The 72,089-nt window shown below is 37.6% G+C and overlaps 4 protein-coding genes and 1 non-coding gene across 7 annotated transcripts; 4 read left to right on the forward strand and 1 right to left on the reverse strand.

The window, feature by feature from the left end:
* Positions 1-271: 271 nt before the first annotated feature.
* Positions 272-5,778, forward strand: LOC131021269 (altered inheritance rate of mitochondria protein 25-like). Of its 2 annotated transcripts, none has more exons than XM_057950385.1 (12): positions 272-653; positions 1,355-1,879; positions 2,418-2,504; positions 3,097-3,138; positions 3,254-3,298; positions 3,898-3,963; positions 4,071-4,127; positions 4,250-4,311; positions 4,397-4,517; positions 4,837-4,908; positions 4,984-5,090; positions 5,339-5,778. In XM_057950385.1, the coding sequence occupies exons 2-12, from the start codon at positions 1,364-1,366 to the stop codon at positions 5,367-5,369; spliced, it is 1,206 nt and encodes a 401-aa protein (XP_057806368.1). In that variant the 5' UTR covers positions 272-653; positions 1,355-1,363; the 3' UTR covers positions 5,370-5,778. The 2 variants fall into 2 exon arrangements, with proteins under 2 accessions (XP_057806368.1, XP_057806369.1); XM_057950386.1 differs by having other exon boundaries at positions 277-595.
* A 16,385-nt stretch (positions 5,779-22,163) lies between these two features.
* Positions 22,164-27,022, forward strand: LOC131021270 (calcium-dependent protein kinase 10-like). The gene is made up of 7 exons (XM_057950387.1): positions 22,164-22,972; positions 23,568-23,711; positions 23,793-23,945; positions 25,522-25,637; positions 25,855-26,022; positions 26,089-26,319; positions 26,496-27,022. The coding sequence occupies exons 1-7, from the start codon at positions 22,330-22,332 to the stop codon at positions 26,667-26,669; spliced, it is 1,629 nt and encodes a 542-aa protein (XP_057806370.1). The 5' UTR covers positions 22,164-22,329; the 3' UTR covers positions 26,670-27,022.
* A 2,792-nt stretch (positions 27,023-29,814) lies between these two features.
* LOC131021271 (uncharacterized) lies at positions 29,815-34,870 on the forward strand. 2 transcript variants are annotated; one of them, XR_009100909.1, is made up of 3 exons: positions 29,833-30,678; positions 33,654-34,324; positions 34,581-34,870. XR_009100909.1 is itself a non-coding variant. In XM_057950388.1 (2 exons), the coding sequence occupies exons 1-2, from the start codon at positions 30,086-30,088 to the stop codon at positions 34,096-34,098; spliced, it is 1,038 nt and encodes a 345-aa protein (XP_057806371.1). In that variant the 5' UTR covers positions 29,815-30,085; the 3' UTR covers positions 34,099-34,503. The 2 variants fall into 2 exon arrangements, 1 of the variants encoding a protein (XP_057806371.1); XM_057950388.1 differs by lacking the exon at positions 34,581-34,870 and having other exon boundaries at positions 29,815-30,678; positions 33,654-34,503.
* A 2,490-nt stretch (positions 34,871-37,360) lies between these two features.
* LOC131023334 (uncharacterized mitochondrial protein AtMg00310-like) lies at positions 37,361-38,095 on the reverse strand. The gene has a single exon (XM_057952878.1). It carries the CDS (start codon positions 38,093-38,095, stop codon positions 37,361-37,363), a length of 735 nt encoding a protein of 244 aa, XP_057808861.1.
* Positions 38,096-71,144: 33,049 nt separating this feature from the next.
* LOC131023987 (small nucleolar RNA R71) lies at positions 71,145-71,251 on the forward strand. Its single transcript, XR_009101585.1, has one exon. It is a non-coding gene; the product is annotated as a small nucleolar RNA R71 (small nucleolar RNA).
* The last annotated feature ends 838 nt before the right edge of the window (positions 71,252-72,089 follow it).

Below are 72,089 nucleotides of genomic sequence, written 5' to 3' on the forward strand. Positions count from 1 at the left end.
TAGCTTTTAGATCGATTTTCTTCACTTTTTTCATAAATTTGTCGTTGAATCTAATACCCAACTCAACATTACGCGAATCTAAAATTATATTCGCCGTGCATAGCGCGGGAGGTACACTAGTTTGTAATATAATGACTAATTTTATTTTATAAAGCCAAAAACAATACTACTAAGCCTAAAAATAGTAATTCTACATGGCCCGAATCTAAAGTATGATGTATGGCCCAATGGCTTTATAAGAAATTAACCACCATACGAAGCCCAACTTTTTAACATACATGTACAACACTACAATTTTAGGGTTAGAATGCGGTGTAATTCCTACGGCTGCTCTCCTTAATTTTATTTGTTCATCAGCAACACGCCGCTTCTCCATTCATCCTTCTTGTTTCTTTTGTTATTTCCTCAACCACACTAATCCTTAATACCAATCTCTTTTCGCCGCCTTTGCTGCCGTCGTTGAATGGAGTTGCAATCTCCCAACGGACATGAGGATTCCCTTGTCTGCAATTAGAGGATCGCGCTCTCTGCCGGCCACCGTCGAATGGAGCAGCATTTTCCAACAAACCTGAGTCCTTTGCTGCAAATAGAAAAGGTGCCCTTCAGCTCCTCCGTGCTCTCTGCAACAATAGTAGTTGTGTTTGTGAAACAAGGTAATTGTAAATATGAAATGTGAGAGTGAAGCATTCAGCTTTATAGGGTGAAAACTTGGAGGCTAATGTCAAGCTTGGGCTCCAAGTTTTAATAGTAGATTACTATAAATCAGATGTTGAAATTGATGAACTGAATTACACATTAGTTAAAAGGCTGGAGTGTTTTGGCGGGAAAATAGCCAAATTGTGATGTACCTCAGCTTTATATATATATAGATATAGATCATTTCCACTCAGTCACTTATGTATCTTCTGCCATCCAATATCCTTAACATGCATTCTTTTATTGTCATCCTTGGGCTCGTCTACAATTGAGGATGAGTGTTGTTCTAAACTAGTACATATATATCATACTTTTCTTACTGAGAATCACTTAACCAAATTAAAGCCTGAATCAAGCTAAATTACCCAAGAGTCTGCTTCCATTTTCTGACTTCTGGTATGCAGAAATGCATGTTGATTATGTCCAACATATGTTTTTCGCTGAATGCGTCCATGAGAACTGCATTATACTTTAGCACTGTCAATCCTGAGAGTAAAATTTATACTTACATGTGTAACCATTAGAACTGGATGCTGTAGAAAAATGATTTTCCTTACAATTAAGATTTGGAAACAGGCATATATGCTTGGATCTAATGTAATATCATAATATGTATGGTGTAAATGAATTCATATTTGTTGTCCATTCATGTTTCCAGTTTGTTTAGATGGACTGGACGAAGGTGTGGGGCTGTGTTAAGGACCACTCTAGGTGCATCAGACCACTATTTCGTATAGTGAGGGATCAGAAAGTAATTCTATCTGTTGGAAAGAGGTTCTATTCTTCACAGGAACAAGGACGATATCCTTTGGAAAGAAAGACATCATGGATGTGCAAGCTGCCATGTGTTCTAGTGGACACTGTGTTTGTGAGTAAAAATACATCACTGCGGTGCGTGCATAGCATGAAAAATGATCCGGACTTGAGTAGGGACTTTTTTGTACAACTCTGGCTTGCTGATAAAAAGGAGACAGGGCCTACTGCCAAACGAAGGCATAAAGTTCTTAAATTCGATAACAGTGGTGAAACAGTAATTGATGGCCGAACTATTCCGGGACTTATTCAAAGAATGCTTTCTGGTGCTTTAGATGAGAAGTCTTATGGCAAGAAAAAGTCAGGTCTTAAGCAACCACCTACCAGCCAATCCATCACTGGTACATTAGAACCAATGTCTTTGGAAGAGGTAATGTTATCATGTGCTCTTTGGAGCCATGACACTCAGTCACTTGAAAAAATTGGAGCTATTAATTTCTTTGGAGTTTACAGGATATATATATATATATATATATATATATGTGTGTGTGTGTGTGTGTGTGTGTGTGTGTGTGTTCAAGAAAGAACCACTAAATAAAAAAAAGAACGGAGAATCATTTTCAGTCATTTGATCATCAAGATCTACGGTGGATGCATCATCTTGTTGGATGAATGCAGAACCTGGGTTCGAATCCTGAAGGGAGCAATTTTTATTTTTATTTTTTAGCACATCAATTTTAACAGCGAATGCATTAATTTTTAAAGTGGATGCATTAGATTTGATGGTTCACACGTTCTCACAAATAATGTATTCTCTCTAGAACCACACCCTATATATATGTGTGTGTGTCAGAAATTAGAAGCATTCTTTAGTTATTATATCACTTCAATTCTGGTATCAGTAATTATTATGGCCAAACATTATGATGCTTCTATGTAAATTGACTTGACCAAAAACTTAATTTCAGTCCAAGGTTGCACCTCTTCTTGCAAGATCCAATCTACTGATTACCAGGGATATCGAATGGGCCAACTTGGTTCTTGGTTTTGAGCAGGTAAGCTTTAAGGTTTAAGAACTCCTCCAATAGCATTCAGTAGACATCTTGTCCCATTTGCCGACATAATATATGATATTGGGGGAAAACTATGTATGTGTTTCAACCATTCTCATGGTGATACTGATCATATGTTGATGCTGGTGGACGAAGTTTTTTATCCATCAGCATATGCTGTTAGATTTGGTGGCTCAACTGGACATCTTAGTCTGAAGAAAAAAAGCAACCTCTATTTACCTCACTAGGGTAAATACTGAGAGAATTGATGTGTTGTGAGATTTTTTAGTTTTGATAGCTGTAGGACATGGTATTCTATTATACTTTCTATTTTGATTGGTTAGTTGACAACCATTTCTGATGATTAACTAACAATTTGCTTTGAATTTTTTTTTCACATGTTTGACTAGGTCTCAACTAGAGTAAGCTGATTTTTACCAGATAATTACATAAATAGATTGGGCAATAAAACACTATTTGACGTATCTATAGCTTCTTCAGTTTCATAGATCTTTGATGCCTTCTGATGTATATTTTTTCATGTACAGATACATTAATCCGATTATCTTTTCTAATGAGGTGTGGCTTTTTGCAGGAAAACCGATATGCAATGGTTGATGTCTGCTACCCTCAAGCAGTATGTCTGTTCTTGGTTTTACTCCCTTGTGGTTTTACCATTCATTTGGTGCTGGTTTAAAGAAACTGACTGATATTGGACTCAGTAGTAGTAATTCTTAACATTTTACTTGTAGCCTGTAGGTTTCATACGCGAGCAGAGCAACGTGATTGCGAGACAGGTATCAATAACGCTTTGTGTCTGATATTCATAGTTTCTTTATTTTATAGTACAATATTTTTTATTGTCGTTTTTTCCATACTTCTGTTAATTACTTGCCTCTGAAAAGCATATTCATCTGTAGTGGCTCAAAATTGTTGAACATCATAATTAACTCAATGTAGTTACTTTGCAATAACAGTTGGATCCAAATATTTTCTTGCTCCAGTAAATATTTGATCACATACGGAAATAGAAAATTAAGTCATTGTTAGAGACTTAGAGGTTAAGTGTAAAATTGAATTCGTTACGTCTTTTGATTTGTTTGTGTTATGATGAAGATTGCAAACCTTTGGTAAAAATACTTAGTAAAATTTGGATTATTTGTTATTATATACTTGAATAAAAGTGACACAGTATAATATAAAGATTACACTGAAGTTGGTTTCCCCCTTTTTGACCCTTTCTGCAGTTTTACTTGATAAATGATGCCCAAAACAGTCATTATCGAGTTTGGTGTTTTTGGTTCTTGTTTTTATTTTTCCTTGTTACTTTTTCCTTGCGGGGCATCAATTTTTTGTTTTTGTTATTGTTTGATGATGGCAACACATTTTCCTGCAGTTGCTTCGCTTAAGACGCCCTTTCATCGCACAGATTACTGATGGATCTGGCAATGAGCTCTTTAGGGTTAGAACTTGTAATTGTTCTCATTATCTTCCATCTGCACTTGGACGGCTCTTTTGGGTGTATGATTGGTGCTAATTGTTTTCTTTTGTATAAATGCGTCCAAGTAGGTTCGAAGGCCCTTTTGGTGGATCACCAGTTCCATTTATGCAGAGATAAATGGAAAAGTATGGTTTTCATCATGTCTTTTTTATGGATCTTTAATCTAACAATTGAGCCTAAATCTAAGCAATTTCGAAATAGCAGAGGTTTTTTTGGACTTAATGTCATTTGCCTTCTTTTCTGTCAGGAAATTGGTGTTGTTCACAGAAGATGGCATCTCTGGAGGAGAATTTATGACTTGTACTTGGGGTATGTTCTTTTAGTTCCCAGCCTAATATATTCACGGAATCTCTCAAACATGTGATTTTGATCAGCTGTCTGTCTCTTCTCTCAGGAATAAGCAATTTGCAGTTGTTGAGAACCCAGGCTTGTGGAACTGGACTTTCACTTTGAAGGACATTGATGGAAATGTATTGGCTGAGATAGACCGTGACTGGAGGGGTTTCGGATTTGAGGTTCTTGAATTATTATTTGATTCACGTAGAGTCGAGGAGATAGACCAGATTTGTTTTTACTTTAACACAAAATGAAAAGCTAGATTTATCCTTTTTGTTGCCATGGTGCGAGTGCGACTGACTAGTAAGGGATATAATTTCATTTTCTTTGTCAGCTAGTCTTGCTTGTCAAGTTATAGAATAGAATATTTATTGTCTATGTTGGTGATAGATTGGCTTAGTAAACATTAAGAATTGGTGAATTAGTGATGCTATAATTTACCAAAGAGACCTATCTGCTGATTAGAAGAGCAACCGACTTTTCATAATTGTTGTGCAGATTTTTACAGATGCTGGTCAGTATGTGATTCGATTTGGGAGCTCCAATTCTGGTGTTGCGCCTGCAGCAGAGGTAATTCACCGCATAAGTCGCACATTCGTTTTATTTAAATAGTGAATTTTCTTAATCGCATTTCTGCTTTTGTAGGTGCAAGAGTTAAATGTAGCTCGTTCCTTGACTCTGTCTGAGAGAGCAGTAGCTGTTGCCCTAGCTGTTTCACTTGATAATGACTACTTCTCCAGACATGGAGGCTGGTAAGATACTGGTTTTCCATATACCTTTAGACATTCATCATCATCCTCTAGTGAAAACGGTGCAGCCTTAGTCTAGCAGGGGTGCTTATCCGCTTTCTTGAAGTACTAACAGCACTCTCTCTCTAGCCATATATGCATGATAAGCAAAACTCTTCTCCAATCTGCATGATTGTTTGAGTGTGCTACTGTAGTACTTGCTTTCAGGTAATACATGCTGAAAAGTAGTATAACTTTCTTGTTCTTATCAGGGGCTTTCCCTTTATGGTGGTCGATGATTGAGAGTTGGCTGGCAAGAGGAGGGCTGAACGCGGTCAGATTTGAAACTCAGCCTTTCCTCACATTCGTTAAAGATATTCTTTTTTTGTTTTTTCACTGCCAATGAGCGGCTATGGGAAAGTGAATTAGAGGCTTGTCGCAAAATCTTAAGTTAATCGAGCTTGAACCTCAACTGAATGCTTTATGTGCTTTCCATTCACTCTTTTGGTAGCAGCGAAAAGTTATCATGGCCATCATCATATGTGTCCTGTCGTGTCAAATTCTTGTATAATCACAGGATTAATTACCTATGTTTGCATCTTGCTATTTTGGTGGTTGTGTAGCCGATTCGAAGCTACTTAACATTTTATTTGTACATGTGTGCTAAACCTAGCACAAGTTTTTCACATGTAGGTAAAAATTTCTACCCAAATTACTCCAATGGTTACCAAAACTCTTTCTCCGATTTGGATCAAGTGAATGGTGTTTTACCCAAAATTTGGGTATACATTATTATTCACTTACCCGAATTTGGGTATGGGCGAGCCCATGTATTGTTATTTTATTTTATATTGTTAAAATTATTACTCCCTCCGTCTCATTATAAATTCTCATTATTTTTAGGCAAACAAATTAAGAAATGTATAATTAGTAAATAAAGTGAGTTGATGAAAATTATTTAAATATTAGGTAGAGAGAGAATATGTTGTCAAAAAAGGAATGCGATATTTGTAATGAGATATCTCATTTTGAAAAGTGGGACATTTGTAATGAGATGGATGAAGTATTAGATACCTTTTAATTATTAGTTTAGTACCTTAATTTCTTTAATTATTTGCCTTAATCATAGCTTCTACATTTTTTTTTTGTCTTTTTAGTGGGTGTTTTGGTTAAAGTACTGGTACTGATAAGATAAAAGTGGTCTATGATTTAATTTTTACTATATTATAAAATAATAAATTATTAATAATTATTTATTTCAATTTTGTTAATCAATAATCAATATTGTAAAAGTAAAACATTTTAGATAATATCCTGTTTGGTAAAATATTTGGTGCAAATTACTTAAGTTGGAAGACTTTCAGTTACCAAATTGCTAAATTTGGTGAAGATCAAGATGATTTTAAACTATCTTTACTAGTGATCGGCTCAATCGCTCAATTATCCAATCTCTTTAATATATTTAATTTTTCTCTCTTTCATATCACTAATATTCTACCTAATTCAACTATATTTATTTTTTATGGTTTATTCATGATTACTCCAATTACTCAATCACAATATTTTATATAATTATTTTATTATTATTTTTAATTGTGTTAAAAATAAATGAAAATAATAGAAAATTTGTAAAACCTTAAAAAAATGATAAAATAATAAAAATTCAAAATATTATAAATTAAGAATAAAATTACAATAATTGGAATATGAAAAAACTACACATTTAGTTACCATTGTTGAATTTGACAAATATACTTGATCAAATCATTTTTAAGAGAGACGCGAGCTTCTCTATTGCGAAATTGTGCGTTATTTGTCATATAGTTGGATAAACTTGCAATCCGTTTCGTAGAGGATTCAAAAGTTTGATCATCATTTTTCTCATCTTCATTTTGTCTACTATTTTGTGTAGGTCGACCTTTCATAAATTCTGTGTAATCGCGATAGTTTAGCTCAGTGTGTCGTTCATCTTCTACTATCATATTGAGCATAATTATGCAAGTAATCATTATTTTTCGGGTTAATTATGCCAAAAATCATGAACTTTGGGCTAATTTTCAAACTTGCCATGAACTTTTTTTTTTTAATAAAAAATTCCCTGAATTTAAGGGGTTGAACAATTTTTCCATGACTTTCAAGAATCCCCAAATTGAATGCTGACTTGGCACCGTTTTAGTAATCTGAGACGTGACATGGCATAGCCGACGGTGAACAAAAACGACATTGTTTTGAGCCCAACCATGCCATGGCTGGTGGCGGCGGATCTGCGAACCCCCCTGCTCAATCTGGGAGGCGGTGGATCAGGTGATGATAATGATGGAAGGCGGTGGAGAGAGCTGGGCCTGGGCTCACAACTCACAAGAAACCATAAATTACAGAGAAGAGAAAAACGACGGCTTCTTTTTCCACAAGCAATGAGGGTTTGAACCAATTTCCACTCCACTTTTCTTTATATCCAATGCTAAAATAGGGTTTCGATTTAATCACCTGAAATCGCCTATTCTTTTATGCCGACGGCTGATGGCGCTTCCTCTCGGCAAGCTCTCGCTCATCGTTGGTGCAGGTGAATTGCGTCTTTATGCAATTATTGATTTGTTACAATTTTCTGAAGCTTATGTTTCTTCTGAATTTTTCCTTGTTAATGATGGTGGTGGATCTGGTGATGATGATGGTGGAGGGCGGTAGAGAGAGGGAGAAGGCGGTAGAGCGGTGGATCTGCATCGGTGGTTGGCGGCGGATTTGGTGATGATGATGGTGGAGGGCGGTAGAGCGGTGGATCTGCGTGGGTGGTTGGCGGCAGCGGATTTGGTGACGGCGGTGGGAGAGCGCTATGGAGAGAGAGCGGTGGCAGAGCGGCTTTGATATGGGGAATCTGCGGGGGTGGTTGGCGGCAGCGGATCTGGTGATGATGGTGGTGGAGGGCGGTGGAGAGAGAGAGGGCGATAGAAGGGGTTCGATGCGGCGGAAGAAGAAGGCGATTGATCTGGTGATTGTGGTGGCTAAAACGACGATGACATAGCTCTTTGGAGGCGGCGCGGGGTCTGGAACGGCGCGAGAACAGCAGCAACAGTTTGAGGGAGGCGGGTCTTCGTGTCTGAGATTGAGGGAGGTGACCGTAGCGAAGAAAGAAGGCGAGGTGGTGGTCCTCGGCGCTGCTTCGCCGAAGGAAGGCAGTGGCGGTCCTTTGGCAGCGGTCCACCGGCCGACCTGGAGAAGGGGGAGGGAAAATAATGAATTTTTTTATTTTTTTGTTTATTTTTTTTCCAAGTAGGCGCTACATCAGCTCAGTATTACCACGTAGGCGCCATGTCAGCTCAGTATTACCACGTAGGTGACAGGTCAGCTCGGTATTACCACTAGGCGACACGTCAGCTCAGAGCTTCACCGGAGCAAAAAAACATGAAAAAATTGTTCAACCCCTTAAATTCAGGAAATTTTTGATAAAAAAAAAAGTTCATGGCAAATTTGGAAATTGGCCTAAAGTTCATGGTTTTTGGTGTAATTAACCCTTATTTTTCCTATCATATCACGATCTCAAATAAGACATGGCCCCTTAATAAAAGCGAACAAGTTTGGAGAATGTCAAATGCTCGTTCAATATTTTGAGGGATATTTCAAAAATTTGGTTATATTTGGGGTATGGGATTGAATGATATTTGGGTAAAAATTTACGAGTTTATAGTTTTGAACTGTATGAATTTTTGGAGTTTGAGATATTTTCAAGACTTGGATAATAATTTTGCACGCATAAGAAATTTTGGGAATTTGAAAAAAGAAATATTGAGTTCCATAGGAAAAAAAAGAAAGATATAGTTTGATATCATATGAAAAGAAGATAAAAGAATTGGATTGTGTGTATAATTGTGATAATATTGGTGATGCATTCAAGATGAGTCGAGCCCAAAAACAAAAAGAAATTGAAAAGCTTGAAGAGGAAGAAAGAGTTTCTCCTTTTGTGTCTCTTTTTGAATGAAAGATAATTAATCCCCTTACATTTGAATGTTTTCTCTCTATTTATAGGCTACCTCTTAAACCTAGCTAAACCCTAATACCAAGGGTTCGTTAGTCTAGGTCTCTTGGCCCAAGCCTCGTTAAAACCTTTTAGGCGAAAATTCAGTGAAAAAAAAATTCAGAAAAGGAAAAAGAGTACTTGGTCTAAATAAAAGAGTTAAAAATACATATATCTTCTAACTTTCAGATCTGACAACTGGAGTTAGCTCTAACTAGTCTTCGGATTTGCTCCGTATCTTTGTTGCTTCTTTAACTTTGATTTGCATCCTCAAATTAAGCTTCTCTCTTTCTTTAAACTCGTCGCAACTCTGCCTATTATAATGCTCAGCTCTGCTAGACTTGTCAAAATAATACGAATATACTCCTAATAATTTATTCTTAGTTGTGTATATGACTTATATTTGGGCTTTAGGTGGGCTTAGCGTATCTTATTTGGGCCTTTCTTTTTAAGAAATGGAATCTCTAATTACATCCTCATCAATCGATGTCTATTTATAGAAGATAAAAAAAATATATGTTTTGATATTTTAAATAATTGTATAACATACAAAAAGATATGTTTAATATTCAAAAAAAATATTTTATCCATCCTCAAAAAGTTTGCCTCAATTTACTTACTTTTTATTTTCGTATATGATCATACTATCAACTTTAGAATCATAACCTTTAAACACTAAACACTATTTTTATACATAATTTTATTATTAAATAATTTTTTATTAAAATCCCTGATATTTTTATTTGAGCAAACTTTTGAGGGACGGAGGAAATATCCAACGAAGAAATAAAAAAGTGGTAAGTTTCACAATTTTTATCTTACTCGATGTTTGTCCGAATGTAATTCTTTTTGTTTTTTTTAAATAGTTTCCTACATGGCTATCGGTCGCTAGGCACTTTGGGAGTTTTAAACTTTTAGGGCATTTCCAATGGTTACCTAAATACACACAAATTTGGTCAATTTTAATGCTTACCTAAAACAAATTCGGTCAGTTTTAATGCTTACCCAAAACACGGGATGAAATCTAATAATTTAATGTGTCATTATGTCTTATTTTTATATCTATTGTTTTAATAATTTTTTATAAAAGTAAAATTTATTAATACTATAAATTATACTTAATTTTTATTTCAAAAAATTAAAAATTTTAAAAAGTATATGCAATGAGTTTGAAATGATCAATTTATAATTTGTTAATAAAAATAAAATTAAATGATAAAAAATTATTATATACCACAATTAGATGGAATAAATCCTAACTAATAATCACAAAATTAAACTAAAATATACAAAGTTAAAATTGAAGAAAAAATATATATAAGGAAATAAATAGAATTGAAAATGGATTACAAAATGGGGACATCAAGTATGGTGAACTGAATCTCAATCCCCAAAACACACCATTTTCTAAATATAAATCATGCTTTATGATACCAATACTATCATAAATATATATACGCACATATAATGATTTAGTAGCAAGCAAAATACTTGCCAAACTGCTAATTTGGTGCCTTTGTCAATTGGCCTAACTTACATTATTAACATGTCGAAACATAAATATGTAAAGTCCCAAAAGGTTTGCTTCCTTTATCCTTGTCCAATACACACAATAAAATAGAGTTGCGATTTATTGGCTTTTGAAGGGCAAACACCCACAAGCAAACATGATTGCTAATGGACTTTTTACATATCAACTTTTATGGCATTGCCGTTTTGCCAGGGTATAAAGAAGAGTCATCGTGAAGAAATTTTAGAGAAAAAGTCATTTATTTCATCATTGTCTCCTATTTCTCAATCAATCTACTTCTTCATCACCATTTCTTCCTTTTACTATTCTTTCTTCCTATTTGATGAGGTCCTATTTCTGTTGCAGTCAACACTCTTTATTTGCATGGGATTCTGTATCTCTGCAATGTTTTAGTCTTATATTAGTATGTTCACCCGTGCGATGCACGACGAGTATTAAAATTAAATTATATATTTAAATAAATATAAATATTAAATAGTTACATAATATAAGCAAATCTATATCTATACATAATATAATTGAGAAAAACAAAATAAAAAGAATATGTTTATGTAAGTAAATATTAAAATTCGTATACAGACAACTAATTATTTATCTACAAATTTATATTAGAATTAATACAAATTGAACTTTTAAACATATATTTTAACATTAAAAAGATCTAAATTAAATCAAAATGATTTCCTTCTCTTTAGTTTCATTAAAAACTACTATGTCCGTCCCTAAAAAGTTGTCATAATTTTCTTTTTGAGGTGGTTTGCCCCAATCTCTTTACTTTCTATTTTTGTACATGGTCTCACCATCAATTTTACAATTACAATCATTTAAAACTCATGACGCTTCCCTTGGGGCAAATTTTTGAGGGACGGGGGGAGTATTATATATATAGATATCTATATAGAAAATACAATAAAATTAATATAAAAACTAAATAAATAAATAACACAATGTTCAGCATTTATGAAAGAGGAAGAGAGAAAACTATACTTTTAAACTTATGAATGGTGAAATAATATTTTGTTGGTAGATGATCTTATTTGGTTCTATATAAAAAAAATTATAGTATTATATATTTTTCTTTTCATAAAAAAATATTCAATATACATCTTAAATTAAATACAATGACAAAATCTCTAATTTGGTGTAAAAATAATTTAAAATAAATTATGAACGAATAAGTTATAATTATTTAAAATTTCAAAATAAATTATTATAAAAAGAAATAAAAGAAAAAATAATATAGTAGAATGTTTAACATTAATGAGAGAGGAAAATTGAGATTAAAAAAAATATTTACTCTGAAACTTTAAATAATCATAGATTGATCCAAATCTATTTTCGATTATCTTTTTTCTCAAATTAAATATTTTGTCATAAGCTTTAATTTAAGATTTATATTGAAAAAAATTATGAAACAAATTTGACTATTGTTAATAAATAAATAAAGAGTGAAACAACATTCTTTTGGAAGTGCTCTAGTCTAAGATCTTTATATTATATATATATTTTTATTCATAAAAAAATATTCAATATACGTTTTAAATTAAAAATTATGATAAAAATAATTAAAAATAAATTATAACAAATAAGTTATGTTAATTAAAATTTTTAAATATTAAACATTTCCTTTTTATTCTCCCCTCCTCTCTCCCCCTTCCTCTTTCCTCCCTCTTTTTTCGGTTATTCCCTTTATTTGGGCTATAGTTAGTTATATTATCTCTCCTCTCCCATTTTTATTAACTTCTATCATTACCTTCAATTGATTTTATTACAAAATTAATTATTTCATAAATGATGAATTATTTGATTCATAAATGATGAATTATTTTTTAGGTGTGGTACTTGGAGTTCATAAATGATGAATTATTTGATTTGTCTAATATATAGTCAAGCCATTAGAGAAGACACCCTCTTTGATTCTTTAGAAAATATATATAGAATATTAGGTATGCATAATTCCATCCTTTTGAATAATCGATCATCCAAAGTTGAAGTTAAAAGACAAAAAAGTTGTAAAAAGAAAAAAAGACAGAATGAAAAAAAATTAACAACCGATCATACTAAAAAGCGGCAAATCAACTTGTCAGAATTCAAGTCATCAGACAGTCATGATATAATTGATGTTCTAAATTACTTTTGATCAAATTTTTAGTAGAAAATAAAATATATTTTAAGTTGAAGTCGGTCAATAATAAAAATATACAGGTTGTATAATTAAGTTGAATTATAAACTGTGTATGTACAAGAGAAAAAAAATAATTTTTTTTAATTAAAAGATTGGATTGGTATAAATTGTTGATAAATATATATGTGAACTGAAATGGGAATTTGGCTTTGATTTGAGTGTTTCTGTAATTACAGGAACGGAGATTATATTTATTTTAAGAAATAGTTTTCCCGTGGTTTATTCACAATTGCCACTTTATCTATTTGTGTGTTTCTACGCGACACAATTATGTCAATACATTTGATTAATATCCATGCAACATATGTAGAATCATGACATAAACTAATAAAGTAAAATATAAACTGTTACATATTATGCACTGACGTAAATCCTTTAAAGAATTGTTATTATAAAAAAAATAACACGCCCACACTCTAATTTTATAGATGATTCGAACATTCAATTTATTGATTTGTGGAGAAGTGTTACTAACAAATTACACTTCGTCATCGCATTGACTTAAATCCTTGACCACTCATAAAAAATAGCCAGTTTTAGTAAATAGGCAAACAAAGTAAATTTATTAAAACGAACAAACATAAAATTTTATGTATATAAAAATTTGTGAACTTTTATGACTTCATGCATAAATATGATCAAACCTAGTTATAAACTTATAGACACCAAAACGTCAACATTTTGTTTTATTCCTTTTTTATTCTTTATTTATTACATTTCTGTGGTCAACCGTCGTTGATAATTGAAGATAAGGACAATGTTTCATTTTCTTTTATTTTGATGCTATTATGCTGACTCAACCAACTTCATGTGGACTTTCATCAAGGCCAATTCTTTTTAAAGTGAAATTATTAAAAAAAAAATGTAATAATTAGCCATTTAGACTACTTTAGATAATTTTTTTATTATTATTTTTTGTTGTTATTTGTCATTTTTCAATAGAAAAAACTTAAGTAGATTGTTATTCAATAATAAGACAATTGTATAAAACGATGTCACATTTTCACTATTCAATCTAAATAGAAGATTACAAGAAACTAGATGGGCATTGACGGAAAATTCCATTCGTGACATTCATTATTCTGTCGGTAACTGCAACCACCGACGAAACACCAACGTCGACAAGCGATCGCCATTATAATGGTCGGCATTCTGTTTACCGGCAGAAATCTATTTCCGTCAATGATTCAACAACGAGGAGGAGACGAATAGTCCGTCGGTGACGCTGTGACAACGCAGACGTTGTTTTCCGATCTGCGACAGAATTACCCACGAAATATCCTGTCGGTAATACAGACGAAAAATTGTTCTTTCGTTGATTGCCTTGACGAGGTACCGATGAACTCGTGTTTCGCCGTTGATTGCCATGTCTCTCTTTTACCGACGGAATATACTCAAATTATTGACGACCTGTTACAGAATTATATACAACTATATTAGGAATACATCTGCTAGAGTAAAATTTATACTCTATTATATTGTCATTATGTAGACATGTAATAGTTGCCTCAGATGTTTTTCTCTGAGTATCTGTGTCAGTCTCTTCGGATGTTCTAAGTTGCAGTTGAGGCATTTAGTGCTTTCATATTTGCGAATTTAGCAGATAACTTTGGAGTTATCTTATGCGATCTTTTTGGATATACATGGCCACGATTTTACAGTTTTAATGAAGTCTTATTAGAGCATAATTACATATAGATTAAGATCATCCAAGTAGAGTCTTCATCAAGCTATAACTCATGTTTCCTTCTACGACTATGAAATGATTAACTTGAGCAACAAGAGAAGATTGGAGGCTTGAAACCTATAAAAGAAGGCCAATTTCGTTCATAATGGCTGGGGATTTTCATTCATAATAGCTCTCGCCATGTAGATGAGAATTCTTGTTGCCGCTAGGTGTCTCCCGGACTTGTTACCGTCTATAATACATCCATTGATATAGTACTTTTATTTATCCTAGCAGAAGAGTGTTTGTGAGTTATACACTTGAGCGTGCATTGTAAAAGAGTTATAAACTCTTCTTTATTTATGGTTCTTGTTTCTCAAGGAATTAGGTGCGCCTAGAAAGTTAGTCGTTGTCTAGCTTTCAGTTATTCACCGTTGATGAGGTTTTGGGAAGATGTAGAGGCTAAGTAAGAGGGTATCTTATTGTGTAAGTCATTTGTACATCTTAACTTCATATAATGGATAATTTTCCTTGGGCAGGCCCCCAAACGTAGGTTGTTTAACTGAACTGGGGTATTATTCTCCATGTATTATCTTTCGTACTCACATTCGCTGTTATAACACATCTCACCACATATTTTATGAATTGATTATTTTTTCACATCAATATTACAAAGCATCGAATTGATAACATTTAATACGAATTCGTAATCAATATTAATCTGTGCATATATGCACGTTAAGAAAACTTTATAATAATAATAATAATAATAATAATAATAATGATAATAATAATAATAATAATAAAAGATAAGATTCCGGAGAATGGATTTTTCCATTGTTAGGTAGGTAATATAGACCAAAATGTCGCCAGAAAAAAAAGTGTAATTGGTTAACAACCTCATTCAACAACTATTATTCCATTTCATCAATTCCTAATCTTTCACTATAATATTGAATGATAAGCCATTTCCCACATTTTTTAATCAAAAGCCAATAAAAATAACATAGATATAACTAATCTCGCTTCTATTAAGTGAAACTACTTTTCATTTTCCTTACTGGATCGTATAACATACGACGTCAAAATTATAGAAAAGCGATATGTTTCTAGAAGCTGTTAAATATTTTATTTGGTATCCGTAGATAAGTAATGTTTAGCAATTAGTTTGTATCCTTATATAGTTATTTTAGTTCCCATTTTAACCATCTTACTTATAAAGTAAGAAAAAAATAATAAGAGAGAGGATAAAACTGAATCAGGTAAGTTTTAATGGTGAAGTTTGATTCGGAAAGTTTTGATGGATCTTGAATTGATGTGTATAATGGTTGAGTTTCGATTAAAAATTAATATTATTAAAAATAAAAAAAAATAGAAAAATTTAAAATTGTATTAGAAAAATAAATCAAAGATGGTGCTTTTTCGATTTCCTTTATCCGCAAAAAAAAACTAGTAATACTCCTCTAACTAGTTTTAAAAGTGTTCATATATTTAAAATGATAATATGAAAAGTGAAATTAATTAAAAAATTAAATTCAAAGTATATATATGAAATTATATATTCTATAAAATATGTTTAGAAAGTATATATGTACTTCTCTGAAACTCGATTAAAACATACTGTATTCGTTTTTGTACTAGTCATATAAATAAAAAGTAAAATTAATTTAAATAAAAGATTTCTCTAAAATATATAAAAAATTAAATTCAAAGTACATACTCTCTTCGCCCCAACTAACTTGATCAATATTAACTTTTGGGCCGTCTCAATTAAGTTGATTAACTTTCATATATGGAATAAATATAAGCAAAGAAATATCTAATCATTTGTAAGGTGGTCTCCACCATAGCGTCTCTCATCTCTAGTGCATTGACTCCATAAAGAGGCGCTATAATCATCATTTCAATTTTATTCTATTTTTACTATTCTATTTTAAAATTCAACATTTCATTAAAATTAAAACTAAACATTACATTAATTAAGGCTGAAAATCGGACGAGACTAGGAATTGTGCTATGAGATGAGGATGGAGTGCTGGTGCAAGCTAGAGCTCATTGTTTTCATGATTGTCTGTGTGTTAATAAAGGGGAGGCAATGGGTTTTCATGAGGCTTTGTCGTTGATAAAAAAGTTTAAGCCTTGGTCAAGTGGTATTTTGGATGGACAGCAAGATGATTGTGGATGTTGTCAATCCTCGGATATGAACAGGTCAAAGTTTGGAGGAATTATAAAAACATGTAAGATCATGTTTCATGGTAGAGAGGTTAATGTATTAGCTCATACTATTGCTCGTAATGCTTTAAATCACAGTATCTCTTATGTGTGGTATGAGCCACCTCCTTTTATGGTTGGTCTTCTATTTTTCGGGTGTTCTTGTGAGATACATCTAGAGGTGGCCACGGTTTCGATTTCGGTTTGAACCGGAACCGAACCGGTGGTTCCATAATTCCAAAATCCAAAACCATAACCAAACCATGAAAGCTCCCTCACGGTTTCACTTCGAACTGTGAACCAACGGTTCTAGTTTCGGTTCCAAACTGACGGTTCACGATTTCGAAACATGGAACCATTCTTTTATATTTTTATATTTTTATTTTATGTTTTAAAGTGTTGGTTTGAAGTTTATAAAATGTACACAATGTTGAACTATTTATTTAGGTTGTAAATGACTGAGATTTAGTATGAATTAGATGTGAGAATAAGAGTTGATCATTTTATTTAGATTGTAAATGGTTGAAGTTTACTATAAATCCAATGTTGGGAAATGAAAGAATATCCAATCCTATGTTCTGATGATACTAAAACCACTTAAAGGCACATTATAGGTGATGGTGGTTTGAGTTCCTTGAATAGCTAGACTAAACAGTGAATACAAGATGATTGAAGATGTCGGCTCAACTGAAGACTTGCTCAACTGAAGGACGCACACAAGTCCAGAACACACCCAGAGATGCAGACTCAACTGAAAGCTCCTAACTGAAGGAAAATGCATCAAGAATGACTAAAGAAAGAAAGAGCACATGAATAACTTCCAAGACACGCTGCAGCTTATGAAGAAGTCAGAAGCATTGACTTTAAAAGAAGATGTCCTTATACCTGAGCCTAGAAAAGAGACGTTATCTCCTAAAGGTAGGATTTGAAGAAGAAGATCTCCGCCAATGGATATTCCTCAGAGACACCTATAAATAGCTCAGAAGATCTCAAGAGAAAAAGAGAGAAGAGAAAATTCCGATTCAATCCTTAATGTCAAAGCTACATCAGAAAATCAAATAGAGCTTAATATATTCCTTAAGCATTGAATCGATGAAGAGAGGATTTAAATGTTGTAAATTTAGTTTCACTGATTACTTAAACTTTCTTATTGTAACTAGGATTTTCTTATAGATAAATCACTAGCCTAGTTACCGATTACTTGAGATTCTATACTCAGTAATCCTAGTTGGTATATTACAATACCCCTTTTCAAAAAGAGCGAGAAGAGTGTTTGTAATCGAGCTTAAGACTTAGACCAAGCTCAATGGTTGTTTAGTACCAGTAAACTAAACAGTTAGGTTGCTTAGCACCCGCAAGCTAAGTGTGAAAATCCAGCTCAGTGAGTTGGTTACTGTAAGGTGTTTTCCTTTTCAGTACAGGTCGCTTTGCACCCGTAAGCATTGCAGTTAGGTTTGCGTTGTACCCGTAAGCATCGTATTTAGGTTTGCGTTGCACACGTAAGCATCGTGTTTAGGTTTGCTGTGCATCCGTAAGCACATGCCCAGAGTATTCGTCAGATTGATCATCTGGCCGTAGATGTAGGAGCGTTGTTTTCCGTACCACGTAAAAATCCCTTGTGTTCTTACTTGCTTTTATATTCAGTATTTGCGAATATCTCTGTTTCTATAATACTGATTAGTTGAAAAGAGTAACTAAGGGATTCTCTGTGAAAAAAATCTTTCAAGGCTACTTCACTAAGTTTAATATTCCATTGCTAGAGTTATAGGTTTAGCTGATCAATCTTTCGATAGTCAGTTAAATAAGTAATTCTACTCTGTTTTACTTACGTCTGAAGCCTTACTTGGACTGAAGTTAATTGACCAGCTCAATTAACTGAAGTCACCCACTAAACCTATGTTTCAGTATTAGTCGCCACCTCTTGTCAACTGAACCAAGCATTTTCAAAGCAGTAAAACTGTCTTTCAGTACAAAAGTGTTTGTTTTAAGTTAACATTTAAAAAATAGCCTACATGTGTATTCCCCCCTCCCCCATACACCCGTCATTTCAACCCTCAGGGGACCCAACATCCAATATAGGAATAAGAATTTGAGATAGATAACTAAACTTCAACCATTCATAACCTAAATTAAATGGTCAATCCTCATTTCTTATTCTCACATTGAATTTTTACTAAACTTCAAAATGGTTCAACATTATTTTACATTTCATACAACACTTCAAAATATAGTGAAAAAATTTTAAAAAATAAAAATAAAAATGGCCGGTTCGGAAAAATTGGAGGAGGAGGAACCGTTGACCACGGTTCCAATTCTGAAACCATTGATCACGGTTCGATTTTCGGTTCCTATTTTTTTGGGCATGTCTAAATACATCAATAAAAATTCTCTTTTAACTTAAAAAAACATAAAATTAAAAGATAGTATAAAATAGAGAATTAAAAAAAAAAAATCTTCTTGAAACTCCACATAAAATTAATGATGATTGTGATATAAGAATATGTTTCACTGTATAATTAATAGATTGATTCTAGTTATTTTAGTCAAACGAGCTCACTTATTCTACTTATTAGGATATCTCAATAGTTTTATAATTGTTACTCCATTAAAAACTTGAATTACTTTTAAAAAACTTGAATAACATAGACTGAATCACAACTAATTATAAACCGTGAAAAATGAGAAATGAGAAAACAAAAAAAGAAAGTATTTGTTGATGATGGTGTTTGAACCAATCATGCAAGTGGTTGGTAGGTGTCATTATTGGGCGACTTGGTAATCAAAGGCACCAAGCAAACAATGTTTAATTCACAAAGGATTTCTTTAGTCTTTGTTTAATTATTTGCCTTTTCCATTCATCAAAGTGAAAAACAAATGTTGACTTTTAACACCACCCCATGTATCGTCCAACACAAGACAATTTCATTATCATAATCTATCATCATATAATTCTCACTTATTTTTACAAAGTAATTCTTTATGCACTTATTTTTCCCATGTTTTCTTTAATTAATAGATTTATCATATAAAAATAAGAAATAATAAAAATTTATCTCTATAAATTTCTTCTTCTTCTTCTTCTTTCTTATTTTCTACAATTTTTTTTTACCCTTTCTCATCTTTCCACTCAAAGAAGGAATTATGTTATCCCTCCATTTTTTCAGTGATAATATTATCCTTCTTTGAATTGAAAAGGAAGAATGAGAAATGGTGAAATTATCTTTTGTAAGAAAAAGAGGGGAAAAAAAATTAAAGGGATAATTTTTTATTATCTCTCATTTTCTCACGATAAATTTATCAATAAAAAAACCCCCTAATAGTATATGTATGGAGTTCTATGCGATAATAATATCATAGTAGGGTTGAATATTTGTAGTTCCAATTTTCATAAAATTAGGAGTGTAATCGAATCGAGTCGAGTTGAATAACGTTATGCTCAAGTTTGGTGTTTAGTATTTAATCAAATTTGAAACTTTGTTTACCGAATATTTTGAGGCTCACCAGTTTAATCAAATACTACAAAATTTCTAAATTTATTTATATTCCATATTAATTATTTTATTTTAAAAATAACTTATATAATTCAAAATAATAAATATATTAACTATGTTCTTATAATAAATAGAGTTAATTATTGATTTAATACAATAGTAGATAAATATAAGTTGTACATACTAATAATTTATATTTTCAATTTGAATCATTTAATATGTATATTTGTGTTTAATTATATACATATTGTGTTCAAATAAGTTTACATAAGACATATTTTGATTTTTTGAGATGGTCACCGACACAGGGCGCATCAGTCGGGTGAACCACCAACTGCTCCTCGTCTCTATATTCTCTACCAAATAACTCCCGCCAATAGCTGATTTAGCTGCTGTCGTTCGATATTGTGGCCCCACCTCTGACTCACAACGAACAACAGCCTACCGTCATTGTTGTCGTCATCACCACCCCAAATCCTCACTTTGACTGACATTAGCAGCAGCACGCCGCCATTGTCGCTGTCTTATACCCTCTGCATTTAGCTACAACAAAAACAACAATAACACCTACAACATATGTACATATCACACGAGAAAGAGAAACATATGAACAATAAATTAGGATAATAGACTAAAAATATTCATTCATATTTTTGTGCAACATTATGTATATTAAAAACGCGTTAAACATGCTTAAAAATATGGAAAACCCTAAATCATCATATTTTTGTGAGACAATAATACCCTTCCACGGTTTTTATCTTTAAAGGCTTCTATCACGTGTCGCATTTTTATGTATCCATATAACACAATGTGTAGTCCATATTTGGTTCTATCTACTATAGTTAAGGAAAGATGATCTACATGATCCATTTTCTATTATAACATACTCCCACCGTCCAAGAAAAGTGTGGTGTGAATGAAAGGACACAAGTTTTAAGATAATATTTCCTTCGTCTCACTTACATTGACACTTTTACATTAAGCATGTAGATTAAGAATAAGGGGTTGAGAGTGTAAAGTGGATGAGGATCATTTGTTTAATGTATGTAGAGAAGGTAGGGACCACATACTATTTTTGGAAAGTGCCTATATAAGTGTGACAAACAAAAAAGGCAAGTGTGCCTAGTGGGACGGAAGGAGAGTATTAAGATATGTGTTTAAAGTGGAGAAATGGTTTCATTGAGTTTATTTGTTAGGTAATTAATAAATGGTTTATGTGAGGTTTTTTATAAATATTGTGTGAGAATGAGATAAAATATAAGAGTATATATATATATATATATATATATATATATATATATATATACTAAAATAAAAAGACCATATTTAATTATTGACGGACGAAAATAACAAAAAGATCACACTTAACGTGGATAGAGAAGTACTCCCTATTTAAGTTTCTGATGATAATTTTTTCGTATACAAATTACTAATTTAAAAATAAAACACATATATCTAAAGACTCAATAAAATGTTATAATTTGAGGTTCATTGCCTATAAAGATGCGAAAAGTATGTAAATTTTTATTTTTATTTATTTATTGGTTAAATAACACATAAATTTATAATTTGTTTGAATTCGATCTGAATTAAAAAATTAAGTGGTATTATAAGTCTAAATTTCCTTTGAATTTGCATGCGAGAACTGAATTCCAAAATTATACTTCATGCTGAATTTCAAAAATGTTGTCAAAATTATACTTCAGGCTGAATTTCAAAATAAATAAAAATAAAAGTGCGTGTATCATTTAATAAAAATAGTTTTAATTAAAAATCAAAATTTAAATCTAATTTTTGTAGTTATAAATAATTAATCCTATAATTATAAATACATTTGTTAAAAACTTAAAATTTTTACTATCAACAACTGTAAGTAATATTCTATTTTACTATTTTGGTACAAAAATGATAATAATAATAATAATAATAATACCACTTGAAACAAAAATGTTTTAACACCTAGTATATGACATCATAAAATCTATAAACAATAGAAATAATTAATATTCTTTTTTCAAATGGCAATTTTTTCTCCAATTTGACCCGCGTTTTCTCATTCAAGACTTCTCTTCTCTCTCTCCCTCTCTCTCTCTTCACCATGCTCTGTTCCTCCTCCACCACCACCTCCCACCACCGCTGACGGCGGCGCCTCCACCTCCCCCACACCATGGGAAACTGCAACGTCTGTATCCGAGCCCCCGAAGCCGACCCCCCAACCCCCAGACCCTCCACCCCCAAAGGCAACAAAAAAGCGCGCGAGCGGCATCCGAATCCCTACGCCCAATCCCCGTCGCCGATCCGCGTGCTGAAGGACTTCATCCCGCGCACCAGGATCTCCGACAAGTACATCCTTGGCCGCGAGCTTGGCCGTGGCGAGTTCGGCGTGACCTACCTCTGCACGGACCGCGAGACGCGCGAGGCCCTCGCCTGCAAGTCCATCTCGAAGAAGAAGCTGCGCACCGCCGTGGACGTGGAGGACGTCCGCCGCGAGGTCGCCATCATGTCCAGCCTGCCGGACCACCTCAACGTGGTGAAGCTGCGCGCCACATACGAGGACAGCGAGGCAGTGCACCTGGTCATGGAGCTGTGCGAGGGCGGCGAGCTGTTCGACCGGATAGTGGCGCGCGGCCACTACAGCGAGCGCGCGGCGGCCGGCGTCGCCAGGACGGTAGCCGAGGTAGTCAGGATGTGCCACCAGCATGGGGTTATGCATCGCGATTTGAAGCCGGAGAACTTCCTCTTCGCCAATAAAAAGGAGAATTCCGCTCTCAAGGCCATTGATTTTGGCTTGTCGGTGTTTTTCAAGCCTGGTGAGACAATCTCTTTTTATTTTCCTACTCTTCGTCTTCTTTAGGATTCTGTATTTTCGCTAAATTCAAGAACCAGTTTTCTATTTCCTCCTTTCAATTTGGGGGTTTTGGTGTTCTTTTATCCACTGAGTTTCGTGTGTGTTCTAATTTTTGATATCTGATTTTTGTCTTAAAGAGCGCATATTCAGAAAGTTTTGTTGCCTACAATTCTATTATTTCAGTAATTTGAAAATTCTCTTTTTTTTTTTTCGGTTTGTGGCAGTAATGGTATTCTTTATTTATTATGCTGTTTGATAGTTGAATGATTTATCTTCAATCTGCAGTTCATACCAGCTTACAAAAATCTCTCTCTTCAATCTGATAATGTTGTTCGGCGAAAGCTTCTCTCTCTACTATATACTCGTTTAGGATGTTTACTTCATGATTGAGTATTTTTATCCTCGTTACTAGGATTTCTCCAATTTTACCCTTATCGGATATGAATAAAGTAAAATTAACTCAAATGATAGGAATTATCAAGAATCTCGGATATCCCAAAGTTCAAATCCATCTTAATCTTATCTCTTTCTCTAATCAAGAAATGAATTTTAACCAGGTGAGAAGTTCTCTGAGATCGTGGGGAGTCCATACTACATGGCACCGGAGGTGCTGAAGAGAAATTATGGGCCAGAAGTTGATATCTGGAGTGCTGGTGTGATTCTCTACATTTTGTTATGTGGGGTTCCTCCTTTCTGGGCAGGTACTTCTTCTTCCTCTGCTCCTTCTTTGGTCTTAGCTTGTGGTTTTTGCTGAGTTCGTCTATACCAAAACTGTGCTTCAGAAACTGAGCAAGGTGTTGCACTGGCAATCTTGAGAGGAGTGATTGATTTCAAGAGGGAACCATGGCCTCAGGTTTCGGAAAGTGCAAAGAATCTTGTTAGGCAGATGTTGGAGCCCGACCCAAAGAAGCGTCTGACAGCCCAGCAAGTTCTTGGTGAGTATGGATTACTGTTTGAAAAAGTATTAATAGTGTGTAAGAGAGTGGTGGTGTGATTGATTTATGCTGCATGTGATTCTCTTCTCTTGCAAATGATGATGGGTTCATGCTGAGAGAGGGAAAGATGCATTAAGCGTGCAAAAATGTGAACTTTCTTTAAAGATTTAAAAGCAAGTGTTAAAAGGAGCAATAACAATAAAGAAAAGAAAAGAAAAGGTGTTTTCAGATGATAGTTTGCATAGCGATGCACAACCTGTATGCTGATACTGGTGTTTTAGGATGGACCTTGCTGATTTTATAAATTGCAGCAATGGAATCCTCGGTGTTCTCGACTATCCGATAGCTGATAGGAATATTTTGGGATCATATCAGAGACTGCCTCTTGCATAACCAAAAGTGATAAAGCACTTTTTTCCAGCTTTAAAATGTTGAAATTTTATATTGTTTTGATAGTGTGACCATCCTAATTCAAGATTAGACCATTAGATTAATTTCTTGTGCTACGTTTTCTTATAAAAAGCAACTTTACTAATAATCTATTGTGTTGATTTCAAGAGCATGATTCTGTTTTTTTCTATCATCTTATGACCTATCAATTTAGATCCTTTGTTCATTACTTTTTTACCATTTAACAGATTGTATCTATAACTGGAGATTCATTTTTTTATTATTCTAAAACTTTTAGGTTAAATTATTGTGAACATTAATACTTCTTTACTGACACCGGTAGGAAGTATATAGAACTGGCCTTTGGATAATCTGAAATTCCAATGTGGTGCTAAACAACTAAATACTATATCACGTAGAGTTGGGTTCTGTTTGTCGTAACTAATGTCATGCTTACTGGCCACTGCTAGGTTGTACAGAGTCCACTGCATTGCCCTATAAACTATAGTTAACCTATTAGGCTCCGTTTACTTTGATGGTTAAATTTATCTAGTATATTAATAGGAGAAGAGCTTAAGACACACTAAGTCACAACTTGTGGATTATCTATTTTACCCCTACTATATATTTTATTTTAAGGTTATTTTACATATTATATTATATGTATTTATAAAAATATATTAATCCATTAGATATTCATATTACACTAAATCTATGTGATATATATCTATAGCTATTATTAGACTTATAAATAAATATATCCATCCAATAAAAGTAATGAACTAATAGATTTTTTAAGATAATAGATTATCAAATAAAATAACATGAATTACACGTACAATGTACGTTTTTTCTGCTAGTCTATAGAAAAGGAAGGATAACAAAAATTTATGCCTTGAAATGTCTCTTTTCTTTTTCCAACATTTGACACAAAAGAGATGTTCACCATTTTTTCTTCCTTATTTTCACTTCAAGGATGGATACTTTGTGTCAAATGTTGGAAAAAAATGAGACATTTCAAGGCATAAATTTTTATTATCCATCATTTTTCATGGATAAATTTATCCATCAAAGTAAACACATCCTTATAAAATGGAGATGAGAGAGTAGAGAAGACATAACCTTTTTGCTGCATGTGGTTTATGCGGCTCTGACCTATACTTGTCTCCTTTATTGTCTTTGTCAGATCACCCGTGGATACAGAACGCAAAGAAAGCTTCGAATGTTCCACTTGGAGATGTAGTAAGGGCAAGACTCAAGCAATTCTCTGTCATGAATAGATTCAAGAAGAGAGCATTGCGGGTAAGCATAGCACAGCGTACTCATAATTTTGTGCTCAATGGGATATATAAGGTTTAAAAAAGCAGTTTCTGCTGCTGAAAGTAAAGCTAGTATATAAAAGGATTAGTTGGTAAATAAGTAGAACTGGTATCCATAGAAACAGTCTCAGTATATAGACGATAGGTCATGACTCTGTACCGTATCTTAAAAGTTCAATTCTTTTCATGTAACTGAATAGGTGATAGCAGAACATTTATCCGTTGAAGAGATAGAAGTAATCAGAGACATGTTCGCTTTGATGGATACCGACAACGATGGGAAGGTTACGTTTGATGAACTAAAAACTGGTTTAAGGAAAGTTGGTTCTCAGCTGGCTGAGCCTGAGATGAAGTTGCTGATGGATGTGGTAAGAATCATGCAGTCCTGCATTGTTATAACTTGTTATCAAGGCCTAATAAAATGATATTTATAGGCTGATGTGGACGGAAACGGAGTATTGGACTATGGAGAGTTCGTTGCAGTTACCATCCACTTACAGAGGATGGAGAACGACGAGCACTTCCGCAGAGCGTTTATGTTCTTTGACAAAGACGGGAGTGGTTACATAGAACTAGACGAACTACGAGAAGCTTTAGCCGATGAATCAGGAGAGACCGATGTCGATGTGCTCAACGACATCATGCGGGAAGTCGACACTGACAAGGTTTGACAATTCTTACTTGCCTTAAGCTTTTTTTCTTTGTGTGATAGATTAGATTGAGAATACATAGGATTGAGCATTTGAAGGATTACATGTTCAAACAAGCTCGAAATTATTCAATCCATCAAAGCATGTGGCGGATTAACTATCTAAGCTAAGATATCGCGCTCTTCTTTCAGGACGGCCAGATTAGCTACGACGAGTTTGTTGCAATGATGAAGACCGGAACGGACTGGAGAAAGGCGTCGCGACAATATTCAAGAGAAAGGTTCAAGAGCTTAAGCCTTAACCTAATGAAAGATGGCTCTATGCTGCTCCAGGATGGGTTCACTGGTCAGACTGTTGTAGTTTAAAAGACTTTGATGAATATTGTCGCGACGCCCTCTTGCTTGACTCGTGCTCGACTCAACATCTGGCATCGCTTGAAAACACGAAGCTTCTCAAGTCAAGGAGTTTCAGGTATTGCACGATTCACGGTTCATAATTCATCGGAGGAGGTGATGCATCGTAGTTTCTTTGTGTTGGTAGGGTAAATCGATATAGATGTGTTCGTGTTTTCGTGTTGCATATTGTATATTTTTGTGATGTCTGTATTTTTATTTTTGTTTGTTCCATATGTAGTGTGCCTTTTGTTAACACCATAGTTGATTTTTTGTTGATTGGAAATGTTATCTCTGGTGAGATTCATGATTTTTTTTCCCCCTAAGTCTTGATGATGCTCTTCCTGAACATATGTTTCGCACTTATGGATTTATAGATAGTGTCACGTGTGATGTTGAATTAGATTTTAGTTCTAACGCATTTTAACACGTGAGACGTCTTACAGAAGTTCTTGTGTTAGTTTTATATTTTTTTCACGGATCGACACAAATAGAGAATTTGGATCGATTATTATGATGCATTATATTTTGCTATTCAAATTAAGGAACTTTTGATGGAGAACTTAAATTCTTTGAGGCTGTGTTTGGCACCCTAGATAATTTAGAATAGTTAAATAATTTTACTATTTTTTTTGAATTAAAATTACAATGTGTATCTAAATATAATTAAATAATTAATTTGCATGCAGACAAAGCCTCTACACCACATAAAAATGGGAAAATAATCGTACGCATGCGGGACCACTATTCACATAAAGATGAGAACATTACGTATACAAAAATGAGAAAGAGTTTTTGGATGCCTCAACTTTGTCATTAGAGTTAAATAATTTTACTTTATCTGAATGTTTGCTAGCCTATATTATTTAACAAGGCAGTCTGTGATAATTGAGAGGTTCGATCTTATTTTACCGCTCCACTTTCAAAAGTAATATAGCCCCCCCTCCTCTGATTATTTATCCGACGCCAAATTACTAACTTCTTTTTTCAACATACCCTTGTGGTTCTGCAAGATTTTTTTTTTTTGGAGGGGGTTATTCTTCTTTGGATTTTTTTGGAGTGGAACTTGTGCCAAGAATTGGAAGGAGATGAATGTTTTTTTTTTTTTAATTATTATTATTATTATTATTATTATTATTATTATTATTATTATTATTATTATTATTATTATTTGAATTTTATCACGTTAGCATTAATGCATTATTGCTTGGATACACTACTGGAACATGAATAATATATTGTTATTTACATATGTCACGTGTGGTGGCGACTCGGGTCACCAGCATCCCGCTTGGATATACTGTAGCTTTTCTGGTGTCCCGTGTGGCATCGACTCGCGCGTGACGTCACTCAGGTCACCAGCGTCACGTTCATTGGCACGTTGCTGCCAGAGATTGGACTGTTGGACGGTCTCATCAGCCTCACCCTCGCTGCTGTCAACCTTACTGGTCCACTCCACTGCCTTCCAGTGAAGACGGTGATGAGCTTCGCAGAGCTCAAATTGTTCAACATCTACAACAATAATTTCACAGGGAATCTGTTGTAGGAGTTCATGAGTTTAAAGAAATTGAGAGTTCTGGAGATCATTGGAAACTACTTCTGCTACCATAACAATTGAGAGTTCTTCTGGGGTCGCTAGAGAAAAAAAAGGAATTTATAAATAGCCATTTAACAAATGTTAGATTGAGGAATTTATTTGCTCCAATTTATAAACGTTAAATTGCACAACATAACGCTTTAGACTTATTTGATTTTCACCATAAACGTTTTGATACTTAACCTTTTAATCTATAGTTATATCTTTTCTACTATTAAACAAGAACATTAAATATCTTAAATTTTTATCTTACTTATCAAACACCTAAGTAGATAACTAATTTCACTTTCATATATTATTTATTTTAATTTTATTGATCACACTATTTCCAAATATGAATACTTAACATGCATTGAGTTGCATAGAGGTCTATTTTAATATTCCAATACAGTATTAAATCCATTCCATCACTTTCAAAGTATTAATAATATTGAATTTTGTCATGATCTGACACCTTAAGCACCACATCCTTTTTTCGATAGCCTAATTTTTAAAAAAGCCTTTTACGCAGAATGATATAACACAATCATGCTTGAATATTTTGTGACATCATTAAAAATTAATATTTTTTGGCCCAATATTATTTGGATTTGTTTTGCTTCGCAATCAAATTTTTGAAGAGCCTTAATGAGTCGTCAAATTTTATTTTATTTTATTTTATACTCAGTAAAAGAACTAAAGAACTAGAAGAAGCATGCCTTCTCGCTAACCGAAATGAGATTTAATGTACCAAACTTTATATCCCACTTTATGTCCCACTTTCAATTTTGTTTAATTTCTTATGTATATTTTCTTCAATTTCAACTTTATATGCTTTAGTTTAATTTTGTGATTATTAACTAAGGTTTATTCCATTAATTTAGGGTATATAATTATTTTTTATCATTTAATTTTATTTTTATTAGCTAATAATAGGTTGGTAAATTCAAAGTCATGGTATATACTTTTTAAAAAAATTATTTTTTTGATATAAAACTTCAATATAATTCAAAGTATTATAATAAATTTTATTTTTATAAAAATATTTTTAAAATAATAAATATAAGTATGGAACACATTGGCACACATAAGATTGTGGGACACTGGATCTCATCTCCGACCAACCTTTGGTGGATTTTGCTTTGAGGTCTTACTTATTGGCTTATTGCTCGTGAAACGAGTCCAGCCAGTTTTGGGCTGGGTTGGGTGTAGATATTAGGCCCAATGGTATCCGAAAAGTAATAAAAGCTAATGGACTCGGGCTGGATCGGCCCGACCCGAAATATTTGCACTGTAAATGGTATTTCAGGCTTGGTTGGGCTCCACTTATTTTAGCCCGTGGTGATTTTGGACCGACCCGACCCGATTTGGAGGGGAAGGGAAGCCCGACAGGCTCAGGCTGACAGGCCCGACCATCAAATTAGATGCAAAATTGAGGGTTGGCGAGAACAATAGTGAAGAGTCGATGGGCGAAAATGTAAATTCGGAAAACTGAATCGATTAATGAATGACAAAAACACCCTTGCCGGACATCAAGAAATGGCCCCCACTAAATCCCACGCATACCCCACCTCCCCCAAATCTCACGTTGTCACCTTCCTTTCCAGTTTCCATCGAAGAAATCAAAACTCACAACGAAATTCCACCAAAATTCAACCCCCACCGTCGATTTACCCTCAGCCGCCAATCGCCGCTGCGCCGTCGCCGGAGCTCGCACAGCTCCCTTCTTTCATCCCATTGCCTCGGCCGCACATCCTCAATCACACAGTGCGAGGAATAGAACAGGGCGGAGCAGGAAAATTGGAGCCCTACGATGGGGGTGGATTACTACAACATCCTCAAAGTCAACCGCAACGCCAGTGTCGAAGATTTGAAGAGAGCCTACCGCCGCTTGGCGATGATTTGGCATCCCGACAAGAATGCGAACAAGCAGGAAGCCGAGGCCAAATTCAAGCAGATTTCTGAGGCGTACGATGTCCTGAGCGACCCGCAGAAGCGCCAGATCTACGATCTCTACGGCGAGGAGGGCCTCAAATCGGGCCAATGTCCGCCTCCACCGCGCAGTACGAGGGCCAACAACCAGGGGTTTCAGTACAACCATCAGCAGCACCCAAACCCTAATTTCAGATTTAATCCGAGGAATGCTGATGATATTTATGCGGAGTTTTTTGGGGAGAGTAGTAATGGGAATGCCGGCGGTGGTGGAAGTAGTAGTAGTGGTGCCGGTAGAAGAGATGCGTTTTTTAGGAGCACGACGATGAATGGTGGGGCTAGAGAGAGTTCGGGCGGCGGAGGATCGAGGAAGGCGCCACCGGTGGAGAATGCGCTGATGTGTAGCTTGGAGGAGTTGTATACTGGTTCGACGAGGAAGATGAAGATTTCAAGGAACGTTCTTGATTCTCATGGGTACGTGCATTTCCGTCCATTGCTACTTCTCTTTTATTTCTTTCTCCATTCTGCAATTGTTTTTGGGATGAGTCATTGTCTTGTTAATTGTTCAGATGGTATTGATTTGGGAAATACCTAACTTTTAAGTGTGTGTTTGGGAAGGGGTAGGATTGTTCAATGGAATATGACATTGTGGCAATTGGCATGGATTAAGACGCAGGTTTTTGTTTTTTGCATGCTGGAGCTTCTGGTCCTGGATTTAGAGTGCCAAAATATCTTCCTGGAGAATTTTCTTACTTATTTGGAAGACTGCGTGCAATTCTTCTTACTCTCTAATAGTTGAAATTATTAGTTTTTTTTCCGAAAAGATTTAAAATTTGGCATCAGTTATTTAGTTAGTAGAATGGTTTAGTTAGAAAAGTTGTGTCAATTGTTTTGCTTAGATTAAGAGGGTGTTTGGCTGAGCTTATAAGCTCTTCAAAACAACGTATAAGCTGTTTTGTTTAGGAGCTTATAAGCTCCTTCAAAGTGTTTGGCAAAATAAGCTTCTAAACAGCTTATAAGCTCTAAAATAAGCTCCAAGAGCTTATAAGCTCCCAAAAAATAAGTTCCTCTACCCCAACTTAGATTTTTATAATCTTATATGCAACAATCATTTTTCAAATGTTTTTCAACTATAATTTATTATTTTCATCATAAATCATTCAAGTTCCTTTCTCTTCGATTTTCTCTCTCTAACAAAAAAAATCTCTCTCTAGCTTATAAATTCAATTATCCAAACACTTTGACAACTTAAAAGCTCTTAAGAAACTACAACTTATAAGCTCTTGAAACATCTTATAAGCTGCTGGAGCTTGTAAGTTCTTTAAAATAAGCTTAGCCAAACACCCTCTAAATAAATTTAGCTGTGCGTTGAGGACCTGAGGTTGAGTGGCTCTACTTGAGAGTGAACTAGTTTCACTTATAATTGTTTGTGTAATATGTATATCTGCTTGTGTTGCATTTTTTTTAACCTATCTGCTCACCCGGAGCTGAAGAAATTATTTACTTTTGATATTGCATAGTGACTGACTCCAGTCTCCCTCAATTCGGCCAGTGAAAAGTGAAAACTAGAACACTCACAGTCAACATAAATACCTGTCCGTCAAAACTGTGAACAGCATAAATTTCCACTTACCCTTTAACCTTTTATCTGTATTAGACTCCTAGGAACTTGATTCTCCATCATAAATTACATTTCTAGTTTTTTATTGCTTTCATTTATTACATGCCCCATCATGAAACCAGGTTTACAACAATAAATTGGTACTAGTGCCGTTGTCTGAGGTTTCATTGCTTGTAAATCTTATCGATTGTATTCTTGTATGCATTTGCATTGTATTATTGGATCCCTGTTGATAGATGATTAGAAGTAGTATACATAGACTAGTGAAGAGGCTTTTGAGATAATAATAATAATAGGATTCTTTGAAGTTAAGGAACTCTTTTACCTAAATTTTGTGGTGCATCAAGTGCCTTACTTATGTTGGAAACTTGGTTTGCCTTAAAACTTGAAGTGCAGGTAGCTTATAGGATATGAAAATTTGAAGATTCTTCAGTGGGAAATAGATGGGGTTTTTTTTTTTTTTGGGGGGGGGGGGGGGTAGTTAAGATTAACAAAACCAGGTAAAGTCGGTGATTTTTGGGCTTGTATATGGTGTTGAGGTTTTTGTCATTTCAATACTTTCTTAGGGTTCTCGTTAGAGTTGACAATATATCCAGCATAAGTCATGTCACTTGGTGGTGGGCTATTGCTTTAATGATTCTCAATCTATTTTTGTTAGGTTTGCAAGATGAGATGGTGTTTTGTGATGAATGTCTGTCGGTTGTCATAGATACCTATACCTCAATGAAAACGTGTTTCTGCAGTATTTTGTTTAGGTTTTAGGTTGAGGAAAGACTTACCAGGAGAATACCTGTGTTGGCTATGATGTTCCCTGGGGAAGATATCTTAAGTCATATGTTATTTCCTATAATATGTTGTACCACTTAACTTTTCTGTCATGGCCTTTGTGAAAGGATTGCCTGCGCCTCTGACTTTGTTGATATTCCTTTTGCACATAATTTAAGAAATCCCAACTTTTGAAGTTTGTATTAATTTAAAACACTTATGCAAGTGATTGCATTTCAAGTCAATTGTCTTACTGTGCTGTAAAATACGTATGGTATTCTATATCCCTAATTGCTCAGCACCTGCAGAATTACTAGCAAGATGTAATTTTCTGCAAATCACAAGACAACAAATTTTAGGTAGGATAAAATTGTTCCAGATAAGATGACTGGTTTTCTGAATGTTGATTCTTGCCTGTCTCGTTTTCAACAATTTGATTGCATGTGTTTTTACCCATAGTTGATTTCTCTCTTTTTGGACTATTGCTGCTCAGTCCACTGAGCTAAAATTTCTCCTGGCCTTTTAGTTAGTCATTACTTATTAGTAGTTTAGGTAACATGACCATGTAGTAGTTGCACAGGTAATTTGAATGCGAATGAGTTGAAATTTGAGGATTAGCCTAGATAGGTAAAAATAGTACAGGCTAATCTATTGTTTACTAAGATGAATTGGAACTTTGGGATATCCCGATGCCCTTGATCATGTCTATCATTTGAGCTGATTTTGCTTGATTCATATCCCATTGAAAGGGTGTGATTGGAGAAATCATAGTAATGAGGATAAAAATACTCAATCATGAAAAGTAAACTTCGTTGATACTGAGTGAACTATTAGAAAATATATCAAACTTATTACATGCCATTAGATCCATGTGTTTGCAGAAGCAACTGAATAACTATTGCAATGCTGTTATGGTTCATTGCTTTTCTGAAAATTTTAACATGTTGCTCGTTGAATTCTCGTTCTCTCTCTCTATATATATATGTGTGTGTGTGTACATAAGAAAATTAATGTTGATCTACTTGTAATGTCCGTTTGTTGTATCTTCCTTCCTGTCTTGTAGTAGGACTCGTATGTTGGATGAGATCCTGACTATTGACATAAAACCTGGCTGGAAGAAGGGCACGAAGATTACTTTCCCAGAGAAGGGTAATGAAGAACCAGGCGTGATTCCTGCAGATCTCATTTTCGTAGTAGACGAAAAACCTCACTCAGTTTATACAAGAGAAGGGAATGACTTGGTGGTGAAGCAGGAGATAACTCTCCTCGAGTCCCTCACCGGGAAATCTTTTGAGCTTACCACACTGGATGGCCGGAACCTAACAGTCCCTTTAACAGAGATTGTGAAACCTGGACATGAGATTTCTGTCCCTAATGAAGGGATGCCCGTCTCGAAGGATCCTAGAAAAAGGGGAAGTCTGAGGATTCAAATCGATGTCAGGTACCCCAAAAGGCTCACCGAAGCCCAAAAGTATGAACTGAGGAGGGTTTTGGGTGGGAATTCGTGATATCATCCCCTGAATCATACGAGTCACACTATTAGTACAGGCAGATGGTGCAGCGTTCGGGTGTAAATACCAAAAAGTATGCTGCTATTGAAGTATGTGAATATTAGAAAGATGTTGAAGTTTTTCTTCTCAACAGCTCCTCCATGCCCCTGCTGGACAAGTGCCTCAAGCAGATGCCTAGTACAACTTTTCGTGGGTTAAGAAGATGTTCGCCATATTTATGTCGGTATGATATTCGTTTCTTTCTTATTTTTTCCTCCTTGGGGGTTAATGGCTTTCTTTCTACTTGTGGACTAGATTTCATTGTGTTCAGCAGAGATGATTGAGGTTTTTTTTGTTGCTGAACAAATTTATGTTTCTTATATAGGGTATCATCCAGCTAATAAGAATCTCTCTCTCTCTCTCTTTCTCTCTCTCTCTCTCTCTCTCTCTCTCTCTCTCTCTCTCTCTCTCTCTCTCTCTCTCTCTCTCTTACATGTTAGGCTTCACTATGGCTGCCTGAATTTGCTGCCTGTTGAGAAATGCATCAAATTTTATGACAGGGAAATATTGATATAGCAGCACATTGATATGCCCCAAGAAAGGAATTCATATAGGAATTCAGTCGATCAGTATCATATCATGTCATTAAAAAGTTCCTATTTAAACATTGATGTCAAAGCAGATCCTGTAAGTAGGTGAGAAAAGATGGTGGATAGTTGAACTAAACATGTAATTTTTTATGCTTTCATGGTCAGCTTGGACCTAAGGTTTCTTAAAAAATTTAAGATAATATTACGAACATTATCTTATGCTTGCAAATTATAGTAACTTTTATTATCTTACATTTATAAATACAAGTAAGGGTGATTCTATTCATAGCCCCCTTTAAAAAGTATAACCATTCATCTAAAATATTAATAATAAATAATTATAAATTTACTAATTTATCCTATGATCTATAGCTCCCAAATTAAATACTCTATAATGTACGATGTTATATAATTTTTTCAATCATCTCAATATTTGAAATTATGCCATGTGTATCATCTCAAATTTCAAAGTTTTGATATTAACTTTCGGTCGTTCAAACCCAAAAATTAGTCGTTAATAATATTAACGACCGATTTAACGACTGTTTTCGGTGGTTGTTGTTTGCATCGTCGTTCCGAGTCTTAACGATCGTTTTTTCGGTCGTTAAATTGAATTCTCAGTCGTTAAAAAGAGAAAGATAAATAAAAAAAATATTTTTTTTCGAATATATATATATATATATATATATATATATAGGGGAGGACTAGAATAAAAACACTCTTAAGTGTATAAAATATAAATGATTTTCAGCCCTTAGATCATCATCATCAACGGTTGATTCGTAACCCTTTTGGATGAATTCGTGGTCCTGGGTTCGAATTCCAAAGGTAGCAAAAATTTATTTTTCACAATTCGTAACCATGTTGGATGAATTCGTAACCCTGTTGGATAAAATTCGTACATTAAAAAACGTTTATATTTACATTTTAAGAAGTGTTTTTACTGTAGCCCTCCCCTATATATATATTTTATATCTCTGCATCCACAAGTATTTTAGTATTTCTAATGTATTTTGACTTTAATTGCATACGATTTGACGAACTTCCCAGTGGGTCACCCATCTTAGTTGTGACCTAAGTCAAACACGCTTAACGTTGAAGTTCCTTTCGAGTGGTCACTGGTACAGAACACTCAGATTATTGATATATCTAGTACCTATTAATTCATTTAAACTCTATTTCAATGTACAATATCATTAATCATTCATAACCTTATAATATATCGAGATGATATCTAAGACTTGTGGTGCCGACGAAAGATTGACGGTAATATACGATCGAATTTAAAATAATAAAAATTAATATTATCGTAATTTTTAAAAAAATATGAGTGTGAAAAATAACAATCAAATAATAACCGTAATATACAATATTATCGTAATAAATTATTAAATTATTAGATTTATTAATTTATTAGATTTATTATAATTCAATATACAATATTATTCATTTATTAAATAAAATAATTTATTATTTTAAAATAATAAATAAAATAGATGATATCAAATAATTTATTATTTTAAAATAATAAAATTATTAATGTTTTGAAAATAATGAATCAAATAATTTAATAAATCTAATTATATTCTCAATAATTTAAAAATAAGAATTAAATAGAAAATTAATTAAAAATAATTATATATATATATATATATATAAATATATAATCAATAAATAAATAAATATAATAAAAAATTGAAATTAAAAAAATTAAAAAGTTGAAAAAATAATATTAACGACTAATTTTTCGGCCGTTAATAAATAATTAAAAATAAATAAAAAATATTTTTAACGACCGAAAATTTCGGTCTTTAAAAAAATTAAAAAATTAAAATAATATTAACGACTGAATAATTCGGTCGTTACAAAAAAGCAAAAATAAAAAAATATTAACGATTGAAAAATTAATCGTTAAAAAATAAAAAAATACTTGATGACGGGCTCGTCTTCTTGGCCACCGCCACTGTCACCGTTCCGTCATGGTCGCGAACAATAACGCCAACCCCATACCTCCTTTTCTTCTGGTCGAAAGCGGCATCAACATCAAAGCGGAATCGCCCTCGCGAGGGTTTCTGCCAACGCCTCTTTCCCAGCTTCACTCCAAGCCATTTCTCCACAAAAAAAAATCGGCTTGGCAGCAGAAAAGGCAGCATGAAACGCAAAGCCGTCTACCTTAGTGGGGGTGTCAAAAGTCACATGCTTTCGGTGCTTGATATGGCAGAGAAAGGACCAAACTTTCCACATGAGAATGCACCAAATGTTGTATTCCTCGCTCTCCAATTCAGCCACTAAAATACTCGCAATATCCGCCATTTCCATACCCTTTGTTTTCTTCAATAATGTCCAAAAGCGGGATCTTTTCCACACATCATGTATTTTCGGGCAGTGGATCAATGCGTGCGAGGCAGTTCCCCACTGATCCCAGCACTGTTCGCAAATACCATCTGTCGGGATATGGTGTCGTCTAAGATTTGCCTCAGATGGAATAAAATTGGTGAGCGCTCTCCACATAAAGATTTTTACCTTAGGCGGCACCGTGATATTCCAAACCATTCTTCCCCAGCAGATAAGCTGATTTCACGGTGAACTCTCCCCTCTGGTCGAACTTCCAGCTCAATCTATCTTCCTTTCCTCTTTCTCCAATAGGCGTGTCCAGAATCTTGTCCCTCTCATGCGGCTAGAAAAGGGTGTTAATTTTTTGTCAAATTCCAGCCACCATGCTCGTCAATAAGTTCCTCCACCGTGATGGCAGAATCTCCATCAGCCCGGCCATGAACCTCAGATTGCGCTCCTTTAACCCAACCATCCTTCATGGCTTTAATATTCCTCCCATTTCCCACACTCCATACCATCCCTTCACGCAGTAAAGAGTGACCCCACGCAATAGAGCGCCAAACATATGATGAAGTTGATGGCACAACTGCTGTCATAAGATCACCATTTTTGAAATATTTAGCCCTGAACACTCTACTCACCAACAAGTTCGGTTTGGTCATCATCCGCCAGGCTTGCTGAGCAACAAGAGCTTTGTTGAAAATTTTCAGATTTCGGAAGCCCATTCCTCCTTTCTCTTTCGGCTCACACATTCGTTCCAATCTTGCCCAGTGCATGCGCCTTTCACCCTCCTTTTCACCCCACCAAAACGCCGCGCAGATTCTGTTCATATCCTCACAAATAGAATCCGGGATGCGGAAGCATTGCATAGCAAAGGTTGGCACCGCCTGGACCACCGACTTAATAAGAACTTCCTTACCACCCGCCGAGAATTCTCTTTGATTCCACACTTGAATCTTTTTCTCCATCCTGTCTTTCAAAAATTCAAACTGCAATCTTTTCTTTCTAAGGGAAAAGTAGGGCAGCCCTAGATACCTCTGGATTCCTTCCCCGGGTTTAACGCCTAGGGTTCGCAAAATAGGCCCCTCCATTCATTTGCTCACATTAGGGCTGAAGCTAATGGATGATTTGTCGAAGTTAATCAATTGTCCGGACGCCATTTGGTATCTTTCCACAATCTCTTTAACAACTTTCGCTTCCTTTTCCTTGGCCTTAAAGAAAATAAGGTTGTCATCTGCAAAAAAGAGGTGAGAAATATGAATCTCATTAACACCAATCGGCACTCCATTGATCCTCTTTTGCCTTTCGAACGCTTTGAACAGGGATGAGAAACCTTGAGCACATATGACAAACAAGAATGGGGACAGCGGGTCTCCTTGCTTGAGCCCCCTCGTCGGAACCACCTCTCCAAAAATAGCACGGTTGAGGATAAACTTAAAAGAAATTGACCGAACACACTTCATGAGCAGTGTGCACAGGTCGCTAGGGAAGCCCATCGTTCTTAAAACCGCCTCCAAGTAATCCCACTCCACCCCGTCGTATGCTTTGCCCATATCGAGTTTGAGCGCCGCATACCCGTTTTTCCCCTTCTTCCTGCTCCTGAGCCAATGCTGGCACTCAAAGCTAATGAGAACGTTGTCCGTAATCTGCCGTCCTTTAAGGAATGCACTCTGCGCTTGATCGATAAGCCTTTCCAACACGAACCTCGATCAATTTACCAAAACTTTCGACACTAGTTTATAAATAGTATTGCACAAACTCAAGGGCCGGAACTCCGCCACCGTACTCGGCTTATCCACCTTGGGGATGAGAGTAATAATTGTTTCATTCCATTCCCTAACCTCCGCCTTTCCATTCAGAACAGCCAGGACCTCTCCAGTTATCTCATTTCCCAAGACCGGCCAAAATCTTTGGTAAAAGCGGGCATTAAATCCATCGGGACTAGGAGCTTTTGTGGGGTGCATATCAAACACCGCCCTCTTTATCTCATGTGTATTATATGGTTTCATAAGTGCTTCTCTATCATCATCAGAAACTCGTTTCTCAATCTGACTCACCACGGCATCGATAGAAGCTGTAGAGGGTCTGTTCGAAAGGAACAGATTCTGAAAGTAATCTCGTATGATCTTCGCCTTATCCCTCTCTTCTTTCACCCACTCACCCGTGTCATCCTTAAGTTGCTTAATGGAGTTCTTTTTCCTCCTCTTCAAAGCTTGCGCATGGAATGCTCCAGTATTTCGATCGCCATTAGTCATCCAGTTAACCCGCGCTCTTTGTTTCCAATGCGCCGTTTCAGCCTCTACAGCTCTCTCAATTTTCTCTGTGAGCTGCAAAACATCGCACATCGTGGCTTTACTGTTAACATTCCTCATAAGTTTAACTCTCTCCTTTCGCATGTCTGCTACTTTTTTTTTCCAATTTGTCAAACTGCTTTTTGCCCACGTCGTGAAGAAATCAACACAAAGTGCCATTTTACTTGGCATATCCAACTAACCCAACGATGCCCATTTACACAAGAAGACCGGAACAAAATCTCTTTCCATGAACCATTTTTCCTCGAAGTGGAATCGTCCCTTCCCAAAACTTCTCAACTGCTGATCCTCCTCCTCAACCACACAAACCACCGGTAAAAAATCAAGAGCTTTTGTTTCACACATGTCAAAATTCGTGTTCCAAAGACTGTTCCTAAATAACCTATCTAATCGGCCTGAGATAGGATTCTCCACTTGTTTGTTCATCCACGTGAGACATTTGTCGTGGTTAGGGGGTTATTGTAATCGGCTATAAAAAAGAACCTCCCTAAACTTCTCCATTTGCCCCGGGTTTCTGCTGTTTCCTCCGCACTTCTCAGTTGCTAACAAAATCTCATTAAAGTCACCGCCTACGAGCCACGACATGTCATCCATTGGAATCAAGTCACTCAAACGCTTTAAAATGTCCCAAGAGTATAGCCTCTGGCTCACTTCTGGGTTTCCGTAAAATCCCGTGAACCTCCATTGTCTCCCTTCCTGTAAAACGTAACAGTCAATGTGTCCTTGCGAAAACAAAGTAATAGTCACCTGAAGACTTTCCTTCCACATCAGAATCAAGCCTCCTTGTCGTCCGTTAGCGTCGACCACAAACAAACCTTCGTACCCCAACAAACTCCGCCAATTAGAGCACTATGCTGTCACGAGTTTCGTCTCACACAAGAAGACAATTCCCGGGGAATTACCGGCAAGAAGGCGCCGAAATTCATGGAATGCACGTGGGCTTCCCAATCCCCGCGCATTCCATACTAAGTGAATCATAATTCTCGGCGGGGCTGCGACGTGGCAGCCACCGCCGTTATCGAGCAATCTCTGTTATCACCATTTTCAATCTGTCCCACTCTTTTTTTCTTCACCCTCTCCTTGTCTACTTCCACCTCTCCCGTTCCCTCCTCCCTCCATTTCCCCAAAATCCCCCTTTCCTCCACACTAAGTGTTTTCTCTCCGGCCGTAACTGGGGAGATAGTGCGCGCCATTCGTTTCCAGCCTTTGCCACCAAATTTTTTCTTGGTATTTTTTGGAGACACCTCAATATTGTTATTTCAGTTGAATCGTGACACGGACATCCGTCTCGTACTTTATACTCTATTCGTCTTCAAAAAATATGTCATGATGTGAATAATATAAACTTTAAAAAATATTAGTGTATTAGAGCACCCGCATCGCGGGCTCCTCGAGCATCACTCGAGTAATGTACCATCCTCGAGCATGGCGTTGCAACTAATGTCTCCTCGAGTACTACTCGAGTAATCGGGTAGTACCCGAGCCTCAAATAAAAATATATATATTTTAATTTTCAATGGCTGTTTTTATTTTGTTTTTTTTTATTTTATTAAAGTTTTATGTAATATTTAGGATTTTATAATTAATGCAATTTAAATTTGAAATAAATTGTGTTATTTAAATTTGAGCAATTAAATTTAAATGAAAAACATAAAATCAAAACTAATATTATCAAGTAGGCTATCAAGGAACCCCAATGCAGCACTACCTACTCAATAACACAAACACTATCAAGTAGGCTATCAAGGAACCCCCAATGCGGATGCTCTTATGAATAGATAAAGAATTCTGTTTTATATAATAGATAATGGGTTAACTAACAAAAAAATAATGTGTTCAATATTTTTTTTTTGGAATAAGAGAGAGAGAAATTATGATGCGGAATATTAAAAATGACAAAATATGCATATTTTTTATAGACGGATGAAATATTAACTATACTCATGAAATATATATATACACGTAAAATGTTTATTTAGTGGCTACAAACTAATCCAATAATTTAAAATTAAATACCGTTGACAAAGAAACAATATAGTATGCCAATAAATGTTTGTGATGTCCTCAAATCTATGATGCACAGATTCTTCAAAAATTAGTATGTACGGCGAATCGGATTCTTTTAGGGTGCGATTCTCTCGGATTCGCACCCGATTCGCCACGTGGCGTATCTTTTAAAACAATTTATAAAAATAAACCGGATTCACAAATTCCATAGGCGAAATTCACGTATCTCGTGCACGAAAGGCTTACACAAGGTTATTTTGATAATTTTATTTTCAGTTATGACTTATATATTGGATATATTGGACTAATAATATTTGAATCGTTATATTGTTGCTCAATTAACTTATATAATTGCAAATACTTAACTTTTGGGTAAAATAAAATGTAAATTACATATAATTAATTTAAGAAAATTTAAATTGTATATATTTTATAAGCATTATATATAATAAAATTTTAATAATTAGATGTATCCTTGCCGAATCGCATCCTATAATTTTTAAAAATTCGTATCCCCGTACTCGTATCGTATTGCCCTCGCATCCGCACCTCCGTACCTATGCAACATAGCCTCAAATCAATATGGGTCCAAATATATACCTAAAAAAAATAGAAAAAAAAAATAGTATGTACGATTGAAATAAAAAACGATTGAAAAAAAAAAAAAAAAACGATAAGGAAAGGGGTCAACTTTCCATTTTGGAAAAGTTGAAAACACGATAAAAAGTAAAATACGGAGCTTGAAGAGATAACACAAAAGGGAAAAGCTGCACAAATCTTTTACGCAAAGGTCTCCTTTATTTTCTATTTTAAGAGATCTTACACTTACTAGAGTATTTCTTTTTATTAATTCAAACTCAGATGTTACACTAGTTTTGTTCATTTTGTATATGAATTAGAACTTCGACGATGAAGCGCAATCTGTTGGTAAGACGCTTCTCCTCTAATCAATAGGTCGGGGGTTCGAATCACTCTAGGAACTAGAGTGTGGGTGTGTTTTTTTTCTTTTTTTTGATTGTAACAAATTTTAAAAAGTATATGAATTAGTACCTTTTTTTCATGTCAAATATTATAAATTGCGCCATAGAATAAAGGAAGACAAACATGGAACTTGGGCACCAATTTATTTTACAAGACTTTTGATATTTGACATTTATTGATGGATAATTACAACGATACACGTATATAACTGACCTACACTATCAAAAAGTAGAATAGAGTTATATTCTTCAAACTTCTTATTAAATATCATAGAGAAAAATGAAAAACAATTTGTATGAGTATAATGTGCCATAAATAACATTAAAGAAACAACTACCGTACCAGCTGTACGTGCCAATATAAGTAGTCGTAGAGAGTGTTTAATTCAATCCAATAAATTATTGAGTAGCCAACAAACCTTGAAAAAAATATAGGAATAATTAATAGGTTGCGATAAGTGAGTAGTGCTATTTGGATAAAATTTGTCCGGATAAAAAAGGGTTAAATACTTTTCAAAATTGATTTATTTAAAAAATTTGGTTCAATATTTTAATTTTATTGTTTTTATTGTTTTCTTCAAAATTAATAGGGTTACGATAATTGAGTTGTGCTATTTGAATAATTACTTTTGTTTTTTTCTCCATATTGTAATTTTTTAACCATTTTTCAATTTTAATTATTTTTTGTAGTTTTTATACTTTAAAAATAATAAAAATTAAAAAATTATTTAAAAATTACAATGTGGAGAAAACAATAAAATTAACAAAATTCTTATTATGAACCAAAAAAATTTAAATAATTTTTTTTAAAGTATTTAATCAAATTTTGTCCGGACAAAATTTTGTTCAAATAGCATTATTGTATTTGTTTATTATACAAGTTTTATGCCGGTATATGCACGTAGTGGATGCTTTCATCTTTTATTTTATGTACTTTTTATTTTTTTTGGAAATTCATTACTTGAAATAAATAAATGCAGGTTTATGATCCCTATTTTGGATATGGGGTTCTATTGAAATATATTTAGAGTTCCATCTATTTTATTTCCCATAAAAAATCCCAATACTTAAATATGTTTGCCTTGTTTTCCCTGAATATTTGTTGCATAATATGTCTCAACTTCGAGTTTATCTAAATACGAAGTGATTTTGTTATAAATTACCAACAAATTAACATATTTGGTTTTAAATACTATTAAAACCAGCAACCCACATGCCAAATTCCCACTATTCGTTTCCTTTTCTTTTTCTTTTTTCTTCTTTCTCTTTTGGTTTTCCGTTTTTTGCCTTCTTCTCTCCTCTTCTAATGGATATCTTTCTCTTTTTAATTTCCTAAGGGAAAATTTCTTTTTGGGGAAATTGAAGTGATGGCACAAAACACAAACACAAGGAGGCGTTACGGCCTAGTACGGATGGTACTTTCGAAAGGGACAATTTATTTCATATCAAATATGAATAATATGATTGTGTCCCACCTTCATTTTGTGTTACCATGTGCCAAATCACTTATTAATGTTCCCCAACCTTATCTTCAACTTGTCCACAAAATCCCCCCCAAAGAAGAAGCTATCATCGACCGCCCTTCGCCCACAGTTCTTGAATGAGTGTTTCATTTCAAATTTTAACAATAAAACGATGTTAATATTTTCGTATTTTTCCCTTTGTTATCCACTACATATTCTTTACTTTTTTGTGATTTTTCATGGTGAGAGTAAATTTACTTACTTCATTGATATGTGAATTTTGATGGCTGATCGATGATACTGTTTTTTTTTACATTCATTTCGAAATAAGTGTCTTATTTCAAAATTTAATGGTAAAATGATGTCATTTTTTTTTTCATTTTTGCCTATCTTCTGTGATTTTTCATGCACCAATCAAAGACAAAGAAGAAGCGAGTAAATTTGTACACTCGATCCATGATACTTATTTTTCCCTTACATCTTCTCTTTAGCATTTCTGCATTTGATATTATAAAGTAAAGAATTACAATATGCAGGGGCGGATCTAAGATTTGTATCTAAAGTTAGGCTAACAAATCACAAAATTTATACATCAACATGAGTAATAATAATTTATCTCCACTTCGCCTTAAAAAAGTAAAATATTTCATATTCCTTATTTTTTAAACCGGATTATTGAAAGTAACACGATATAATAGTTGATGTTGTCTTCACCTAAAAGCGAAAATGAGGATTAATTTGAAAAGAAAACATTTTTAAATTAAAACAAGTAACACTTCTCCCATCAAAGAACTTTAGCTAACTTAAGATTGTATCGCAAAGTAACAACCCTATTCATAAATCCCTTTTTAAAAAAGGAAAAGAAAAAAAAACATATTCATAAATACGTACATACGAATAGCTTCAAGTTAGCAACAAATGCATCATTTTGGAATAGGGACTACGCAAATTTAGGTTCACGCACTTCTTTTCTAAATAATTTATATAGTTTCATTTATATCAAAGTTAGAGTATTTTGTTAAATTAGGTATTTGTACAATTGTATATACTCCTATATTTTATAATTACGTTTTTGTGATTTTGATTATACTAGTAAACTTAAATTTAGAGTAGTTTACATGGAAAGAAAAGTCATCGGTTTCTGAAGGCTTTATGGAGCTGCACGATCTGGGTGCTGTGGAGACGAAGGAATGAGAGTCGTTTTGACGGAATGGTATGGGAGATCAAAAGTACAAGTTTAGAAATTAAAGCAAGAATGTGGAGTTGGAACACTATCTTTGAAACGATAGACTGGAAGGGATTCCTTTTCATCCTGGTGTTCTAGCGATTTATCGAGTCTGCTTTGTAACTAAGCTTTGGGCATTTATGATGCCTAACTTCATCTTTAATGAAAAGTTTTTTCTTCTTTGATAAAAAAAAAAAAAAGTTTTCATACAATATACATATATAGCCACATAAATATTACTCCCTCCATCCCATGAAATTAGTCCCTTATTTCCTTTTGGGATGTCCTAGAAAGATAGTTCACTTTTTCAATTAATATTATATGAAAATATTGTTTTACTAAATTAAATGTTTCCCTTAAATGTGAAAATGATGTGCGAAAATAATAAATTAGGGTATTAAAAATAAAAACATAAAAATTAGTATTTTTTAAAGAAGATTAAATGCATTTTATTAATACGTGTGAAAAGTGAAATGTGACTAAATTGGTGGGACGGAGGGAGTGCTACTTTATTGATATATAATTTATTTTTAAACCAGTAATACAATATATGCTAAGCTAGGGATGTGTGTATAAATACAATAAATGTACAAAATGATCTATTGAGAATCCACGTGGAGTGCGAGAATTAAGAATTTGTCTTAACAGTTGCGAACAAATCATTTTATTTTGGTGAACAAGTCAATAATTTTTATGAACAAATATTTTCGTTTGAATTCCAATCGTGACGGGAGTGAAATTTTCAATATATTAAATAGATACTTATGCTCATCAGTTGCATTGATTTATTTGTAGAATTTATCGATTTATTCATTATTTTTATTTTTCATGAATTGAACCAAATCATCTATAGTTTCAAATAAGAACCACTAAATAAAATAAGACGAAAGAATTCGATCATTAAGATGTAGTACTAATTACGAGTCCCCAACTCCTACTCAATATATAAAAATTGAAAAACAATAATACACGGATTCATTACACAGTTCCAAACTCCCAACACAGTCCCACTTCACAAAAAATGGAACCTAACTTCCCTTTTTTTTTTTTTTTTCTTTAAAAGAAAATGGAACCTAACCTAATAGTACTTCATTGATTATCCCAATTGGGAGGTTTAAAGTTTAGTACAATTATTCAGATCATCAAAATTGTAATGCGATAATATATATCGCAATATATAAACTTTAACTTTTTTTTTAAAATAACTTTAACTTTATTCAGCCCTTTTTTACTTTAAGGAGACGTTTGGTTTTAGTGATAAGGCATGATTATAAAACAATCCACCTTATTCAAGTGTTTGATTTGCATGAAGGAGCTCGTGATTGATAACTCGGCTTGCATTTAATCACCTAAATAAGTGATTGTTTATCACTCCAAAATTGAGTGAATTATTTAATCACCCCTCCATTCCTATTATTATTATCAATCTTATCTATAATATCCAACAAACCAAACACCTCTTTAGTAAAGTAACCTTTTTTTTGTTGAGTTAAAATTGGGACCTGTCAATGTTTCACAGTGATAGATGCCAAAAGTATATACTTTTTCTACAGATTTATGTGAATTTTTACTTTTTGTAACAAGTGGATTTAATTTATTACGAATTTTGTCGGTATTATAAGTATAACTTTACTTAGTTAATTACTACTCCCTCCGCCCGTCAAAAGTGGACCACTTTGGCTGGCCACGAGATTTAATAAAATTGATGATAATTTTGATGTAATTGAAAATTGGTCCCACCATTTTATGAGATGTGTGGTTGAGATTGAATTTGGGATGATTTTTTTGTAAATAAAAAGTGTTTGTAATGATAAAAGATTAAAGTGAATGGTGGGACCATTTCTATAAAAGGAAAATTGTATACTCTTTGCGGACACCCGATATAGTAAAAGTGATCCACTTTTGGCGGACGGATGAAGTATTTAATAACACCAGTAATATTAACATTTTTTATCCTCAGATGGCCAACAGACTTCTGATAGTTTGATTAATCCTGGCAATGGAATCTCGAAAGCAGCTGAACAAAAGAGTGGTTAAGAGCATCTGCATCTGTTACACGATAGCGGCCTACTCGTGTAAGGCTGCTATCGTGTAAGGCTGCTATCGTGTAAGCAGATGCAGCCCTCATTTACACGAGGGCTACACGTTCTATCGTGTAGCCCGATCGACCGTTGATAATAGGCGCGTGTTTTACACGCGCCTTTAAAAAAAATTCGAATTTTGAATTTTAGGCAGCTTTGACTGCCTCGGTTTGCGTGCAAATTTTGACCGTTCGATTTTTATTTTCTTTAATTTTTTCCTCCTTCTTCTCTTTATATTCTCTTTTCCTCCTTCTTCTTCCTCACCTTCACTCCCCAATTCTCCTATTTCAATCTACACCTTTCAAGCCTTTTCTTCTTTTTTCTTCCGACAATGGCGGAATTCGACCACGGTTCTTCATCTGATTCATTCGACAGTGTAGCTCACGCGATCATGGAGGAGATAGAGTTGCAGAAACAATTGCTTGCTCACATCTACGCCCAGCCGGTGCCGGAGGCGGGACGTGTGAAACGTCCCCGGTCTTACGTCCACCGTGATCGTGAGAATGCCCATCTACGTCTTATGCAAGACTACTTCAACGACAATCCGACGTACGGACCTATATTTTTCCGACGGCGTTTTCGAATGCAGAAGGAGCTGTTCTTGCGCATCGTCGAGGCTGTTCAAGGTGAAGATACTTACTTTCAGATGAACACTGATGCAATAGGTCGGGACTCTCTCTCCCCTTTGCAGAAATGCACGTCGGTTATCCGCCAGTTAGCCACCGGCGTCAGTGTGGATATTTTTGACTTGTATCTCAAATTCGCCGACTCCACCGGGCGTGTATGCCTCAAGAAGTTCTGCAAGGCGGTCATCCGGGCTTTTGGAGCCCATTATCTGCGCCGTCCAACGCCAGAGGACATCACACGCCTTACTCAGATGCACGAGGCGCGACACGAATTTCTCGAGATGCTCGGGAGTCTTGATTGTATGCCTTGGTGTTGGGAACCTTGTGGAATATCCTAACCCTTGTTTTGATGATACCAAAATTCATAGGACTTAAATGTAATAGACTAGAATCGTTTTTGAACTCAAGTGTTAGAGTTCGTTTCTAGTTTAGTTGCGGTGTCAAAGACTGAAGACTGAAGACTGAAGAACGAAGACTGAAGACTGCAGTTACCAACTGAAGTATCAGTTGAAGAATCAGTTGAAGACTGATTATTTAATGCGCGCCATGGACTGATACTAAAGTCAAGTATCAGTTGAACATTCCTCCTAGGACTGATCTTCCAACGTTCAGAGGAAGCCACGTACGCTCAAGTACAGCCGCATTAAATGCAGAGATATCTCAATATCTTATCTCTGCAGAGGTCATTCCTATCTGGTGGTTACTTTTCAGAGATGTCACATCTCCTGTCCATCAAAGAGAGCCGTTTCCACACAGACAAGGAACCTCGAAGATTGAAGCCTCAGCCCAAATTCGAATTGCTCTCCAACGGAAGAAATCTTGAGGACGATTTACGCCAACGGATCTATTCAAGAGTTCTCCTACAAATAGCGCTCGAGGATCACTTCAACCTTCACCGATTCAACGACATAAGCTGAAGCTCTGCCGAAATAGCTACTCAGCCTAAAGCTTAAACCGCCCAAAGCTTGAATCGAAGAAGAGAATTCCAAAGCCAAAATCAGTCACTGCTGATTACATACATTCTCTTAGACCCTAGGCATATATTCTGTGTACCCAGAAGCCAAAGGTCAAACTTGCTTCAAAGAACTCGTTCTTTGTAAGTATAGTTGGCACTCGTTTAAACCTCTCCCCCATAAGAGTGTTTGAGTGACTCGGAGTTTCAGAAGGTGTTCTGAACTCTGATAGGGAAGTCTGAGCACGAGGTGTGCTTAGCAAGGAAATCCTGCGCGAGCTGTGTAGGTGCTGAAATCCTGCGCGAGGTGTGTAGGTAGGGAAACCCTACGCGAGGTGTGTAGGTGCTGAAGAGAGAGTTTATCTTCAGTTCACGGTTTGCAGTGCACCAGGGAAGCACTTGCGGAGTGGATTGTTGGTCTGATCAACCAGCCGTGGATGTAGGAAAGAGTTTTTCCGAACCACGTAAAAGTCTCTGTGTTATTTACAGCTTTCAGTTTTACATTCATAACTGTGTTATTTCAATTGATAAAACTGAATGCTGACTAACTGAAAAGAGAAACCTTAATCCAACTATCTGCTCCACCGAGGCTATTCGAAACTAAGTTTAATTTCCGCTGCGTATGATATCAATCTGACTCACTATCCTCTGATAGTAAGGAAGAGAGATATCATCTTCATCTTTGCAAACACGACTGAAGCCCTTACGTGGATCAGTTAAGTTCCAGTGACTTAACTGATAACTCTTTACTGAAGAGCTTTCAGTATCAGTCGTCAACCCTGTTGGTCAACACTTATTTCGGTTAAACAGGTGTCTTGTTTGCTTGTAAAGTTTCGCTTCTATCTCTGACTGAGATCCCTCTGATTGAGGTTCATAGATAGTCATAAAAATAGCCTATAGGTGTATTCCCCCCCCATACACCTATTCGAGACCCCCCGGACCTAACAATTGGTATCAGAGCAGGTTGTTCGCAAGAACTATCTGTCTCTGACTAGTTCTACTTGAACTAGATCCTTATTAAAGGTCTCGAAAAAGTTTTGCTCTTTCTTATTGTTTTGTGCTTGCTACTTGCTTTATCTGCTGTTACCTGTTCTCTCTTTTTTGATGGAGACTAACCACAGCAGATTAGCTTCTCTACCTATGTTTTGTATTGAAAAATACGACATATGGAAGTTTCGGCTTGAAAGCTTCCTCATTGCCCAACATTGTAGAATGTGGGAAGTCATCACCAGCGGTCCAATCATTATCACCGAAACTGTAAAAAGGGTTCCTACTGACATCCGTCAGGAACCTTACGATGAGGACCAGCCCAAGTCAAAGGCAGACTTCACCACAGAAGAAAGGAAGCAAGATGAGCTAGACAACCTCGCCAAAAGCATCATCTCCGGCACCGTTCCTGACAAGTATGTCATGAAGATCATCAAGTGCAGGACAGCAAAGGAGATGTGGGATATTCTGGAAAGAATGTGCGTAGGTTCTGAGGAGATCAAGGAGAATAAGCTTTCCATAGCTTGTCAGAAATTCGACTCCTTCCTCATGCTCAAGAATGAATCTGTCGAGGAAATAGAACAAAGATTCAATCTCATATTGAATGAAGTTCAATCCATTTCCAAAGACAAATACACTCAACGAGAAATCAACTTGAAGATTCTTCGAGCACTGCCACGAGGAGAATGGCAGATCTACTCAGTCGCTCATCAGCATAAGCCAGGATTCAGTCAGCTCCCGACAAACAAGCTTTTCTCCGATCTCATGACAAATGAGTTCGATCTTCTGAGAAATCTTGGTAACAAGAAGGCTGGAGGATCAGACGAAGATGGTCCATCAACCTCAAGAGGAGCTGCACTGAAGGCCTCAACCAGAGAAGGCAAGAAGCAGATCAAGGAGCCAACGGAACTCAACCCTGAGGACTTCTTCAGTCAATATGCCTTGTTGACTGACAGATTCAACAAGATGGAGTCCAAGTTCCGGAAGTACAGAAGGTTCCACAAGCAGCACTACAAGGGAAAAGAAAGAGAAAGGGACTCCAGACATTCCACAGATCGAAGCGGAGAAAGGAAGTCAGCCGCTTACGACATCAAAGAATTGGAATGTTATGGATGTAGAAAGAAAGGACACTTTAAGCATGAATGTCCTGATCTGACTCCAGCTGAGCGCAGGGAACTGAAAGCAAAGAAAGATCGCAGATCTTTGAAGAAGAAAGCGATGGTTGCTGATGATGCTGACTCTTCCAACGACACATCAGAATCATCCGACTTCGACAGTTCCAGCTCAGATGATGAGAGCCGAGCCCTGATGGCCAACGAATCAGAAAGTGTAGCTGACAACAGCTACGACAATGGAATGAATGGCCCAGAGGTAAAATCTCTCACGAAAACTCCATATACTGATAACATCCTGATGCTTTCAGGAGACCACTCAGAATCTGGAGATAGCTCATCCGTTGAAACTGACGAGTTTGATCAGCTCCTGACTGATCACTGTCAGCTGAGGAAAATGTTCGAAGATCTCCTCAAGCAGAATCAGAAAAAGGACAAGGAGATCGATGATGAACGAGCTAAACATCAGACAATCATCTACTTTCCGGATGAAACATGTCTTGATCAGCTAATCATGGAGAACAGCCGACTGGAAGAAGAGCTCAGAATCTCCAACTCAGAATGTGAAAGAGCTTCTCATGAAATCAAAAGGCTTAATCACAAGCTGGAAGAAACAGTCAAGAACTGCATGATGCAGTCTCCCATGATGAGCAACTTTCCATCGAAAGGACTGGTCAACAGCATCGGAGGAAAGGTTGCAGCTGCCAAAGGAAAGGATATCATGATCATCTCTAAGAATGATCCTTCTGAAATCACAACCTCAGAAGAATCAAGAGATCATGATATGGATGAAGTTCACAAGCGCAGACTGATGGCCAGATCAAATGTTCCACCTCCACGAAGCTACAGACGAGCTAAGGAGGCTCCCAACCAGATCATCATATTGAAAAGGCTGGAAAGCAGATTTCAGTCAAAGATCCGGGAAGGAACATCAGGAGCCAAGAAGAATCTTTCTCATCAACCCAGGAGGAAGAAAGGCCACATCAGTCAGAAACTGACATCCTCAGTTCAGTTTCAGAAAGAACAACATCCATGGAGATCAAGCAATGCTGAGTCCAGTCGAGCCATGCCACTTCCTCGACGACAAGCCACTGGACGTCAGACAAATCTCCATAAGTCTGCAAAGACTAAAGTATCTCACGAAAGATACTTCGGCGAGCAAAGAAGACCTCAACCACTCACCAGACAGAACTGCTACAAGAGTGAGGCCTTCAAAAGGATTTCTCAACGGAAAAATGCTCTTATGCCACCTGAAGCGCCAACGACATCGATCAGACATCCAACAATGCGCAAGAAATCAGCCAGACCAATTCTGAAGCAGATTTGGGTTCCAAAGGGAACTCGAACTAACATTGAAGGACCCAAAGCTTGATTGGGTGCCTAAAGCAACTCTTTCTTGCAGGTCAATGTCAGGAAACATAAAAAGAAGGAAGAGGCCAAAGCTTCAATCAGAACGTGGTATCTGGACAGTGGCTGCTCGAAGCATATGACGGGCTACAAAGAATATCTATCCCAGTATGTTGAGAAAGCTGGATCCAAAGTTGCATTCGAAGACAACTCGATTGGAGAAACAAAAGGCTATGGTGTGCTCAACATGGGTAACGCCAGTATCAGTAATGTTAGCTTTGTTTCTGGTCTTAAACATAATCTGTTGTCTGTGAGTCAATTTTGTGACAGTGGTTTCACAGTGAAAATCAAAAAGGATGAATTCACTGTTAGAAACAATCAGAAGAAGGTGGTTCTGAAGGGATTCAGACAAGGAAGTCTCTACGTCGTTTCTTGGGAAGACAGCCCACCAGAAACGTGCCTCATCAGTAAAAGCAGCTCAGAGCTCAATTGGCTATGGCACAAGAGACTCAACCATCTCAACTTCAAGACGATCAACAAACTTGCTAAACATCAACTGGTAGAAGGACTCCCTTCTATTGTATTCCAGAAGAAGCAAGAATGTGAAGCATGCCTCAGAGGAAAGCAGACGCGGACATCATTCAAGTCAAAGACAGGACACTCATCTGAAAGGATTCTGCATCTACTTCACATGGATCTGTTTGGCCCGATCACTCCAAGAAGCTTCAACGGTAGGAAGTACACCTTGGTAGTTGTGGATGATTATTCACGATATACCTGGGTTATCTTTCTTTTCAAAAAGAAGGAGACACTGGAGGAACTGCCAAAGCTGTTGAAGAGACTGAGCGTTGAAAAGGAAGTCAACATCATCAGCATCAGATCAGATCGTGGGACTGAGTTCCTCAATACTGTCATTCGTGAGTATTGTGATGAACAAGGAATCAGTCATCAAACTTCTGCAGCAAGAACTCCACAGCAGAATGGAGTTGCAGAGAGAAGAAACCGGTCTCCAAAGGAAGCAGTAAGGACGATGCTAGCCGAGTCAAAACTCCCCTTGAAGTTTTGGACCGAAGCAGTCAACAACGCATGCTACACGCAGAATCGCTCCTTCCTCACTCAGAGACATGGAAGAACTCCATACGAGTTATGGAAGAACAGAAAGCCATCGATTGGCCATTTTCATGCTTTTGGTTCTAAGTGTTTCATACACAACAACGATAAGAAGAGGTTGAACACCTTCGATTGCAAGGCTAATCCAGGAGTCTTCCTTGGATACTCCGGAACAGAACGTTCAAGCAAAGCCTATCGAGTGTTCAATACTCAAACTCTATGTGTAGAAGAAACACCTCATGTGATCTTTGATGAGTCTACAGATGGTTTCAGGGAACAAGATGCTGAAAAGAATGTTCAGATCACTGAAGGTTCCAAAGCTGAAATCCATATTGACGAGCCCTCTACTGTCTTGGTATGGGGACCTGGCAAGGATGAAGATACTGAGATGATTCAGTATCAGAAGATCAACCAACGGTCTGAAGTTCAAACTGGAGCCAATACAGATGGCAATAGTCAAGGGGGAACTCCAGTTGCTGAAGTTCAAGTTGAACACGCAGAAGCCGCCCCAGCTCAACTCTCCCCTGCTCCAGAAAGTGCTCAACATCCCAGAGCTATTCTAACTGAAGAAGCTCCACCATCTCCTGAAGAAATCAAGAAATATCGAAGATGGTTTGAACTCCACTCTAAGGAGAACATCATTGGAGAACCATCAGATGGCGTCAAGACTCGGAGATCTATGTGCAACCTCGTCTTCGACATCAATCAGAACTACATCAACGAAGATAAGAATTTCAGCTGTTTCTTATCAACTACAGAGCCGAAGGATATTGAAGAAGCTCTGAAGTCCACAGAATGGGTCATCGCAATGCTAGAAGAACTCAATGAATTCAACCGGAATTCTGTTTGGGAGCTTGTAGATCGACCAGACGATGCAAAGGTGATTGGCTTGAAATGGATTTTCAAGAACAAGAAAGACGAAGAAGGAAACGTTGTGAGAAACAAAGCAAGGCTTGTGGCTAAAGGATACAGTCAAGAAGAAGGAATCGACTAGAACGAGACATTTGCCCCAGTTGCCAGATTGGAAGCAGTCAGACTCTTCTTAGCTTTTGCAGCTCACAAAGGTTTCAAGGTACACCAAATGGATGTCAAGTGTGCATTTCTCAATGGAGTGCTCACAGATGAAGTCTATGTAGAACAACCTCCAGGATTTGAGGCTGCTGGACCAGAAAAGGTGTACAAGCTGAAGAAAGCGCTCTATGGGTTGAAGCAAGCACCAAGAGCGTGGTATGATACTCTCTCGGAGTATCTAGTTGAACAAGGCTTCAAAAAGGGATCTGTGGACAAAACGTTGTTCACTCTCAAAGAAGGAAAAGATCTCTTGCTTGTTCAAATTTATGTCGATGACATAATCTTCGGATCCAAATCCGAACACATGTGCAATAAGTTTGCTGACATCATGAAGAACAAATTCCAAATGTCCATGATGGGAGAAATGAATTTCTTTCTCGGATTGCAAGTCAAGCAGACCAAAGAAGGAATACTGATCAGCCAGTCCAAGTATGCCAAGGAGCTGATAGCTAAGTTCGGTATTCAGCACATGAAGTCAGTCAAGATCCCAATGAACACAAACTGGAAAGTTGATCCAGGTTCAGAAGGAAGCTCTGTCTCTTCGAAGAAGTACAGAGAAATCATTGGATCTTTGCTGTATTTGACTGCGAGCAGACCAGATATCGCATTTGCAGTCGGGGTTTGTGCAAGATATCAATCAGATCCTAAGCAAGCTCATTTAGATGCAGCTAAGCGGATTCTGAGATATCTCAAGGGCACACCCAATTTAGGATTGTGGTACCCAGCAGAGGACGACATCAAGCTCACCGGATTTTCAGACTCTGACTTCGGTGGATGCAAGCTTGATCGCAAATCAACCTCCGGAACATGTCAATTCCTAGGCAACAAGCTCATCTCTTGGTTTTCTAAGAAACAGACTTCAGTCGCCACCTCTACAACTGAAGCTGAATATGTTGCTGCCGGAAGCTGCTGCTCACAAATCATGTGGTTAGTCCATCAACTAAAGGACTATGGGATCGAGGAAAAGGAAGTTCCTATCTATTGCGACAGCTCCAGTGCTATTGCAATCTCCCAGAATCCAGTTCATCACACCAGAGTCAAACATATTGAGATTCGACATCACTTCATTCGTGATCATGTCGAAAAGAAGAATGTCTCTGTGGAATGGATTCCCACTGCTATTCAGAGAGCGGACCTGCTGACCAAGGCTCTTCCAGAAGAGAGGTTCAACGATCTTTGTGCAAAGATTGGCCTCATCAACCCTGAAGAGTGATGCTGTGTTTGAAGATTTTCTCAAACAGTCATGCTGACTGGTGGTCAACCAACTGCTGCTTCTACGATCGTCGACGTAAAAAGCAATGAAGTCCGAGTGCTCATCTGAAGAGGAAGTCATCCTGATGAATCATCCAGGATCACGTGGTATCAACTGACTACTATGTTCAGTTGATCAGTAAGTATTTTAAAATGCTTACCTTTTCAAAATCAGTTATTTCAGTTTAGAGCTTTAAGTTTTTAGTTCAAAATCTTTTCTCTAACTGATCAGTTTCTTTAAAAAACTTTAACTGATTATTGGAATTGTTGGAATTGGAATATCCGAAATAGGACAAGATTTTTTTAAAGTGAAAATCTGTTTTGATTGAACTTGTCCTGATCTTTTTGCCAAAAATCCTTCCAACCTTTTTGCCTCTGCAATAAAATTTCTTGAAACGCTCATTGATATGACATATGTAATGATGCCTTTTGAAGTCCCTCGCAGTGACGGCGGACGCGAAATTTTTTCTTCAATTGCATTTAAGGCACAGTTTTCGAAAAACCTTTTCATCTTCTACATGGTTCACATCTTGTCTATTTATACCATGTTGTCTTCATAGTGTTTCTGCATCAACTAACAACTCTCCACAGCTTTCACTGTGAGAAAAAGTTTCAATTGTTTCCAAAGTTGCAGAAAAATTGTTCCGACTAAAGGAGAAATCTATGACTGCAAAGTCATGGAGTGGAAGAATGACGCTCATAGTCTTGGTCTTCATCGGACCCTTCCACTGGATCACAACGTCTCTCCGGCGTCAAAGTTTGCTCTACCCTCACTTGTATCCAGCGAAGCGAGCGTCTTCCATTCTCATGCCTGGCGCCAAGAAGCTTCACCGCTTCTGGAGGAGATATACCGTATCGCATATCTCGTGCTCCTCCCTGGCTTGCAACAAACAACGAGATCACTCTTGTTGTTGGCCGGCATCTTCAGCCGCACCGGGTCTATTCTTCACAGACCCTGGGTCGGCGAATCGACGGTGTTAGTCTTCTCAGCTGCCACCGCTTCGATTCTTCCTTCTCACACCCTTCTTATTCTAATCTTTCTTTCCAATTCACCAACCTGATCCTTCTCCTCATAAGGCAGCCCTCTCCTTTCTTCCAAGGCAGCCTTCTTCTATCTTCCGCCTTCTACGTTTTCTTGTCCTCTTCCACTTCTCCGTCTTCCTCATCTCCTCACCCCACCACTGACGTCCTCCTCTTCTGTTTATCCGGACTCACTCTGTTCTCAAATCTTCTCACGAGGTTCTGAGACTAGGAGTTGGGTACCGTCTGATCATAGCCTCCATCGTCATCTCTCTTTTTGATGTTGCCAAAAAGGGGGAAAGTTGGGAAAGTCAGAAGTCAGAGAGAAACCTTTTCTTGAGGTTGCTCCTGTCCTCTAACTCTTGACTGATGATGGAACAGCAAAGGATCACCAGAAGTTAGAAGGATGACGTTTCAGAAGAGACCTCAATTCAACGGAAAACAAGTGAGAGTGGAACAAGCTTAGGAACATTGAAGACACGAAGACAGAAGATGAAGATCAAGAAGTTCAAGGCGCAGCCAAGCAGACTGCTGGAGTCCATGGTTTATCCATGATGTTTTTGTTTTACTTTTTACTCCAATGTAAGTCTTGCTCTGTACCTAGACTGATGGCTTATCAGTCCGTTTAATGAAATGAACTTCTTATTGATCTCACCCTGAAGACAATGACTCTTTGTCCAGGCTTTGATTTATGGTTTTTCTGTCTTCTTGCTGTTCTGTGTTTAGAACTGTTTTCGTTCTTGCTCTGAGTACAAGTTATTTAGGTTCTGTTGTTAAGGGGGAACAGTTTTCACCCCTTGTCTAGAACTTGTACTGTGAGCTCAGTCTTTTTGCTGTCTAGAACTGCTGTGTGGTTTTGGCATCATCAAAAAGGGGGAAATTGTTGGGAACCTTGTGGAATATCCTAACCCTTGTTTTGATGATACCAAAATTCATAGGACTTAAATGTAATAGACTAGAATCGTTTTTGAACTCAAGTGTTAGAGTTCGTTTCTAGTTTAGTTGCGGTGTCAAAGACTGAAGACTGAAGAACGAAGACTGAAGACTGAAGACTGCAGTTACCAACTGAAGTATCAGTTGAAGAATCAGTTGAAGACTGATTATTTAATGCGCGCCATGGACTGATACTAAAGTCAAGTATCAGTTGAACATTCCTCCTAGGACTAATCTCCAACGTTCAGAGGAAGCCACGTACGCTCAAGTACAGCCGCATTAAATGCAGAGATATCTCAATATCTTATCTCTGCAGAGGTCATTCCTATCTGGTGGTTACTTTTCAGAGATGTCACATCTCCTGTCCATCAAAGAGAGCCGTTTCTACACAGACAAGGAACCTCGAAGATTGAAGCCTCAGCCCAAATTCGAATTGCTCTCCAACGGAAGAAATCTTGAGGACGATTTACGCCAACGGATCTATTCAAGAGTTCTCCTACAAATAGCGCTCGAGGATCACTTCAACCTTCACCGATTCAACGACATAAGCTGAAGCTCTGCCGAAATAGCTACTCAGCCTAAAGCTTAAACCGCCCAAAGCTTGAATCGAAGAAGAGAATTCCAAAGCCAAAATCAGTCACTGCTGATTACATACATTCTCTTAGACCCTAGGCATATATTCTGTGTACCCAGAAGCCAAAGGTCAAACTTGCTTCAAAGAACTCGTTCTTTGTAAGTATAGTTGGCACTCGTTTAAACCTCTCCCCCATAAGAGTGTTTGAGTGACTCGGAGTTTCAGAAGGTGTTCTGAACTCTGATAGGGAAGTCTGAGCACGAGGTGTGCTTAGCAAGGAAATCCTGCGCGAGCTGTGTAGGTGCTGAAATCCTGCGCGAGGTGTGTAGGTAGGGAAACCCTACGCGAGGTGTGTAGGTGCTGAAGAGAGAGTTTATCTTCAGTTCACGGTTTGCAGTGCACCAGGGAAGCACTTGCGGAGTGGATTGTTGGTCTGATCAACCAGCCGTGGATGTAGGAAAGAGTTTTTCCGAACCACGTAAAAGTCTCTGTGTTATTTACAGCTTTCAGTTTTACATTCATAACTGTGTTATTTCAATTGATAAAACTGAATGCTGACTAACTGAAAAGAGAAACCTTAATCCAACTATCTGCTCCACCGAGGCTATTCGAAACTAAGTTTAATTTCCGCTGCGTATGATATCAATCTGACTCACTATCCTCTGATAGTAAGGAAGAGAGATATCATCTTCATCTTTGCAAACACGACTGAAGCCCTTACGTGGATCAGTTAAGTTCCAGTGACTTAACTGATAACTCTTTACTGAAGAGCTTTCAGTATCAGTCGTCAACCCTGTTGGTCAACACTTATTTCGGTTAAACAGGTGTCTTGTTTGCTTGTAAAGTTTCGCTTCTATCTCTGACTGAGATCCCTCTGATTGAGGTTCATAGATAGTCATAAAAATAGCCTATAGGTGTATTCCCCCCCCATACACCTATTCGAGACCCCCCCGGACCTAACACTTGGGGGTGGAAGAATTTCCCTAAGGCGTGGCACGACGCATATACAAGCGGTGATCAAGGGGAGTGACAAACATGGATTTCGTATCTCAATATTGCATGAATTGTTGTCATTTTCCCCCATAAATTGATTGCTAATATGTGTTTGTATCCCAATTTTGAGTTTTATGAAATCTTGATTGCTTGGTATAGTTTTTGAATATTTTCAGGGAAAATCAAGAGTTGATTGGAGACTTGTGGGAGCATAAGAGTGAAGTACGTCTCGAGAGGAATCCGTGAGCGCGAACGGCGCCGGAATCAGAGCTCGGACGAGGGAGAACGGAGCCGAGGAAGCCAGCTGCGCAGGACCCCACGGCCGCGGCAACCGGCCGTGGCTGAAGAAGCCTGAACCGCGGTCCCTGCCGCGGCCGCGGGCCCGACCGCGGCCTCCTGCGCCCCGAGTTCAGACGGTTTTTGAACATCTCCCGCGGTCCCTGCCGCGGCCGCGGGCCCGACCGCGGCCTCCGCCCTTTCCAGCCACGTTCCCAACCGCGGTTCGTGCCGCGACCGCGGGGATAAGGCGGGGATCCGCCCTTTGGTGGGCCCAGACGCGAATTTTTACTCCAAAACCCCATTTTTCCCCCTTTTTTCTCTCATTCTTCACTACTCATCTTCCCCAACACTCCACACACTAAACCCTAGCCTCCATTAACACACCCATCTACCATTGAAGACCATTGAAGAGAAGAGAAGGAAGAAGAAGCTCATAAATAGGATTTGTCATTTCTTACTCTCTCTTTCATTATGTACACCTTTAACTTTGATTTATTGTGTTTGAACATGTTAGGCTAAATTTCTCTTTGATTTGGGGATTAGGCTAGATGATTATTGTAATGGATTGATTATTTATGCTCAATATAAATCTTGTTTGTTCATTTGCACATTATCTTTTCAAACCCTTGATTTATTTCTTGTATGGATTGTTGGCCACATTCTATGCATTTCTAATTTGCACTTTGAATCGGGAGAGGATAATTGCAATAGATAAGGTGTTTGAAACATATCAATTCGATAACCGGGAGGTTGAGAGTTGGGTGAGAGTATGTCGATCTTTGTGTGCTTTTGGGAGTTATAGGTTAGAAGTTGACCGGGGACGGCAATTATGACCCGTAATCTACCGCTCTAGTCGTCCGGGAGGGGGCTAGAACTAGTTGGGAGATCACTCTAGATAATTAGGATTGTCAAGATTAATATTGAGCTATAATTGAAGTATTTTGCTTAATCATCGATGCCTAGTCCCTAAATCACCTTAATCATCTTATTTATCCACTTTGCTTATTTGATTTTTATTTGTCTTTGCACTTGTTAAGTATTTAGTTAGATAATCAAACCAATCACTCAATCGTTTAGTCTAAATAGTCGAGTAAAATGAATTAGGATAATCACTTGATTGAACTACTAATCCTTGTGGGATACGACCTTGCTTCCATATATTACAACTACCCGTATACTTGCGGCGTGGTGAAAATAAATAGCGAACAAGTTTTTGGCGCCGTTGCCGGGGATTAGTTTAGTTTCTTTGCTTGTGATATTTTGCTTCATTGTGCTTAACTACTTTAGACATTTTACTTGCTTTAATTTTTGTTTTCTATTTTAAGATTGTGTTTTGACTTCTTGTTCTTGTTGGTTGATAGGTAGTGTATGAACACAAGATCTAAGAGTGCACCTCTTATACCTATAAACCTTGAGGTTGAAGCTTTTTGTCGACACAACAAAGCAAGAACAAGAAGAGATAGAGAGTTGGAGGAAGCTATGGCGGAAAATCACGACTTAATCCGTCAACTTCAAATGCAATTAGAAGCCATGCAAGGGAAAATCAATGAGCAAGAAGCTCTAAGAAATACACCTCCACCACCACCTATTAGCAATATGTTCCAACCCATTGTCCAACAAGGAGGAGTGCATGTCCCGAGAATCAACGTCAACAATTTTGAGCTCAAGCCGGCCCTCATAAATATGGTACAACAAAACCAATTCGCCGGTCTTTCCCAAGATGACCCGAATGGACATCTTGGAAACTTCTTGGAGATATGCGGCACCATCAAGATGAATGGAGTCCCGGAGGATGCCATTCGACTTCGACTCTTCCCCTTTTCGCTATTTATTTTCACCACGCCGCAAGTATACGGGTAGTTGTAATATATGGAAGCAAGGTCGTATCCCACAAGGATTAGTAGTTCAATCAAGTGATTATCCTAATTCATTTTACTCGACTATTTAGACTAAACGATTGAGTGATTGGTTTGATTATCTAACTAAATACTTAACAAGTGCAAAGACAAATAAAAATCAAATAAGCAAAGTGGATAAATAAGATGATTAAGGTGATTTAGGGACTAGGCATCGATGATTAAGCAAAATACTTCAATTATAGCTCAATATTAATCTTGACAATCCTAATTATCTAGAGTGATCTCCCAACTAGTTCTAGCCCCCTCCCGGACGACTAGAGCGGTAGATTACGGGTCATAATTGCCGTCCCCGGTCAACTTCTAACCTATAACTCCCAAAAGCACACAAAGATCGACATACTCTCACCCAACTCTCAACCTCCCGGTTATCGAATTGATATGTTTCAAACACCTTATCTATTGCAATTATCCTCTCCCGATTCAAAGTGCAAATTAGAAATGCATAGAATGTGGCCAACAATCCATACAAGAAATAAATCAAGGGTTTGAAAAGATAATGTGCAAATGAACAAACAAGATTTATATTGAGCATAAATAATCAATCCATTACAATAATCATCTAGCCTAATCCCCAAATCAAAGAGAAATTTAGCCTAACATGTTCAAACACAATAAATCAAAGTTAAAGGTGTACATAATGAAAGAGAGAGTAAGAAATGACAAATCCTATTTATGAGCTTCTTCTTCCTTCTCTTCTCTTCAATGGTCTTCAATGGTAGATGGGTGTGTTAATGGAGGCTAGGGTTTAGTGTGTGGAGTGTTGGGGAAGATGAGTAGTGAAGAATGAGAGAAAAAAGGGGGAAAAATGGGGTTTTGGAGTAAAAATTCGCGTCTGGGCCCACCAAAGGGCGGATCCCCGCCTTATCCCCGCGGTCGCGGCACGAACCGCGGTTGGGAACGTGGCTGGAAAGGGAGGAGGCCGCGGTCGGGCCCGCGGCCGCGGCTAGGGACCGCGGGAGATGTTCAAAAACCGTCTGAACTCGGGGCGCAGGAGGCCGCGGTCGGGCCCGCGGCCGCGGCAGGGACCGCGGTTCAGGCTTCTTCAGCCACGGCCGGTTGCCGCGGCCGTGGGGTCCTGCGCAGCTGGCTTCCTCGGCTCCGTTCTCCCTCGTCCGAGCTCTGATTCCGGCGCCGTTCGCGCTCACGGATTCCTCTCGAGACGTACTTCACTCTTATGCTCCCACAAGTCTCCAATCAACTCTTGATTTTCCCTGAAAATATTCAAAAACTATACCAAGCAATCAAGATTTCATAAAACTCAAAATTGGGATACAAACACATATTAGCAATCAATTTATGGGGGAAAATGACAACAATTCATGCAATATTGAGATACGAAATCCATGTTTGTCAACCCCCCAAACTTAAAGCGTTGTTTGTCCCCAAACGACAAAAAAGAAGAGAAATAAAAGATAACAAACATGTGAGAATGAATTGGTGTCATCTCAAGGGCTTCAAATTTTTCAAAAATATTTCAAAAGTGTATCACAAGTAGAAATGCATTCCAAGAAGTCACAAGCGATAATGAGTTCAACATTATAGCCTCCAAACTTGAATCCTCACAAAGGTGGATGTTTCAATTATGCACTCAACTCTCAAGTGTTTAGATTGGAAGTGTTTGCACTCAAATTGAATCATGCATGCAATCTTCCATAGGCTTGCCATTTATCCTAACTCTCTATACTTCAATGTGTTATAAATAAAGATCAAAAAGGGCTTTCCTTGGGTTGTAATGAGGGCTCTTTGGTAAGGTGAGTAGTTTTTAGGCAAAGTGACTCATCCCACGATCAAATAATCATAATGAACAAATCGACTTCACTATTTCTCTTATCAAACAAAAACCAAAATCCCTACATTTCATCTTTTCATCCTTAGTGATATCTATCATGGCCATGATTCAAAAGGTAAATCACTCCCCTTTATGCTCTTTTATTCACATTCATTTTCATTTCTTTTTCTTTTTCTTTTTGAGCTCATAGGGGACTAGTGATCTTCACTCAATCAAAGCTTGATAAACACTTTCAATCATTTCCCAAACTTTTCTTCATCAAAGCAACCACCAACACTCTAGGTTCTACCCTTTTATTATTGGTTCATTCAAAGAAAGGCTACAAGGCACAAAATGGGTGAACTAGGATCATATGAGAGTTTGGACACAATTTGAGTTAAGTGGCTAACAAAGATGGCCTTAAATCACTTCAATATTAACAACACATCTACTTTTATTTTCAAGAGAGGACTCATGGCAAGTTCTAGAGATCAACACACATGCTCAAATGATTTACACTCAAGAATAAAATGAGATTGTAATTGTATGACAATCAAAGGCTCAATTCTCACAAGCTCATTTTCATTTTCAAGTTCTTGGAGGTATAACATTTAGCTCATCGTCACGAGTTCAAACCCGACATGCAAAATCAACAAGTGACACAAAACAATTTCTTTTCAAAAACACAATTATATCATAAGCCCAATAACAAACAAGTCATCCTCACAAAATTTGCTACAATTATCCCAACACAAACCAAAACATCAAAAAGTCTCAATCTTCCAATTATTCAAAACAACAACAAAAACAAGATAAAACCAAAACATGCAAGAAACACAAGATAAACGAGACAACTAATCCATCTTCCCCCTCCCCCCCAAACTTATTTCACACAAAGTGGAAATAAGGTTGGAGGAAAAGAGAAGGAGAAGTTGGCTCGGACTCACAATGGTACGGGCACGACTACGGTGGCGGGAAGGGGCCATGGAAGGCATGGAAGTGGCGCATGTGCTCTTCGTAGCGGCGCCGCTCATCCTCTTGGTATTGCAAAAAGGCTTCATATTGCCTTCTTTGCTCTTCTTGGATTGCATCAAAGCGGGCCATGTTTGCGGCTTGGAAGGAGTCAAAGCGGCCCATCATCCTATCCTCAAATCTGGCACTCCCTCCCGGATACACCGGGGGTGGTTGAGGTATCGCACCACCTTGTTCATATGCTCGTTCTTCCTCCTCGCCCTCGGGGGCGTGTTGAGCAGCATGGAGATTTGGAATGATGGAGGCGAGGTGGGCGGCTTCTTTCAAGCCAAGGTTGGTGGCTTCGCCGGGGCCCAAGATGGTGGTGAGAGCCGGATTGGGCAAAGGGAAGTACACCAAATGGTTGTACTCCTTGAGAACCCAAAGCAAGCGGGGACCGGCGGCGAGGAAATGATTTTGCACGAGGCAACGCCGGTCCAGGAGGATGTCTTGGGAGATTGGCTCCTCAGTGATGTCAATATTAAAACGTCCCGCTATGGGGGTGATCATCCCCCCAATACAAATCTTCCCGCTTGTGATGCGGGCTTGGGAAGCAAATTGGTCCGCAAGGAGGCAACCAATGGACAACGAGCGACGGGCGAGAGCGCGCCGAATGAGCAAAAGCTCATTTGCACGGCAAAAACCTACGTTCTCTCGAGCAAGGAATGTGAATCCAAATGCTCGTTGGAGTAGGCGGATCACCGGGTTACGGAGCGAGCTTGCCTTGGCCTTCTTGGAGTCATAGTAGGCGACCTCATCCACTTCGCCCCGGGTCATCAAAGACCAACTGTATTGGGCATTGAATTCGAGTTCTCCCACATAAGGGCCGCCTCGCGGACAACCCATCAAGTCGTCCAGTTCATCGATTGTTAGTTCCCGGGGCTCACCCCCAAGTTGAAAAGTAATTCGAGATGGAGCTCCATTCTCCTTTTGGAGGGTAAACGTGGAGAGAAACTCCAAGGTGAGCCCTCGATAGCTTAACCACCCGCCGGTGATGGCCCTCCGCCATCCGCCTTGGTCCGCCAAGGTCCACACATCATTGGCTATGCCCATTGCTTCAATGGTATCCGAGCAAATGTAGCGACATTGCCGTTGAGGGAGGGCGCTTAGTTGCTCCCACTTTTCACGAGCGGCTCGGTTTGGAAGCTCAATGCCATAAAATTGAGGTTGGCGCGTCGTAATGATGTCCTCTTGTGCCGCGGCGCGTGAGCTAGACGCTTTTTCTTTGCCCTTCCCTCTAGTCAATCGTGGGGCCATAGCAAAAGGTGCCTACAAAACCAAGTGTGAGTCTTTATTTGACACAATAATGACAACAATAAGATACTAGAAAACAATTTAACTATCAACTTAACTAAGAAAATTAGCCCGGGAAACGGGCGAATTCTTATTCTAAAAGCACATAAATAAATCACACTATCACAATGCATCTCACAACAACACATAGCGTCAATATTAAGCCCACAATCACCAAAATCTCCCCCCCAAACTTAGACATTTATCTACACCCAACACAAGCAAATTCTTAAGCAAGAATGTCAATTAAGCATAAATTCACCGATTAAATTGCGAATAAATGAAAGACCCATCATCCTAGACATGCATAGAAGCAATTAAAAGCATCAATTCAACAATGTAGCACAATGTAGGAAAAATCCTAATTTTGAGCCCTAATTGCATATAAACATGTAGAATACAAAATATCACAAAATAATCGGTAAAAATCTTCTAAATCATGCTTAGAATGTAAAAATGAAGGAATGAGAGCAAGTAAAACATACCTTGAAGTTGGATTTGGAAGTGAAAGTGGAGAAGAAAAGAGTGTAATTTCGTGGGTGTGTGTAAAATGGGTGAAAAGTGAAGTGAAATTGTGAAAAATTTGAATTTTAGGGGTGAAAACAGCCGGTCAAAGCGGTCAACGGACGGGCAGGGGACCCGCGGTCGCACCCGCGGCCGCGGTCCGGACCGCGGTCCCTCGCCCAAAACTCTCTGGACTCCGCTCGACATGAGCCGCGGTCGGACCCGCGGCCGCGGGCGGGACCGCGGGCGTACTGGGCGCAGCGTGAAAGGGTAGTGGGCAAGGACCCGCGGCCGTGGGCCTGGTCCGCGGCCGCCCTGGGCGAGCCCAACACCAAAAAAAATCCGATTTTGCATGCCTTTTTCAAGTTTCACCCCTTCAACTTTTTTTTTTTTTTTTTTTTATTATTATTATTAGGAAGAGAATTAAGAACACAAATCAAAGGAGACCCACACACATATATAAATATATACATAGATTAATATATAAATACCTATGTATGTGTGTGTTTATTGAACTTGCGAAAATTAAAAGATACCTTGTTGGGGTGCCTCCCAACTAGCGCTTAGTTTAACGTCGTGAGCTCGACGTCTTCATGATGGTGTCATGTCTTTGGTTCGGCGAGAATGATGACGGACACTTTCTCTCGTGGCTCGGCTCGAAAGTATGCCTTAATGCGTTGGCCATTCACCACAAAAGTGCGTCCATCATTGCCCTTCAATTCAATAGCTCCATTGGGGGAGACCTTGTTGATGAGGAATGGGCCCGACCATTTGGACTTGAGCTTTCCCGGAAAGAGTGAAAGGCGGGAATTGAAGAGAAGGACCTCATCCCCGGGTGCAAATTCCCGTTTGTGGATCATCCTATCATGAAACCTCTTGGTCCTCTCTTTGTAGAGGCTTGAGCTTGCAAATGCCTCACTTCGAAATTCATCCAACTCATTGAGTTGAAAGACTCTAGCTTGGCCGGCCTTCTTGAAATCAAAATTGAGCTTCTTGACCGCCCAATATGCCCTGTGCTCTAACTCTACGGGGAGATGACATGACTTCCCGTATACAAGTTGGTATGGTGACATGCCAAGTGGTGTCTTGTACGCCGTTCGATATGCCCAAAGTGCGTCATCAAGCAAGAGAGACCAATCCTTCCGGCTCCCATTCACCGTCTTCTCTAGCACTTGTTTAATCTCCCGGTTTGCCAACTCGGTTTGACCATTGGCTTGGGGATGATAAGCCGTTGTCACTCTATGCTTCACCCCGTACTTTTTGAGAAGTCCTTCCATCCACTTGTTGCAAAAGTGGGATCCTCCATCGCTTATCAAAGCCCTTGGAATTCCATGCCTTGTCAAAATATTCTTTTGAAGGAACTTGATCACCACTTTGGAGTCATTGGTTTGAGTAGGAATTGCTTCCACCCATCTTGAAACATACTCCACGGCCAACAAGATGTATTGGAAGCCGAAAGACATTGGAAATGGGCCCATAAAGTCTATGCCCCATACGTCAAAGAGCTCAACTTCAATCACATTGTTAAGGGGCATCTCGTGCTTCTTTGATATTCCTCCCATTCTTTGGCATTGATCACAACTCAAAATAAATGAGTGGCAATCCTTGAAAATAGTTGGCCAATAGAAGCCACTTTGAAGCACCTTAAAAGCGGTTCGGTTGGTGCCAAAGTGCCCTCCACTAGGGGAAGAATGACACTCCCTCATAATAGCTCCCCATTCCTCTTCGGGTACACACCGCCGGATGATGGTGTCGGCACATCGTCGATACAAGAACGGCTCATCCCATAAGAAGAATTTCACATCATGAAAGAATTTTTTTCTTTGGTAACGATTCAGCTCGGGTGGTGGATGAATGCCGGATGCAAGATAGTTGACGTAGTCCGCATACCATGGGGTGTGGGTCTTGACTTGCAAGATTTGCTCATCGGGAAAATTCTCATTGATGGGCACATCGGCATTTTCCCCTTCCACGGGATTCTCAAGTCTTGAAAGGTGATCCGCCACAACATTTTCACATCCTCTCCTATCTCGGATTTCAATATTAAACTCTTGAAGGAGGAGGATCCACCTTATCAACCTCGGCTTGGCATCTTTCTTCTCAAATAAATATCGGATGGCCGCATGGTCGGTGTGAACAATAGATTTTGTGCCAATGAGGTAGGAGCGGAATTTGTCGAAGGCATACACAACCGCCAAAAGTTCCTTTTCAGTGACGGTGTAGTTTGATTGAGCCTTATCTAGAGTCCTACTAGCGTAGTAGATGACTCTAAATAGCTTGTCTTTCTTTTGCCCCAACACGGCCCCGACGGCGATGTCGCTTGCGTCACACATGAGCTCAAACGGTTGTGACCAATCCGGTGTGATCAAGATGGGAGCACTCACTAAAGCCTTTTTGAGTTTTTCAAAGGCCACCAAACAATCTTCATCAAAGTTGAACTTTGCATCTTTTTCAAGAAGGTGACATAAGGGTTTGGTGATCTTTGAGAAATTTTGGATGAATCTTCGATAGAACCCGGCATGTCCAAGGAAGCTTCTCACGGCTTTCTCATTGGATGGTGGTGGAAGCTTCTCAATGGCCACTATCTTTGCTCGATCCACCTCCAATCCGGCTTTGGAGACCTTGTGTCCAAGCACAATTCCATCCCTAACCATAAAATGACATTTTTCCCAATTCAATACAAGGTTAGTTTCCTCACACCTTTGCAACACAATAGATAGATTATGGAGACAATGATCAAAAGAATTGCCAAAGATAGAAAAGTCATCCATAAAAACTTCCATTACATTTTCAATTAAATCATGGAAAATGGCCATCATGCATCGTTGAAAAGTAGCGGGGGCATTGCAAAGACCAAATGGAATGCGTCTATAAGCAAAAATGCCATAAGGACAAGTGAAAGCGGTCTTTTCTTGGTCCTCCGGGGCAATCATGATTTGATTATACCCGGAGTACCCATCAAGAAAACAATAAAATTCATACCCCGCCAACCTATCAAGCATTTGGTCAATAAAAGGAAGAGGAAAGTGATCTTTTCGAGTAGCTGTGTTCAACATCCTATAGTCAATACACATCCTCCATCCATTTACTAACCTAGTTGCAATTAGCTCATTATGCTCATCTTTTATGACGGTTATCCCCCCCTTTTTAGCAACAACTTGAGTGGGACTAACCCACTCACTATCCGAAATAGCAAAAATAATTCCCGCATCAAGCAATTTGAGAACTTCTTTTCTTACTACTTCTTGCATAATAGGGTTTAACCGTCTTTGGCCTTGTCTCCTAGGTTTAAAATCATCTTCCATCAAAATCCTATGCATGCAAATGGATGGGCTAATCCCTTTTAAATCGGAAATTGACCATCCTATAGCGGACCTATACTTCCTCAAAACATTTAGCAATTGATCAAGCTCATGAGGAGAAAGGTAGGATGATACAATTACCGGATACGCCTCATCCTCACCAAGGAAGGCGTATTTCAAGTGTTCGGGGAGAGGTTTTAACTCCAAGCTGGGAGTCTTCTTCTCCACTCCTTCATCTTTCGGCTCTCCATTTCTCAAGTCCAAGAAACATGCCTCTCCTTGTGAAATTTTCTGCACAAAGTTCATTTCATTAGCCTCAATAAATAAGTTAGAAGCATTAAACTCATCATTATCAACAAAAGAGAATAGAGGGTTTAGGAGGCAAGTGTCCATTGGATTGTTGTAGATGTGGTACTCCTCCATGTTGATGCAAGACTCTATCACTTGCATCATCTTGCATTCACCAACCCTCTTTTCTTCTTCCTCCTTGTACTTGAGAGCCTTGTGGATTGAAAATGTGAAGCTCTCGTCATTCACTCTAAGGGTGAGTTCGCCCTTAGCAACATCAATGAGGGCTCTCCCCGTTGCCAAGAAAGGGCGCCCCAGAATCAAAGGCACATCTTTGTCTTCCACCATGTCCAAAACAACAAAGTCCACCGGGAAAATGAAATTGTTGACTTTCACTAGGACATCTTCTACTATCCCCTTTGGATAGGAAACGGAACGATCTGCCATTTGAAGGGCAATTGTGGTTGGCTTGATGGTGCCAATCTCTAGCTTGTTGAAGATTGAGAGCGGCATCAAATTTATACTTGCTCCCAAATCACACAAAGCTTTCCCAAAACGATCATTCCCAATATCACAAGGGATTGTGAAGCTCCCGGGGTCCTTGATCTTGGTGGGGATTTTTCTTTGGAGAACGGCACTACATTCTTCGGTTAGATTGACCGTCTCATTCTCTCCCATCTTCCTCTTGTTTGATATGACCTCCTTTAGGAACTTTGCATAGGAGGGCATTTGTTTCAAAGCTTCAATAAGTGGAATGTTGATGTGCACCTTTCGAAAAATCTCAAGAAACTTGGAGAATTCATTCTCCACATTCTTCTTTTGATGTCTTTGAGGAAAAGGGATTGGTGGGCAATAAGGTGGTGGAGCCACGTACACCTCCTTCTTCTTTCCTCTATCTCCTTGTTCCTTTGAAGGGTTGCCATCTCCAACTTCAACCACAACACCACTTCTATCTTCTTCGTCGGGCATCTTGGGCTCTTCATATGTTGTCCCACTCCTTAGAGCAATGGCCTTGCAATGCTCCTTGGGATTCACGATTGTGTTGCTTGGGAATTGCCCTTGTTGGTGTTGATTGTTTATAGACTCGGCAATTTGTCCCACTTGTATCTCAAGCATTTTCAATTGCTTGGCTTGAGCCTCTAACTTCTCATCCGTTCTTGTCATGTGAGCTTGAGTCGTGGTCATGAACTTCATCAATATTTCTTCAAGGTTGAGCTTCTTCTCTTCCTTGATCATGCCATGGCTCACCGCAAATCCGGGCGGTGGTTGCAAGAAATTGTTTGGATTGCTATAGGAGAGGTTAGGGTGGCGGTTAGGTTGGAATCCTTGAGTGTATTGCCCTTGCCCTTGGTAGCCACCTTGTTGTTGGGGCCGGAAGTTCGCATAGCCTCGGTTGTTGTTGTTGTTGATGTAGTTCACATCCTCGAAGCTAGTTTGTTCTTCAACCACGGGCTCTACCCTTGACATTGATATAGCATCAATCTTGCTATTCATGGCGGTCAATTGAGCCGTCAAAAGAGCTATCGGATCTGAGCTTGTTGTAGCCGCCACCTTCTTCAAGATGATCCTCTCCGTTGGGAATTGATGGCAATTGGTGGCCAAGTTCTCTATGATGTGAGCGGCCTCCGCGTGGCTTTTCTCCAACAATGCTCCATTGGCCGATGCATTCATGTCTCTTTGCATCTCACCACTACACCCGGTGTAGAATACACAAATGATTGTGTTTTGGTCTAAACCATGGTTAGGGCACTTCCTTAGCATCTCTTTGAATCTCTCCCAAGCTTCGTAGAAGGATTCTCCATCAAATTGGTGAAATTGGACTATGTCCTTCTTCATCTTCATGGTTCTACCCGGAGGGTAGAACTTGTTGAGAAACTTTTGAGCCATGTTCTCCCATGTAGTGATAGAACCACCCTCTAAAGATTGGTACCATGTCTTGGCCATGCCCCTTAGCGAAAAGGGGAAGAGTCGAAGTCGAATGGCATCCTCCGGGACTCCATTCATCTTGATGGTGCCGCATATCTCCAAGAAGTTTCCAAGATGTCCATTCGGGTCATCTTGGGAAAGACCGGCGAATTGGTTTTGTTGTACCATATTTATGAGGGCCGGCTTGAGCTCAAAATTGTTGACGTTGATTCTCGGGACATGCACTCCTCCTTGTTGGACAATGGGTTGGAACATATTGCTAATAGGTGGTGGTGGAGGTGTATTTCTTAGAGCTTCTTGCTCATTGATTTTCCCTTGCATGGCTTCTAATTGCATTTGAAGTTGACGGATTAAGTCGTGATTTTCCGCCATAGCTTCCTCCAACTCTCTATCTCTTCTTGTTCTTGCTTTGTTGTGTCGACAAAAAGCTTCAACCTCAAGGTTTATAGGTATAAGAGGTGCACTCTTAGATCTTGTGTTCATACACTACCTATCAACCAACAAGAACAAGAAGTCAAAACACAATCTTAAAATAGAAAACAAAAATTAAAGCAAGTAAAATGTCTAAAGTAGTTAAGCACAATGAAGCAAAATATCACAAGCAAAGAAACTAAACTAATCCCCGGCAACGGCGCCAAAAACTTGTTCGCTATTTATTTTCACCACGCCGCAAGTATACGGGTAGTTGTAATATATGGAAGCAAGGTCGTATCCCACAAGGATTAGTAGTTCAATCAAGTGATTATCCTAA

This window comes from Salvia miltiorrhiza, chromosome 4, assembly GCF_028751815.1.
Source record: "Salvia miltiorrhiza cultivar Shanhuang (shh) chromosome 4, IMPLAD_Smil_shh, whole genome shotgun sequence".
In the NCBI taxonomy this organism is placed as follows: domain Eukaryota; kingdom Viridiplantae; phylum Streptophyta; class Magnoliopsida; order Lamiales; family Lamiaceae; genus Salvia; species Salvia miltiorrhiza.

Bases quoted from the DNA above. Each gene is read 5' to 3' on its own strand.
- LOC131021269 (XM_057950385.1), top strand. From the start codon at position 1,364: ATGGACTGGACGAAGGTGTGGGGCTGTGTTAAGGACCACTCTAGGTGC. The intron at 4,518-4,836 runs GTTCTTGAATTA...ATTGTTGTGCAG, and splicing joins GGAGGGGTTTCGGATTTGAG to ATTTTTACAGATGCTGGTCA. The intron at 5,091-5,338 runs GTAAGATACTGG...TGTTCTTATCAG, and splicing joins TTCTCCAGACATGGAGGCTG to GGGCTTTCCCTTTATGGTGG.
- LOC131021271 (XM_057950388.1), top strand. From the start codon at position 30,086: ATGGGGGTGGATTACTACAACATCCTCAAAGTCAACCGCAACGCCAGT. The intron at 30,679-33,653 runs GTACGTGCATTT...CCTGTCTTGTAG, and splicing joins AACGTTCTTGATTCTCATGG to TAGGACTCGTATGTTGGATG.
- LOC131023334 (XM_057952878.1), bottom strand. From the start codon at position 38,095: ATGGAGGGGCCTATTTTGCGAACCCTAGGCGTTAAACCCGGGGAAGGA.
- LOC131021270 (XM_057950387.1), top strand. From the start codon at position 22,330: ATGGGAAACTGCAACGTCTGTATCCGAGCCCCCGAAGCCGACCCCCCA. The intron at 23,712-23,792 runs GTACTTCTTCTT...ACTGTGCTTCAG, and splicing joins GGTTCCTCCTTTCTGGGCAG to AAACTGAGCAAGGTGTTGCA. The intron at 26,320-26,495 runs GTTTGACAATTC...CTCTTCTTTCAG, and splicing joins GGGAAGTCGACACTGACAAG to GACGGCCAGATTAGCTACGA.